Below are 72,089 nucleotides of genomic sequence, written 5' to 3' on the forward strand. Positions count from 1 at the left end.
TTTATCTGCGAACATAGACTGATGCCATTGCAACCGTGCTTTGTTATAAAATAAAACAATGACTGCTAATGCACGCACTAGTCGATATCCATGCAAACAATTTCGAAGAAATGTCCGAAATAAATACCCGCCGCCTGCCTCCTAGGACTTGGAATGTCGCAGCACAAATTCTTGTGTTGTTTCTATCCGTGGTTCAACTGCCAGAAACATCAAATGCATGGTGAGATCACTTTGTTCCCATGCCGTTTCCCAAATGCGGTATGCTACTGAAAAAAAGGTTGTTCCTAAGTTACTAATTTTTCTTTTTTTTTAAGTATCCGGTGTGACGTTCTTTCTTTTTCAACTTATCGCGTTGCAAAACCTGTTTCCGAGGTAGACAAAGTACCACAATCATTTTTGTTATCGTTCTCAGAAGAGAAAATGTATCATTGTCGATTGTTCTCCGTGAAGCAGTACAACAGTTTATGCGGTCAACGTATACCGCGTGTCCTAAGCACAGTGGCATGTGAAGCTGACAACTTTCTTTCTAGAACATGGTTTTATTACTCGAGCTGTAGCATAACTGATCCTACGCAGTCTTGAACTACTTCACTATTAAAATTAGAATAATCACACCAGCACATTTGCTTATTTAGAGAGGGCTAAATTAATGCACAGTCTGTATGGTGCATCGATGTGAAAATGGACCATTAGTGTTTGGAACGCTCTACCGCGACTCAAGATATTAGGTAATAATTAGCGTCTACGCTGACGCAGGGACGTTTATTAAGACTGAGTAGTATCATATAATCTCAAAACTTTTTCATTAACCTGAGCGGGCTTCTGCTTTTGTAGCCCCGACATGGCCGCTTTCAAATGACGCCGTGCGGAAAAAAGTTCCCGACAGACTTTCCGAGAATTGTCTTTAATGAACGCCAATATTCAGGCACGGTAGTCACATAAAAAACTGCCATTGTGACTGGCGGGTGAACAGCACTTAAGCACGAAACGTACCTTTGAGTCCTCGTAGAATTTCGCACGGATAAACGCTGCCACGAATGACAATTAGGCCTAAATTGGAACTTATGCGGGTTCTGTGGAGCGTGTCCGGATAATTGGTCGGGTTCTCGCCATTGTGCTGCCTTTCGATGGTGGTAATGGCATCAAAAGGGGCTTCGCATTCATTTCGAAGGAAATCGTTCACGCAAGTTCAAAGTGCTCTTCAAAAAACAGACAATGTACTTCTTTTTCTTTTTTTAATTCGTCATCTCATTTATTTCTAAGGAAATCGTTTACGCAAGTTTAAAGTGCTCTTTAAAAAACAGACAATGTACGTTTTTTTTTCTTTTTTTACTTCCTCATCTCTTAATTTGTGTCCAAATGTACGACATTCAGAGCGAACTTTCATCAAATCCACAGCCGTAGATTCTAGTTACCTGGGCCTCGTATTAAAAGAAAGCACTCACGCTAGAGTTAGTTCTAAAGGTGAATACCAGTCTGCCATGATGCTTGACGTAATATAAGCGAGGGTGACCGGCCAACGGCAAGGAGCATATGGGAACAAAGGCTTGTAAATGCAGCTCTTGTATAGCGATCTCCCTACTCCGTAGTCTGTCAGTATAGAGCAAATAGATATTGAAGCCATTGTAACACAAAGAAAAACCGACAAAGAACGAGTTCGTTGGAGTGGCTTGTTGGGCAAGTTGGTGCATAGTTCTAGGTAAAGGGGATGCCAGTAGCACCAAATGAAAGCCCCGAAAAACCGAGATAAGAAAACATAGACGGAAACACCAAGGATGCTGGGCTATCAACCGACTTCAATTCGAAGAAAACGCGAACAACCTCCCAATATTAGCATGCGTGGCAACAACAGAAATGGCACTGAAAGGCACGCTATCACTAGATGCCGTCTCTGTTTGCTTGTGTCGGTTTCTTCTGGTTTTATTTTGGTACTGCTCGCAACTCTTTGCCTAAAACGGACAAAGAAGACAGGACAGGACACCACGAGAATTCGTTCAAAACGTTTTACTGAGAAAGAAAAACTCACATGCTACCTTATTAATTGATATAAGAAGACTCGAACGCCAAAGCCATTTTCTTTTTCTTCTTAGTCAATGTATTGATCCAATCTACCCTCACACACACACAAAATATTTCTGCACCTCACCTAGTTTTGAACTGCCTCCCAGATCGGCCCTGCTTTGACCAAGCGCCGATCTGTTGTGGTGACGTCATCATATGAGGGCCGGTATGTGACAGTATAGTGACGACATGATGACGTCAAAATATCGGTGATATATGACGTCAAGATGACGTCTTATGGTGACGTCATCACGTGATGATGATTCTTTTCATCACTCGTGTTAACGGCAACGGTCAATTCTTGCATTTGGTGGTGCATCTAAGGCTTCCGCCTTAAAATGGAATTTACGTCTCGTTTAGTGTCTCGTGACTGTTCACAACGCTGTATTCACGTCATTACTATTAGCTCACATGCAGTACGTTGTAAATGTTTAAATATTCTGATTTGGTTACAGAAGGACATATCTTCGAAGGAGCGTTCGCGAACTAGATTGAACACTGTCAAGAAGTCCTTAACTGCAAGAAAATGAAACGCCACTCCAGAATCAATTCTGAAGAAAAAAATCACATTTCTGATTTCGACTTTTTTTTATTTTTTGATATCGCATAGCTCGAGCATTCACAAAGAAAACTGAACAAAGCAGCAGAGCACGCCAAAAAGCCACCCAGCGTCTAATATGATCGCGTAGGCGGCAGCATCAATGCACGCGAACGCTGTCAAAATAACAGTAAACGCAGTGCCAAACGTATGTCAGAATTCGCAGTACCCAAAACAGACTGCCACCGCACCAACGGCTCAAAGAGCTCCCGCATCACATCACCTCTTCTGCCGCAGTAGCGCGTCAAAGCGCATCAGCAAATCTAATCAACTGATATGGTGTGGAAGAAAACAAAAGGCAATAAGATACGTTCTTACAGGAGTCACTTAGGCGCGAGCCACGCAGCGAGGCATTCCTGAGCAAATTAGACGCACAAACAAAAGGGCAGCGTCGATGACTTCACGAGCAGCAGAGATGGGTGCCCTGTTGGTTGGTGCCTTGCGATGGCGACTCAACCACATTTGCAGGGGAACACTCTTGGCATCTGCACCGACGGATACATTCTCGTGACAAATACGAATGCGCAACTGCCACCAACGCTCACGTAGAGTGGGATAGGTCTCACCCGCCGGAAACGGGTGATTGGTCAGGCGTTGTCGTTCCTGAAGACAGACACAGATGAACAGTATACGAAAAGAACACGTTACCACCGCGGGTGGGGATAAAATGTGGCAGTGCTCGCCAGAATCTCCGGTCATCCCTAATCCTGTCAGAATGGTGGTGAGGGGTGAGCGATAATACAAATAAAAGAAAGGAAATAGCAGCTTCAGATAGAGCGCGACGAAGTGCGAATGTGACATCTCGCGTTCTATTTATTTATTTACAATGCACCAGGGGCCGTACACACGGGCTTGCTTTTGCGGGTGATAGGGCTGGCGCTATTGTTTTGCTTAAAGTATCTCGAAGGGAATGCAAACAGCAGCAGTATAACTGGCTGAGACATATTAGCGCAAAGGATAAAACAAAGAACACCAGAAAGAAGACGAAGACAACCGCTCGTCGGCATCTTCTTTCTGATGTTCGTCGTTTTTTTTCCTTGCGCTGATATGTCTGAGCCGGTTATGCACGACCAACTAGCCCAACAATTAATTCTTTTAGCAGCAGTATAATACGTTGAACTGCAGAGTTTTCTTGGGGATTGTCCCAATGACATGTGTCAACTAGTGCATCGACTTCAAAAATTCTGTTTCGTTTTCGTTACTGGTTGAAAGTACTGTGGACCACCGTACCAACGGCAATCACTGCTTTTGGATATACTATCATCACGTGATGTCCCTCCAGCTGGTGCACCGATAATGATTTAGGCTCTAAATGATCAGACTATGAAGGGCGTGACCAACAAATTTTAATTAAGTTTATACTGGATATACAATATTCGTGAAACGTTTATCCTTTCCAAATATTTAGTTTCGATTGCCTCCTAGTTTGGCCGGCCGTTTGCCAAGGAACACATGCAAAGAGATGAAGAGGAAATTTTATAGTGACCTCTGTAAAAGGTGTTGTAGCGCGAATAAAGATGTCGCTGCGTCTTACCTGCATATTCGGTGTTGTTAAGTTTTATTGTAGTTGCTGCCGTCATCGTTGTTGTTGCGATAAATACTTAGAAGAACGTCGTGCTGGCGCAGCTTCTTCGTAGGGTCAATGAATGAAAGATATCCCTCGTTTGAAAGAGTTGAAGGCCATGTTGAAACAAATTTTCACGCATCTACTTAGATTGTCCTGAGCATTTTAAAATATTTGTGAACATGTTAGGTGCAATAAATTACATTGTTGCTGAGCTTTGTGAATGAGATGCCGAGTCTGCAACAAGAAGAACAGCTCACTGCGAGCAACACTTGAACGTACGAACATTCTTAGTGGAATACTTACTACCTCACCAGTGACCGTATGAGCTCTGTGTGAAACCAGCCTCCGGCATGCCAGATGTTTAATTGAGCTATGCCCACTGTTGCTAGCATTAAAAAGCACCATTCTTACTTTTGGCGTGAGAATGCTGCCGATTCATTGCAATGGAATATGTATTGAAATGAATGCGTATTGTTCTCCATTCTCTTGTTTCGTGCAAGGAGAGAAAAGAGCCAAACGAATCGTAATACAAGAGCATCCCTTTGACCATTAAGCTAGAAGCATCACGCTAACCCTCTCGACTCCACAAAAGGCGAGAATGATCATTAGCGAAGAAACAAGAGCACTGAGACCGACGCCATCTGTAACCGCCAACTCGCCGGAATCCCGCACGCCAACGCTTGTTTCAACAAAGGCGCTACCAAATCGTTATGGAAGGCTCGGTGGATTGGGTGGTTGCGTTTCTGTATTTCTCGGAAATACTAAAGGAAACCTATCCTTCGTTCACAGTGTGTAACATGACGCGCGCTCCCCTGGTCGTCCTAGCGCAACTAAGTCCGCGGTGAGATTAATTAATGGTTGGCACGGCAGACGCATGTGTGTTCTAAAGGCTCATTTTGTATTTCACATTTTCTGTTTGGTTCTTTGAACTTGATGTCGCCATATATCCTTACGGCATGAAGAGCAGGATAAAAAGTTGTGACGTGATTTTTTTACGCGTCTTCAGGGAATGTCGACAGGCGTCTAGAGTAGGGCGTCGGAAAGCGGCGGGCGTCAAGCGGCCAAAATCCGGGCAAGCGCGAGCTGGAGTCCCCTGCTACTATTGACACTGCGGCTTGCTTGCTTGCTTGCTAGCTTGCTCGTGTGCTTCGTCGTCGTCCTCTCTTCACTACATTGGCCCCCCGTCAATAAATCACGCCACAAAGTGTTATTCATGATATGCTAAACCGCTAAAGTACACTGCTTAAAAACCTCAAAGGGTCCCTTACACATTCGCTTAAGACGACTCGAAGACGAAAGCCGCCTTCTTCTTTTTATTCTCAATGTATGTACTGATACCCCCCCCTCCTCCGTCCGAAATCTTTCTGCGCCCTACCTGCTTTTCTACTGCCTCCGTGATCAACCCACCTTTGACCAAGCAACTTTGACCACGCAAGGCGACTTACATCCTGCCCAGGATTATTTTCCTCACACTTTATAAAACTGTTGTTAACTGCCCAATAGTTTGCTAACTGCCACCTGCTGGCTGTAGTGTTATGTAACCGGTACCCTAAATTAGTTCCAATCCTGAGCTATTTATTCCAAAAAAAAGGAAAGAAACGAAAAGCGCATCCGGAACTCCAGTGTAACTTTTAGCACTTCTACAATTGCATACAGACACATTAGATGTACACGAAGTATTAGATTTGTCAAAACTTTTCAGTGTGTGCTCAAGGTTACCTTCGATATCCGCTCTAAGTGGCCATTTATAACCAGAATCTTTTACCGCTGTCATTGTTGGCCAAACAGGGGCCGTGATTTTAGAACTTACAATAATGCGTGAAAAAAAAAAGTACATACTTGGTGGTCAACTGTACCGCATTTTCTCGGCAACACAACTGCCTCAGCGAGTTCGAACTTTCTCCGAACAATAAATTTTCACCTAAAGCCCACTGAGATACCGCCGGACATTTGCCAAAGATACACTGACAGCGCGAGCAGCACTTGCCCCAGCGTTCGCAACGCCGTGGAACGGTACAACCAGCCAACGGTGGACCAAACGCTGACAGCTCGAAAAATGGCCACAATCAGTTTCGGGAGGGGAGACTTCCGTTTCTGTTACTGCATTATTGTCCTACCTCTTTTTTTTTACGTTATTGCTTTATCGGCACCACCGCGCCCGATACGCGTACGGTGCCAGGGTCGGAGTGTTAGGGATCACGAGGTTAATGGCGGCGGGTGCACACACACACGTAGCAGCAACTCCCACCACCCGCCTCCACATATCCTCTTTGCTGCCGGATCCATTCACTACGCCCTGTCATGGTGTCAATGTAGCCTACCTAATGCGTTCGCATTTCCGCGCACTATCCAGCCCAGCGCGCAGCGCCCTAGCTCTCTGCTTGCTTCCCGCGAAAGCTTCCCCTGTTGCAGTGCCATTCGCACTTGCAGTCCCAGCCGCCTCCATAATGTAATTGGATGGGAGTGTTCGGCATGATTTGTTGTGCGGTGATGCGCCCGGACGTTGCGGGATAGCGTGGAACACTCCGTTTGCATTTGTGTATGTGTGTTTTGTATGTGTGTTTTGTTTTTGTGTTTTGTTTGCGTGTGTTTGCGTGTGCCCATCTATAGCTTTGACCTCTATCTTTATGTAGATTACGTATGTTTATTTTCGGGTCCTACTGCTACTATTTATTATATACTGCTACCATTTTTTGCTGAGTTTACGTGGGGTTCAGAATTCGTGAAGCAGTCATGAGAAACTACCTGAATGAGAGCTTAATTAACACCGTGATACCAGCTTCTCTCTGAGTAATTTTTCTGAGTCACAGCATGCACTTATAGCGAGTGTTCTCTGAATATGTGGACTTGCCATCGTACACGCCAAAGCCTGGCCACAACGAGGTGGGCCCGACGCCATGTATTTTGCGCCATGGCAGATGCGCCGCTTGTGAAGTGTGCACCACCTTTAGCACGAAAGCGTTAGGTGAATGCACACATGAAGGCGGTTGAGAGCAATGCAGAGAAACCTTTTTGTCATCGGATAATCGACGATTTGGGCAGTGTGAGAATATGAAAAGGAAGTTAATCGCTCTTTTCCCTATTTGTGCATTAATAAATATCAATACTATTTTAGCTTTCCATGGATAGAGGTTACTTTAAAAGGCAAACAATGAGAGCCGAACGTCTTCTACGTTGTGGAAAATTCCTTGTTCCGGCAAGGGGACAAATTCCGGCACACTGTTTTAAGGCGATAGCGTTAAAGAGCCCGTTTCACAGAAATTCCGGTGTTTGCGTCGGCGGCATTCGTCGTTACCGAAAAATCGGCGTTATCGGTGAGCGAAAACACGCGATAGATGCAAATAAATAATGGATTCCAGCGGATATCAAACCCAGGCTTCCCGCGTGGCAATCATGTATTGTACCACAGAATTCGCGAGTGCTTGAAATTGTTTTGAAAAAAAAAACAAAATAGAGGCGCACAAGGAGTCGCGCTAACGCATGTAAAAGACTACCACTGCTAGGCGTGAATTTTTATTTTATTGTATTCGTTGTTTATGTATTCAGACTTTTGATCTGTGCTTGTATATACGGATATTGTGTCGTGTGTTTTCTTTGCAGCACCGCAGTCTTCAGTGTTTGAAACTTATGTGCTTCCTGTTTTCGTTAGTGTTGTGTATCTTCCCCGCATCTTGTGTTCTGTTGCCGCAACTGCCTCTGCCTCAAGCATATAGGGGGGTGAGAACGTAGATAAGTGGATAGTCACGTTTATTTTGACCCCCTCCATCAACTTTGTATTGGTGGAAATGAAGCCATTATTATTATTATTATTATTATTATTATTATTATTATTATTATTATTATTATTATTATTATTATTATTATTATTATTATTATTATTATTATTATTATTATATCGTGCCACATTATTTGAATTACGCGACGAGTGGATGGTTTAAAGGCCCGCGAATTACAAATAACTCAGGCATAATTAATCATCATCAGCAGCAGCAGCAGTAGCAAATTGTGCCGCTGAATGGTGCGGGAGTTTTCTACGGGCGCACAGTGGGGACTTCGCTAATTCGCACAATCGTGAATTATGGCGTAGTGGGCACTTCGAAACCGTGCTTGCAATATGCACACGTTCCAGGAGAGTTTAAAATGGTCAATTTTACGCGCACCACACTTTCCCTTGCTTGCTGCACGGTTGAGGTGTTCACGCAGAAGCGAAAGCCTGGTTAGCGAATAAAGAAGGCGATGCGAGCGGGACCCGATTAGGCGGTCGCGTTTTATTCTTGAAGGACAAGCTGAAGCGTTTTCCAAGTTTTAACGTCCAAGCTGTTTAAGCCGGCCGTAAAAGCTTCAGTGGGTCCAAAAACTATCATCATCATGAAATGGTATGTCCCACAGAAACTGCGCAAATCCCGCTACTCAACACTCATCCACTAAAAATGAAAATGGCGACAGACGGGCGCCGAACACCAATTAAGATTTCTAGACATACGTAACCAGTAATTCAGAAAAGCTTTAATAAACCATTGGGATTAACCCAGTGATAAACACAATGGCAGCACGTTTCAGGTTCTCTGAAACATATTTACGGAGTGCTTGAGTAGTACGTACAACATGTGAATATACTTGGGAACGGGAAGGGCAACGGCGGCTGCGAGAAGACCTCGAGGCGATGGACGCCCTTCGCGAACGACGACGTGCCCGTAGATCTATGGGAGGTGCCAACGCTCGGTTTCAGCGCAAGTTGCCGGCTCTGGAGTTTGGACATCCGTGTCGTGTCTGTGAATGTCTGTGGTTTAACTCGAACCTCTCTGCGCTAAGAAGCAACCTTGAAACGACCCAGAGTCACCTAGCTAAAGCCTAGCAATAACCTTGAAGCAACCAGATCAGTCCTCATAATCGTCCAGTTTCGCTGTTTCAAGCCTTGCACGAATTAGTGCAAGCTTCACCATTTTTTACTTTGCACTTTGCAACACGCGAGTGCTATTGTCTTTACTATGAGTCACGCGAACGCCGCAAGGACGACGTGAACGCGCAACATGCGCGCCTCCAGGATAAAGGCGTTCGGGTGGTCTTGGAATTTTCGCACGACACGTCGGCTTTTCGCTCAAGGCCGTGTCCGCGTGATAGATGCAAGGCTTTCGCCTTAATGTACTTTCAATGATTTCACAAATTTGCAGTCACAGGATTGAATTAGCTGGTGTAAGACAGGCATAATTAGAAGTAATCGGGATATCACCTGCAAAGATAAGCGTCGAAGAAGAGTTAAACGCAATTAGATCGGAGACCACTCAGAACGCGCAACGAATAATAATTGACCGAAGCAATATAAGATTGCGCCTGTTATTCCAGTATAATTCTTGTGCTACATTATTATTAGGTTGGATCGTCCAGCATGTATTTAAAAAGAACAAAAATAAATTAAATTTCCTCTCGCCTAAATTAAACTTGCTCAGACTTTGTTGATAGCTCATTTTATCATCTGTGTCATATGCACAGGAAATAAGTACCAGAGAAAACAGACTCCAACGAGAGAGACGACACATACGCACAAGCGCTGTGTGTAGTCCTTATTTAAGATGAACTAACTTGTCCAAAATTAAGTATTGATGAAGCATATAGACAGATCGGCACTACGTAATCTTTTATTTATTTATTTATTTTTTGCGAGAGTAGTCGAAACTACGTGCACTCATATCACGGACTGACTTTAAACCATAACGCACGGGTCTCTACTTAAGGTCTTCTGGCGCAAATCCACGATGTTCAACGGCTGCCTGCACGGGGTGGCTTTCACTTTCCCGAGCAAACACTAAGCGCTGCCATCATTCGACAGAATGGGCGTCACCAACTTTTCTGTGCTGAACGCTAACGGAAACACCGAGAACGAATCGTCCGGATTCGTCTGACCGGGCGGAAGCGAAGCGTGCGTACTTGGCGAAGCGCCTTCACGCAGCCACAGGATGTAATACCCGGCGAACAGCGCCATGGCTACAGCGACAACGAAGACGCACATCACGGCGACCCTTTGCATGGCGAGGATCTGTTCCGGTTCCGGAAAGTACAGGTCCTTCTTTAGCACGTTCTCGTCGTATAGTCGGGACAAGTGCTTGAGCTCCGGAAAGGAGGACCGGGGCTGCTGCTTCTTCCTTTTGCAGTCAGGAACAAGCGTCGTCTCGGAACCCAGGCTCGAAAGTCCGATGCCTTCGGCTGGATTGGACGGCTGCCTGAACGGATTGAACTTGGACGCCGCGGACGCCTTCGTAAGGCCTCTCATGTCGGCAAGTATGTCGGCCGTCTTTGGTTGTTCCGGTCGTCGAAGGTCATTGGGCGCTCTCTTTCGTTCCCCCAAGTCGTAGACGACGTAGACCGGACGAGACTTTGCCTCGTTGACGTCCGCGGGCTTTGCCGGTAAGGAGGCTGCTCCGGACCGCAACGCCCTAGAGGTCTTTGCTGGAGACAGCAGTAGCGGGGGCTTCGCGGCGTTACCTCGAACTTCCTTAGGAAGGTTCGGGTCGGTATTTACACCGGCGGCGTTTGAAGCTTCACCGGCCTCGTCTACCGGTGCTAAGATGTCAGCTTTTCTTACCGGAGGTCCTGGTTTTGGCGTTTCTTTCTTGACATTAGACAACCTGGCTGTAAATGCTGCTGGTCGTAATGGAAGAGCCACGGTATTCCTTCTAGGAGCACTCGAAGGTGGTAGGTCAATAACAGGAGCCACTGCTTGCGACCGATGACGGTAATGGTCTGGTGCAATCCCTCTCAGAGCGGACTTGTTATCGGCAGCTGACGGTGCCGCTTCATTCCTTCGTCCTGCGTACTTCAACGACCTTCGAATGGCGGCGCCAGGAATCGATGGATGGCACACCATTCCTTCTTGGCCTTTCAGAGCCACCAATGCCTCGGCGCCACGTGCATCTGGTTTAGGCTGAAGCTGCATACTCTTCGATTCCTTCTCTGGCTGTCCGCTTTGAGATTGCGCAGGTTTTCCGGAAGTACTCACCCTACCAGGATAGCCGGCAGCAATAGCCGGTAGAGGATTTATCGAGTGCTTCCCGCCGTCATTCGAAGGACGCTCGTTCGGCGGCATTGCTGTAGTTTTCCGCCTCGATATTGGTGGATGTCGCAAGGAGATCATCTTGCTTCGTTGGGCGATGGATTTAACGCGTTGCTGAGGCAGTGCCAACTGAACTTGCTGTTCTTGTTGCTGTGGTGGCTGCGCGATTGACCCAGGCTTCCTTTCACCAGCCTTCTTGAGAGGCTGCGACGTATCGCGGCGTACAGGAAGCTTTGCAGCTTGCAAGGTTGGTTTCGCAACTTGCAGGCTCGGTTCCGGTTGATCCATATTTGTTTACGTTGCGAGAACCTTTGCAGAGAATGCGGAAGCTTAGCGCGAGATCTTCATCTTCTTGCTCTTCGTGCCTTGTTCTGACAACCAATCTTCTTCAATAGCAGAAAAACGCTAAATTATTGAAGAGAAAGGCTTAAGTGCCTCATCGGGTGCTCGCCTTGAAAAACGCGGCGTGCGGAACAAGAACCTCCCACTAACACTTAAATAAAAATGAGATAAAAATCAGGGTTTCGAGCCGGAATCGAACCTACGTGTTCTGCGTAGCAGTCATGTACTCTACCAGAAAGGCACGCCATTGCTTGAAACAGCTTTGGGTAAAGGCTCTATACATCCGTGATAAAGGCCTAGCAGTCACGTTAATGGATTTAATATTGAGTGGCAAAACTGTGCAATCGCACCGGGCCTCACACAATGTGGTTGAAAGCTGCCAGCTCATTACAAAAGATTGATGTATAATTCGTCATCATCTCCATTAGAGACAGCATCAACATAGTGTGCTGTGTCTGACGACCCCTTCCCCCCTACCATCCGCCCTTCAACGGCGTTCGCGCATGTGTGTATGGAAGCGGGTATATATATGTACATACAAAACGGGAAAAAAAATCGGGGTGGGTGGGTGTTTGAATGCCCGAACCCCCCTTCTGGCTACGTCAACGCCAAGAATGATATTTCAAAAAGCCGGGTAAACCCGGTGCACAAATGCCTTCTTCTCCACTGATATCGACTATAAAACAACGAGAAGCAGACATTTTTTTTTTTTTTGTCGTCGTGCACGAATATGAGAAAGGAGTGAAATTCACCCTGCTCGAAAAAAAGAAGCCTCGGGTATTGATGCCACTGCGAGTGTGCCATTGTTTCAATATTACCGTGGCACGTCACCTTCCTGCTATAATGTGCGCGGTAAGCGCAAGCGTGTCTAACCGCCGGGCATCTTATTGAATCCCACTCAAATGGAGGAGAGGGGGAAGGGAGGGAAGGGGAGGGGGAGGGGTCCTTTCAGCGCAGCGTGTATTAATGCGAAATGAAGGCAACCCAGATGACTGTTTACAGGAGCGCCTGTTCAGGTAGTCCAGCAGTAGCATGGGGATTCGGGCTGCATATGCTTCATGACTTGCTGATGTAGCAGCGCAAACAATAGGCCACCAGAAGAAGAGACGTGTACAGCAGCGCTGTTCGGAGGACATAAAGGACGACAAAATTCCAGTCTGTTCCACACCGTAAAAAACGCTGGACGACGAATCTGTCGCCTCTTTTCGTCGGGTGTTGATTTCCTGTCTTATTTCGCGAGTATTTCTAATCATCATCTTTATTCGTGTTGTTCCTTCGCTACTCTGTATTAAGCAATATAGTGCGAGCCGACGTTCACGAAAGACGTGGGTTGCCCTGTATTGTCCCCGTGTCATTAGGCTTATATCCTTGCGCTGCTGCGGCCAAATTCCTTAGGCCTACAAACCCTCACCGCACCCTCTCCCCCTCCGAGCGAACGTACAATGACGCTCCTCATCTTTTCCCTTTCAGAGCGAGCCTCTTTATCGCCACTCTCGTCGAGGCTCAGCACTCTCCCCTTCCCACCGAGCTTCACTCTCGCCCTCAGGTCACGTGAACACCTACTCCACCAACGCCGTCGCAGGCTCGACTACTGCTCCGCCGAAAAGCACCCGTAGTAATAAATGTGAGCTGCAGAAGCAAGCGCACTTGGGATTGTTGGGCAACGTTGTTTTATTACATCGGTAGTTTCACTTATGTCACACGAATGACGGGCATGTCACGTCATTCATCACGTCGTTGGGCTATCTGCGATATGCCCATTAAATAAAACGGGAAATGAAAGGGCTACCATATCATCACTATGTTGATAGATAGATAGATAGATAGATAGATAGATAGATAGATAGATAGATAGATAGATAGATAGATAGATAGATAGATAGATAGATAGATAGATAGATAGATAGATAGATAGATAGATAGATAGATAGATAGATAGATAGATAGATAGATAGATAGATAGATAGATAGATATCATTTACTGTAGATATAGCCAGCAAGGCGTGTCGAACCATCGTTAATATGCAAGAAAAATACTAGGTCAATGACGATGAAGAAGAGGCCCCAGATATGCTAAGCGCGCAGTCACGTGTCTCGCGTGACTTCAGAAGAAGAAGAAGCACCGCTCAAGGTAAGCCGCAGTCCCGTGGGCTCCGCAAATTTTCTTCTCAAGCACTGAGTCGATTGACTGTGTTCCCTTGAATTATTGACGTCTGAGCGCTCGAACAGTTTTCTCGCTTTTGTTTGCAGCTTCGGCAACCAGGTCCTGCTAGAAAATCTCGGACCTTTTGCAACACTACGGTTACACCCCGGAGGCGAGGCCTAACTCTCGTTCAGTGCGCACAACGTGAGTTGGTAAGTGCACAAATTAGACGTATGCTTAAAAATTCAGCGGCTAGAAAATTTTAAATCGAAAAAAAAAACCTTACAGGCTCCCTTATGCGTTCGCCTAAGGCGAATGCGTAGTCGAAAGTGATGTTGTTGTTTTTTTCTGTCGTTTTATTGATTGTCTCTCGCCCCCCTCGGAAAGCTTTCTTCACTTAAAGTGGTTTTGCACTGCCTCCAGGATCGGAGGCATTGCAAGCTGTGTGCATTTCACCTGGTTTTGCACTGCCTGTATTCTGTGTCTGCTTTGCGTAGCCTTTTGCTGCGCTGTTTATCTTTAGTGTGAATAAGCAACTAACTCAGTCAGCTACTTTGCACTGCCTGCGTGGTCGGCCCACCTTTCACCAAAGGAGGATGTCATTTCATGGCGCCATCATGTGACGTCATAATGGCTCACAACTTTTGGCGATCACGTAATGTGGCGACGTCATCACGCGATGATTTTTTTTTTCATCACTTATGTTGACGCCACCGACGCCGACAGCCAATTTTCGCGTTTAATGAGGCATCTAAGGCTTTTGCCTAAAAGTGAAGAGGAGACGTACCACCCACGTACAACGAAAATTCCACGTGTACGCCGATATGCGAAGGAGTTCACTACAGCTGTGACGTCACTGAAATCGGAGAACACGACATTTGCATGTAGTTACAGCGGAAGCGAATCCCTTTCAATATCGGTGTCCGCTCTACGTGACGTGTGACGTAACCAATCCCGCCAGGCCCTGCGCTGGCTGTGCCGACAGATAACTGGGGTCAAAATTTTGTAAGTTTGTTCTAAACCTTGGCGCGATATGAAAATAATCTGTTCTACAATCATTTGAGTTTGTTTTCGCGAAATAGGTTCATCCAAAGGAAATAGCCTATCGCAAAATCACGGTCACTTTACTAGAACATGAGATATGTCTACTTACAAAGTAATAAATTCAGTGTGCGGATTGCCGTTCCATATGTTTAGGATATTATGTGAATGAGAGGGAAATGTCCTCGAATTTCTTTTTTGACTTTTGTTGGAACCCCACTGGAACGTTATATAGAGTATAGGCTGTCCCCGGATACACTTACGCCTCTTGTTGAGAAGTTGGTGTATCGACTGCCTTACAAACAAAGTGTTAATCTTCTTGCGCAGCACGAGCCCTTCGGTGCAGTGTCTCGTTGCCACATCAGCGCCAAGGCGTTCCCCTGGCATGACCAAGGCGCATGGATGCCTTCATATGGTGAGGGAAAATATGCCACGATTTTATTTGTATTTTTTTTCCTTCATTATTAGATACCATGGTTGGAAAGTTCAAGGATATATCCCAGCTGTGGCGAACATTGTGCTGGAAGTTGAGCCAGGATGCCGCGTAAAATCGTGTACTTTAGCCTTTGTGCGCAATCGCAGTTACTAAGGCACATGCAGGAAGAATGACCAACCCAGTAGCCTCTGCAACAATCAAACTTCACGTCTAGCGGCACGAATTAGCACGCACAGAAAACAAAACAGTGCATATATGAAGAGGAGACCAGAGGGCGCTTTCTTCTCCGTTTGTTTTCTGCTTCGCCTTAATTCATGCGGCTTTTATGGAACACCAACTCAGTCGAGCAGCAATCCTACTGAGCTCCATGTCTCGGTTTTTCTCCAGTCAACGTTATTCTGCAAACTCGAGTTCCATTTTTACTGCGCTATGACTAGCGGCAACAACCAAAGGCAACAACTACTTCAGACAAGATTCTTCACGCAGCCCTTACCAAGCAATGAAACAACTCATATTTAGCGCAACTATCAAGTTAAAGTGGATGCGTGTTCTGGTGATACGGCAATAATCGCATTTGATTGTGCATTCATCGCAATATTATGGCAACGCCGCTTCTTTAAAGTCACGAGACCTTACCACATGTATGTTTTAAACCATATATGTTTTCGAAGCTCGTAGAGGGTATTAGCGTTCATTTTGACTGATTTCACTAGAATATAGAAACTAATTTCATTGCGATATGCGTAGCCCATAACAGACAAACGGGCTCAATGTCACTTTTTCCGTATACCTTTTGCGAAATACTTGTCAAAGACTTTTCAAAGACCCGTTTACTCGTATTTATAGGTGCACGTTAAAGAACCCCAGGTGGTCGAAATTTGCGGAGCCGTGGTTATGGGGAATCCAAAGTTTGACGGCAACCCCTCTGGCCGGGGAAGTACATAGTGTAAACGCGAAAAGGTACACCGACCAAAAAAAGGAACAAAGTTTACTTGACGTTTCGGCCCCCCATACGGGAGCCTTGTTCACAATCCAAAAAAGGAACAAAGTTTACTTGACGTTTCGGGCCCCCATACAAGGCTCTCGTATGGGGGGCCGAAACGTCAAGTGAACTTTGTTCCTTTTTTGGTCGGTATATCTTTTCGCGTTTACACTGTGGTTATGGGATGTAAAAGCCCCACAATGACATATTTCATTATACTTTTGCAGGAGCCATCGCCCGCCGTCGTCGACGCTTCGTGCGTTCGTGCTCCACAGCTTCGTGGTGCTCGTCGTGACCGTGCTGCTCCTCGCCACCGTGCTCACCATGAACATTGCACGCATCGAGGAAGGTCAGTGTGCACTGCAGGGATTGTCAAAAAATAAAAGCATGCGTGTGTCACTTGCCAGTTGGAACACCTTAGTGGAATACGCAGCGCTGCAAGGTTTATAAGAGGACAAAGACAATTATAGCAGTCTTAGTCTACCCTGTGCCGTCGTCATCGTAGTAGTAGTAGTAGTAGTAGTAGTAGTAGTAGTAGTAGTAGTAGTAGTAGTAGTAGTAGCAGCAGCAGCAGGCGTCACGCAGGTCACTTGACCAGAAAGAAAAGTGAATAAAAAATAAATGATGGTCCTTATTATTATTATTATTATTATTATTATTATTATTATTATTATTATTATTATTATTATTAGGCTAAATGATGATGATGATGCTCGATCACATACACGAGCGCGCTATACGATTCACTTTCCTACAGTTCTCGCGGCGTGGAATTATTTTTACAAGAACTGAGGGTGAATTCATAGTAGTATACAACAACTACTACTACTATTACTACTACTACTATTACTACTACCAATAATAATAATAATAATAATAATAACGATTATACTAATAATAACAACAAATTTAGTGGGTTTATGCGGTTTATGTGCCAAAACCACGATATGATTATGAGGCACGCCTCATAATGGAGGGCTCCCAGAAATTTCCACCGCCTGGGGTTCCTAAAGATTCATAGCGAGTGAATGCCTAATCAGGGTAGAAAGCAAAGGTAAAGCTGACGGTGTTATCCCATTGTTAAAGGAAGGGTGAGGCAGTTTTTTGCCTGTTTCATTCTGCGCATCGATTACGGTAATTCGAAGCCGTATATCGACGTCCTTAGTGCGAGCGACAAGCATTGTGTCGCCATCTATCGCTCTTTTGTAAAAAGCCTACCCGCGTAGTGTGCCTTTCGAGCGATCGATGGCGCCACGGTTCCAATGCAGGCAGCTCAACATATTTCTAAAATTAAGTTGTTTCCTCCTCAACATGGTTGTTACGAAAGGCTAAGAACAAGCACCAAAACCAATGCAAGGCACGCATCTTCCAAAGTCTGTGGTTTTCAATTTGAATGCGAGTATGAATTGACGGCGGTTGATGGTGGTTTAAGATGTTGGCGGGAAAGAAATCACCATAGGCGTGCGCACGGGGGGGGAAGGGGGGGGAGGCATGGGGGCGGCCGCACCCCCTATTCACCTCGGAGGGGGGGGGGCGCAAAGTCAGCCCCACACATTAACATAAGAGGGTGAGGGAGAGCGCTGCGACACGGGGGGGGGGGCGCAATGTCAGCGCCATACATTGACGTAATTGTGCGACGAACCTTCGCCCCCCCCCCCCCCCCCCCCACCCTTCCCTGGAGGGGAACCCTGCGCATGCCTATGGAAATCACGGTAGAGATTTAGAGGAGTCGTAACATGCGTATATAACAATATAACAATGCATTTTAAAAACAACCGAGGCTTGTATGAAAATAACAAGATAGCCAGTATGCTATTCTGTACTACATCGAGTAGCACACAGTTGCAATGAATATTACAGGTGTCTTCTCGATGCTACGGTGTTTGAAAGAGAAAGGTAATAAAGATGATTATGCGAGACAGGTCCGTACGTTCCTGGTCAGTTGCGTTAGTAGACAGGGAGATCGTTTATCTTAATCAATTTTAAAGGTGCACATGCGTCCTGCGCTTTGTAAACGCACGCCAAATTATTTCTTGTTTGTTGTCATCGATAAGTTTTTGCTAGTTCCTTCCTATGTGCGCACATGCCTAAGGTTATATGCTCGAAATTAAAAAAGAAAAGCGCAACGTACAGATGTCTTTTGCCCTTGGCGCTGTTTTTATTTCGAGTACGTCGTACCAAGTCGTACTAAGTCGCCCAAGCACCCGCGTAAGGCTATCTACACGTGATTTTTGCGTCGTCAATAAAGTTCTTATAAGCAGCTATGTGTCTTCGTAGTTTGTCCCAGTTTCTCGGGGTGTTCGTATTTTAAGCTTGGATGTCCGCAGTGAAAACAAATTTTCGGTAGTATTTGTTGCCTAGTGGCCTTGGTGTAAATGTCTACGATAGTTTTGGTAGAATACGCAGACTTTTCGGTCGTAGACACTCAAGATTGCTTAAAAAAACTGCACTTCATCGTTATCGAAGGGCACTTGCTTACGTAATACTTGGCTGAACACAGCTTTTCAGTGAACAACCCTGTTGGCAATAGCCCAAAAGCCTTGCATGGTATGTGTAAACAAAATGGCACGTTGCTGCATTTACAAAAGGAGCGCAAAAACTTTTATTAAAAGTGTACATTTTAGAAAATCGCGGCTTAGTTGTTTAGAATGAAGTTTTCTGCTATTTAGTGGACGCTCCATTCGTTGAATAGGAGGTCTCGCGCACGTGCGATTTCTAATGTTCATCTTTTTTTTTTCTTTTTACCTTCCAGCCATTGGATTTCCAGCCTCAAACAAGACACGTCGAGGATGTGGGTGCCGCACAATATTATACATAAAGAACAGAACTGCCCTCAAGGAATGCGCACGAAACAGAGACACTAAACCCGCACTTATAATAGATACTTTGAAAACTTCACTTTGATTTTTTTCGCGGTAACACAAACCTTCATAAAGGATAAAGACAAATTGTCAGTTTTTGAATTTAGCTACGATGCTTAAAGGCTTCTGCGTCAGTGTAACGTCACTGGTATCAAAGTGTTTTTTTTTTTAATATTTGTCCCGTTGCATCTTAGTGAATGTTGTTCTAGCTGGTTAAATCCTTGATATTACACTATCGTCCATACTTTCCAACTGCAAGATGTCTAAGTTATGTTACAAAGGCAGGTGTCCTTAAAAAGCTCATAGGTGAATACAGGTGATTGTCACAGCGGATGTCTGAAAGAATTGCCTAATTACACGAGGCTGCAGATTGTTCAACTTGTATGATAAAGTTGTGTGTGTAACGCTTTCCGGGTTCTTGGGGACAGAGCTACTGCCTATGAGTAATGCCAGGGGTAACACCTCAGGAAGCAGTTTTCTGACGTCTTGAGTCCTAACAGATGCAATTAACGTGTTCTGGGTAATTTGTATTTTTGACAGCTCACTGCTGTACTTTACTGCTGTATAAGTAGCATCACTCGCTAGGAAAGGAAATGCGCACAAGCTGTAGGTTGTATGACTATGCCTTTCGCCAAAAATAACTTCCATTATATATGTGTGCCTGTGATAGCCTGGATATATATAAAACATGAAAAATATGCGCACTCCAGGAATACGTTTGTTTTTTCTCTCCATCACAGTGCTGAGCCACGCGTCCGAGCGATTGTTGTTCTGCGATGCCAAGCAATGTGAATACGAAGGTGAGAAAAAAAATAAAAAAAACATTCGTTTCTTTTTTACGAGTAGACATTTTGATTTTACTAAATCATCCAGTAAGTCAAGAGGGACAGCGGAGTTAGTCTACTTACTCACAAACACGCGTGAAAATCACTTGATTGGAGCAATACATACTTAGTCTGTTTTTAAGAGGCCTCCGCATGTGGTTAGCTACGATTAGTTTAAAAATAGGCGGCCTACCTCTACTCAAAAAGAACCTACAAAATATGGGCTCACATAGACAACGTTTTGAGCGCTATTTACACTTTTCAAACTGTTTACCCAGAGGAGTTACTATTACGCAACTTCGTTTTATCTGCTCGTGGGTCACAAACGTCGATATGTTTGCTTTTGTAGTCTATCTAACAATAATCGAAAAAGAAGCATCGGACGCATAATTCGAAGGTTGCGGGTTCGTATCCCACCGACGGAAATGGCACTTTTTCGTCCACTTTAACTCAATTATTTTTATGTCATAATCATTACATTAAAGTTAAAAACAACAAATCATGTCCCCATGGCTTTCCTTGCCTAAGGGGGCCCTGCAACACTTTTTCAAATAATGACCAAGTAACGGCTTCACTAAAGGAGCTTATTTTCTGACGAGTCCACTGCCGCAAAAATTTTCAGAATCTGTCAAGTACGAGCGGAGTTAGAGATTTGTTGCACGCTGTAATTGCATTCTCTCTTCTCATGTCCCGACGAACGCACTGGAAGCTAAGCAGACCTTGAGAACTTTTTCTTTTTTTTTCTTTGAACGCGCGGCTAACCTTCAATGAGATCACGAACGCGGGCACGTGTCGGCCTCCCGCGGCGGACGCAGTAATTGTGCAACCAACGGTCAGCCAATGGCCGTAGATTTTGGGCGCGGTCATTTGAGTATATGGCGTCATTTGTAGAGAGAAGAGGGAACGATTTTTAGCTGACTCTGATAGTTAATTGTAAATTCCCGGCCACTTGCTGCGCTATAACGTTTGGCTCACGTTTTCTCAGCAGTCTCGACTACCGATCGACAGCGTTTTTCTGACCATGCTGAAAAAGATTTGAAGGTCTCCTTTAAGTGTCTGTTGGTTTCATTGTTTGTTTGTACCAAAGAAACTATCCCCTCGAAGTATTCCCTTTCTTTCGCTCTTTAGGAATCGAAAAAGGAAGTACATGGCGATTAGCTGACGGTATATGCGTACACTTTAACAATAGCCACCATATCCTTGGCTTGAAAACTTGGCGCACGCCCCTTCGCCACTTTAGTATCAACAGTGCCATGTCAAGCTAACAACGCCCATGCAGTTTGTGACCTGAAAGAGTCTAGCGCGCGGCGTTGAAGCAAGCAAAGGCATGCAAGACGACGATTATTGCTCTGGAACAAAAAGAACAAAAAGCCATGGCGGCGAGTGTGCTGCGATCGGCGCTGACTAACGCTCCTAGGTTTAAATGCGCATATATACCCCATAAAGTGGACGGGAGGATGACCGCCGCCGTAGCTCAGTGGTAGAGCATCGGACGCGTTGTTCTAAGTTCTCAGGTTCGGTCCCTGCCGGCGGCAAGTTATCTTTTCGTCCACTTAACTTTCTTCACATTCATATCCTCAATACTGCAAATAACATCCTCTACACTTTCCTTGGCATTATTGTCTGTTAGTTATCATTATGTAATCTATACTCACACAGCAGTATGTTTCATGCTGTACTTTATTTGTGTAGATTCTTAATGCTGTTGAATAAATATCAGTGTGCAATAGGAGGCAGATGGTGACTGGCAACGTTGTCGAATGAATAAGTCCTGTATACTTTAGTTGCTGAACTTTGATTGCTAAGGCTGTTAAATTACTATTAACCTGCCAACCTACCAACCTGCCCTGCTATATTTGCTGGGCATAATCATCGTTAATCAAGAAGAATCTTTCTGTCCTGTTCTAGGTGTGCCTAATGTCGATAGATATAGGACTTCTCGTCATGTTGTAGCACGAAGACACAAATACAACGACACGGAAACATACAACAGAACCTTTGTATTTGTCTCTTTGCGCTACACTATGGCGATCAGTAAACACTAACAGGCCCAAGAACAAGTTCTTCTGCAGATAGAGGACTGTTAAAGCGAATTACAGTTCCAAAAGTGCGGATAGTTGGCCTTGTCGATTGTACATACTTCAAGGAGCAGCTGAAAAAAAATCACAGCATATCCACAGAGTGAATGATGATGAGTGGGCGAAGCTGCGGAGGTTCATCGGTAAACCGTGAATCTTCCGTGAATTCTGCCCAGTACATCATCACCGACGTGAGATCGGGCGCGTTTATACTAAAGGTTCGATGAGTTATGACGACTTGCAGCGCACTTTAATTTTACATGTACGCTGTGAATTTTCATTGTTTAGAAAACCATTGCTTAGAAAACATCTGGCGTCTTTCGTTAAGCAGCTGGCGTCTTTTCGTTTTGCTTTAGAAACATCTGGCGTTCTTTCGTTTTGCTTTTACAAAACATCTGGCGTCTTTTGTTGGTTTATTTCATCAATCAACGGCGTTTTGAACAAAATTTTTTATTGTTTAACCACGCACAGGAGAAATCTCACCAGGCACTACCTTGGAGGTAAAGAATGGCTGCTAATGGAATGAGAGACAGAAGAAGTCGGCTTTTAGCTACGCTGCGAATTTTTTATTGTTCAACAACGCACAGGAAAAATCTCCCACCGGCTACACCTTGCAGGTCAAAGCGTAAGACTGGTTACATACTACGCTACGAGGGACGAACGGGTGCCGCTATAAGGAGCTTCGCCCCTAAAACAACAGGACAACAGAACAGCGGTCTGCGCGTTTTCTTCAGTCGCCCTGTCGTTTTCTTGCGCTGTTCCTTGAAGCATTACAGTTGCTTGCTTCGATAATTCCTGTAACGTGACTGCCAAAATTTCGGGGTGTCTGACGTTACAGCGCGATTCCTGAACGCGAGCGTGGACTGGTCGCTGAATCCGTGCGACGATTTCTACAAGTACGCTTGCTCCCGCTGGAAAGGACGCCACCACGTGCCAAACTACAGCGACGAGCGCTCCCTGTTCACCGTGCTCAGACGGACGCTCGACATGGACGTGCTGAGTGAGTGAATACGACCGAATATGAATGTCTAGCTTTTCATGAGTCATCCCCATACCTATATTACATAGTGTAATTTTCCCGACATCGTTCTCCAGTCAACCGTTTAAGAGATGGCTAGAATGGCGATGTATGGGCGAAGACGAATTTAATAGATACCGTATTTCCTCGCGTATAACCAGCACAAAACGTTTTTTTATTTGTAGCTAAAGTCAAAACGAAAAGCGCAAATTCCGGTTTGCTAAGGTGGCTTCTTGGCAGTGATGCAGAGTTATGCAAGGAAGATAGCTTCGCGGTAACGCGCGGGGATCATTTGTAGAAAATTTTTTGTGAATCGCTGTTGATCGTGCTGGTTAAACAGGAGAAAATACGGAAACGTTCGCTCGTGCTGAGCAAACTTGTCACCACCTTGACATCATGTTACGATTGGTGAAGTAGTCCACAGAGAGAAGGCAAAGGCAGTGGCTGATTTGAGAGGCTACTTACCTGAAACTACCGTATTCTTATCTAGTCACGACTGCCGTATGCAGCAGCGGCGTAGCCACGGGGGGGGGGGGGGGGGGGTGTCTGCGTGTGTGTATGCGTATATATACACGCAGACACACAAACGCACACACGAACATACATAAAGTATGGTTGAACCCTCCCCCCCCCCCCCCCCCCGAAAAAAATTTCTGGCTACTGCCCTGGTATGCGGCGTTTTCAATTATAAACGAAGCTAACCCCAATTTGTTTCTATGCAATTACGATAATGTCGCCTACTTATTCGACCGAATGGTTGAGCAATTTATAACCCGCTTGACAGAAAATTGATTGCTCAAGTAGTTGATGAAAAATGATGGCAAGGGATGAGCGAAAAGAGGCAACATACTTAAATTATCGTATATAGGCACAAATGCTGTTTTCAGCCTTTAGAACTAAAAATAGAGCTTGACACTTCAAGTACAGTTTAATTAGTTACAATGAGAAAAATGTCGAGCGTATTTCTTCCACCGAAATATTTAGTCTATGCAACCGTCTCATAAGTTTCTTTCCTGCAGGCATACTGAACGCGACTCTGCTCCCAGAAGAGCTACAGACGCCCAACCAGAAGGCTGCGGCTCTGTTGGCAGGCTGCATTGATAGGCGTGAGTGCATTTGCTTACAGATTTAACACTTATAGCAATTTATATATATAGAAGTGAGCTTAGGCTGCAATATATGTTTCGCATACATTACTTGGCGTTATGTAGCAGGGTCACCAGAAGCTTTATGTAACAGTTCCTTGCCCCCCCCCCCCACCTCTGAACCTCCTCTCCCCCCCCCCCCGCTACTGGTCACAATATTTACTGTCTGTAAATGAGCCAAATAGCCCAGCAAACAAGTACTGCTGGATGACGCCGAGTAAAACACCCTAAAAAATTATGGATGTTTGAATCTCACTTGTGTGAATTTCGCTTAGAGATTCTAGCTAATGACGAAAATTTTTGCTGAAGTAAAAAGAAAGGAATATTAACAAAGTATATGCCACATCTTAGTGTGCTTTCTCTCAAGTCTAGGTTCATTATATTTGTGGAAATTAGGGGTGTGGGAATAGTGAAATTTTATTTCTAATCGAATTGGAATCGATAGTGCCGAAATGTGGCCAAAATATCGAATATCGAATCGCATATCGCATACAAAAGATTTTATTGAACATTGAAAGAAAGAACAAAGTAATGAAATCTGCTCATGTCCTCGAGCACATAATGCGGTGAGTGACTGCTACCGAAAGACCACAAATTGTCATGCAGAAACACAAGCTGTCCTACGTGACCTGGCTTCACAGCAATGGGAAGGCACAGCGCAACTGAGACAACGGACAAGAATATGCAACACACATTCTCCATTGTCTCAGTTGCGCTGTGCCTTCCCATTGCTATGAACCAACTCGCCCAGACTAAAGTCTTACTGGCTTCACACTCGCTCGCCGTGATGTTACGGTGATTGCTGCAGTTGAATACAGTAGCAGGACCTGGAAATATCTTATTTACACGAAACGTTAAAGAAAGATAGATGGTGACAGTTTTATTACGCGCTTGTTCGGGAGGTTGTTTTTTTTTTTCAGCCTTTATGGGCGCGCAGGCATGTTGATAGAAGAGCCACTATTCCAGTCAGCAGCGTCACTCCTAACGGCTACCAGAGGGAGGTACGATAGCTAGTTTTTTTCTTTCTTTCTTTATTTTTTTTTCTTTTTTTTGCCCCTGTGGTCGCGCAACACGGCTGATCTGACAACGATAATGCTGTGCTTCATCGTCATGAGTGCTCCGGGCCCAAAAATCTTCGGGCGCCCGTTCGCAGCAGTTTTTTAACTGCGAGCCGGAATAATGGGAGTTTCTGAATGAGTCGTGCGATGTGGCAGTGGCCAATGCGCAGCGTTTCGCGGGCCAAAGTCGGGACGTTTTACGGCGCTTGCGGCATACGCGAGCGAACTGCGCAAGAAGTCCGTGCCTTCGTTTTGGAAGCGAAGTTGTGAAGGGCGCGACAGTTGTCCCATGTGTGTGCGTGTTTTTTTACGTGCGGAAATGGCACAATCTTTTTTAAAATAAAAATGCGCTTGATTTTGATGCAGGATATAGGTGATAGCTAAAGTCAGTTTTACCCACCCCACCCTAACCAAGTTGCACAATTTGCCTTCGTCTCGTTTTAGATATTCGTCCTGTAGATTTATTAGTAGAGCCTTAATTAGCGGGGTCTTAATTAAATGGTATTAATTAGTATGGTCTTAATTAATCTGGTCTTATTTAACGCGGCCTTAATCAGCTCAGAATCCAGAGGTCGACGCGTATTCAAAGTATTATGCATACGAATTTAGGTATAAAGAGTAAGGCCCGTATTTACAAGCCAACCTTATTCCGATATGTTTTCCCTTGAGTGCTTCGCAAGGGCACCCCACGTGTTTCGGAAGGGCACAGAAATGGTAAAAGGTTAAAAGATGACTACAAGACTGTTTTGTGAATACCGGCACGTTTTGTTTAATAAACGCACTAAAGTGACAAAACCGATCAGGAAAACGCGAGGTAAAGGTGGTTTGGGAATACGGGCCTTTAAGACTAGGAAGAATAGAAACGTATGCGTTTGATGATGGGCTCCTTTTGAAACAGGCCGACTGAACCGTCTAGGCGTGGCTCCATTTGCCCGCGTGCTGGATCGGCACGGTCTTTCCGGATGGCCGCACTCGAACCCGAAGCCTCCCGAGCCGGCGCTGCTCGTGGGTGAGCTTACCCGACGACTGCGGCTCCAAACGTTCTTTTCAACCACCGTGTCCGTGCATCCCAAGGACGTCTCGCGCCGTATGATCCACGTAAGCGTAAACATGAATGAATGAATGAATGAATGAATGAATGAATGAATGAATGAATGAATGAATGAATGGGAATGGAGGGAGGGAGGGAGGGAGGGAGGGAGGCGAGGGAGGGAGGGAGGGAGGGGGTAAATAATAACAATCATACCGTTTCACGCCCCAAAAGCACGATATCATTGCTAGAGACGCCGTGGTGGAATGATCCGGAAATTTTTACTACCTGTGGCTCTTTGATGTGCACCTAAGTCTAAGCATACGGGCCTCTATCATTCCGCCTTCATCGAAATACGGCTGCCGCGGCCGCTATTCGATCCCGCGACCTTTGGGTCAACACTCAAGCGCCACAACCACATTACCACCGCGGTGAATAGGAGGGAGGAAATGAAATAATATTTGGATCAACTAAGAATGTTTATTTAAACCCCAAAATAAAATGGCCTAAAACTCAACTGCATCCACATTCCATAGTCCGTGGCTACTTGCGGATCCACAGAAGAAAAACTGATGGTTGATCACACGTTCATTTGTATCGGTCATAACACGAAAGTGAGACTTCTCTTCGTTGAACAAAAATGTTTCAGCGTCATTGGAAATCAGGAAATACAAGAACATATATTTGCACAGTGTGTTATTATGACTCCATTAATTTTTCTTGTTTTTTTATATGCACACACACCACCGAGTCACTAGATCATACCTCACTGCGCTAAATGAAAACGACTAAAATATCTAGCTTGGTTAGCGGAGGTCACTGACGTGAAGAGAAGAGGGAACGATTTCTATCTGACTTTGAGAAATAATTGTAAATTCGAGGCCGCATGCTGTTCTATAACGTTTGGTTCGCGTGTTCTCAAAAGCCTCGACTACCGATCGGCAGCGTTTGAGCATGTAGTAAAAGAGAAATACGATCGAGTTGTCAGTCCTTGTGTACATAGGCAGACGGCAGTGCATCCATCGCAAGTGCAACGTAAATGTAACTGGTAGCGAAGCTTCCAAGAGGCCCGTACGTTCAGAAAATGGCGGCTCATCAGCTGCTCATGGGGCTTAGCGCCATCTGTGTGAGAAGCGAACACCTCCGGCGGAAACAAAAAATAAAGCGGATATTACGCAACATCCGGTATTTAAGGGACGTCATTATGTTAGAACTAGCGCGAAACTTGATCGAAACGTTGTTTTCGTAGGCCCCTGATGGCTGAGGACTCACGCAAAGGCGAGCCGGCGAGTCCATGGCGAGTGCGCTTAAAGCCAACGCCAGCTAAACTAATATCGATTCATGACTAGACAGTGGTGTTTAGATGCGCTGCCGTTCAATTCGCCTTGGTTTTCACCTTGGTGAATTTAAGTATTTTTTTACGTGTTCCGGATTCTTATTTACATCCATCGGGACGTAATATTTTTCACTTACGGACAACGCCCACGACGATGACAACCGTATTTTCTGCGGCACGCGTGCCTGTCACGTTATTACCCACATTCCCCTACACCATACCCCCCCCCCCCCCCCCCGCAGAGTCTTCTTATCCTTAAGCATTCACAAAATAGAGTTTGCCGAATCCTATCAGCCAACGGTAGATCGATTACTGTTATGCATGAGACATTACAGTATCAGATAAAAATCATGCGCGGCGGCCAAAATCCTCCTGAAATGCTTTGATCAAAATCATCTCTTGAAATAATTAGGCACACAATGTTACCGAAATTAAGCATTGTGCCTGCCGCACTTCTGAACGTTGTCTGCAATGACATTTGGAAGCCGCCACGTTTTCTAGCGCCGTTCGATCGTTTTGTTCTGTACTGTTGTATACGTCTAGTGTATCGCGAAAATTATACATTTATTTGTGAATAATTTAATGAAACAAATATCAAAACTTCTACAAATAGCCTCGTTCCCAGGAGCCTTAATTACCCAGAAAAGCGGTACTTCTCAAACTCATACTTCTCTCGTATTTCCATAAGTCAACTTTTCGCGAAAGTTAAGTTCTGTTCTTGAATACGTGACCTTGCTCCCAAATTGTGCCCGCCGAGTTTGAATTTCAACGCGTACATGTATCGACCTGAGATGAATGCAAGACGAACTCGGAAGTTATAAAGGCGAAAGCCTTACATGCCTAATCAAACGCGAAAATTACCGTCAGCAACACGAGTGATGCAAGACACCATCACGTGAAGACGTCACAGATCGCCAAAACATGTGACGTCACGTGATGACGTAATAACATGACATAGTCGCTTGGTCAAAGGTGGGTCGAGCCCGGGGGCAGTGCCAAACCAGGTGAAGTGCAAGAAGCTTACCATGCATATGATTCTGGAGGCAGTGCAAAACCATGTTAGGTGCAGAAATTGGAGAAAGCTTTCGGAAGGAGGCGGGGGAGGACTAATACATCGATTGAGAAGAAAAAGATCGCGAATTTCGCCTTCGAGTCGTCTTAGGCGAATTCACAAGGGACCCTGTGAGTTTTTGAACTATGAAATTCAAAATAAATGCGGACGACAGAAATCGGTAAACCCTCTCGTATTTCACGACCCGCCATGGTGGTCTAGTGGTTACGGTGCTCGACGCGGCGGCGGCATTTTCGCACCGGCGGCGGTGCGAATCCAGGCCGCGGCGGCGGCATTTTCGATGGAGGCGAAAATGCTTGAAGCCCGTGCAATTACATTTAGGAGTACGTTAAAAAAGCCCAGGTGGTCTAAATATACGGAGCCCTCCACTACGGCGTCTCTCATAACCCTTTCGTGATTTTGGGACGTTAAAACCCAACAATTATTATTATTTTGTATTTCACTCCCAGGTACGTGTTATGCTGCTTCTATTCGAAACGCGGCTTACATCGTGCCGTATCGGAACTTTTGTGCACATTGCGAATTCAATGCCACAAGCCGCCGTCGTAGTTTTTGACGGCATCGTTGCCACCACGTATGCCGTTTCGCCGACAGCTGAAAACTGCACCTACTTAAGTAGATAACGCAGTTAGGTCGTACGGTGAAATCTGGAATTTTGCCACAAATAAACGAACGCGTGTTTCGTCAAGTGAAGTTTGTTGCGCCTCAGACATCAGTGGCTGCGTCGTACGAGCAAAATCCGGAGTCTGCTAGCGTACGGAAATGCGGCCCTCGAAAGTGCACCCGTCACGTGCGCACTTGTATGCGCCGTTTTCCAGTGATTGATGCTCTCTCAGTTCTGGGCTTGTCGGCAATCAGTCGTTTCTGATACCGTAATGTGATCTTTTATCGAGGTCAGTTGCTGTCATTTCACGTTGCCACATTTCATTGTTTCCTGGATATGAACAAATGACCGTCGTTATTGCCTGTAGTAACTGGAGTGCTGTGCTGTAAGCGCGTGGATGAAGGTCCAATTCCCGGCATGGAAGAAGGAAACAGGAAGAAACATTGCGCAATGCGCAAGAAAGAAAAAAGAACGAAGGAAAGAGAAAGAAAGGAAAAAAGGAAAGAAAGAAAAGAAAGAAAAGAAAGGAAAGAAAGGAAGGAAGGGAGGAAGGAAGGAAGGAAGGAAGGAAGAAAGAAAGAAAGAAAGAAAGAAAGAAAGAAAGAAAGAAAGAAGGAAAGAAAGAAATTTTCCCGATAGATGAAGGGGGCTCTTCGTTTTTCTATTATCCATCCTGCACTTTACTATTGATGTTGTGTTGGCGCGCAGCCCACGTCCTAGAAGAGTAACTCTACCACGGCAGCATTCGAACGTTTGGCGCGCATCTGCGTGCTAGTCTCTGGGCGGTTGAGGTCTTGTGAAATCGACGTTTCGCTCGAAAGCTCTGCGTCTCAAAGTCTAGCGAGGCATTACGGACGGGTCAGTGAGATACTCTGATGGGGGTGAGATACTCGTCTTCCCATGCAGCCAGAGTGAAATCAGGTTGACACTCACTGTACCCCCTTTGTGATGATATATTTCAGCAAGCCAGTAAAGGGCATCAGCGAAGCAATGTGAAGCCTACTCGCGTGTTGGTTAGGAGCTCCACTCTCCAAAACCGAGAGGGCGGGGTGGCTGGTGGCGCAGTAGTTAGAGACGGAATATTTCGTTGTTCATTAAGCCGAATATTTAGATGACTTCAGTTGTCTATATGTATACATGCAAATTACAGATACCGGTTATGTGTGCATATTCAGACCTATATACTGGTGCAAATATTTCCGAGGTAACACACATCCGTAAGAGCCGACGACGGCAAATGATAATGCCGGGCATATTTTAAGCAGACGTCATTTCCGTGACGGAAATTACTCCGTTCAATTCTTAGTAGAGCCTTGCATAAAACATTTTCGTGGTAAAACGAACTGACCAGTACTATCCACTAATAAACCCACTTTTAAACACATTGACAAATTGCAAAGAGCAGGCATGTGTGATACTTAGTGTTGCGGTAATGTTACTGAATACAGTGTTACGGACAGTATCGCCTGTAAATCTCGTGAAGCAAACACTATTTGTGAATTAGTCCTCTGTATGCATTCTATATCATTTGCCTAATGTTTAACACCGTTTACAAGGCAAGTCGCAAATATTTCTGGGATCATCTAGGATAGTGCTTGCTGGAGCTACGAGACGAAATGGGGCGTCGCACACCTGTATGCTTAGATATTTTCGAGTGTGCCATCCCCCTGAAATATGAAATGTAAGTGGTTTGTATTTTGCGCACATCTTACAGTTGGACGAGCCGCAGACGCTGTTATCAAAGCCGATGCTCCTGGAGATGAACGTGCTGGAGAAATACCGCCTGCTTGTGACCAAGATGATGCATGTGTTCCGGGACAGCGACGAGAACATACCGAACAACGTCCTGCAAATGGAGATACAACTCGTCATGGTTAGTGACTGTCGCTGGTACTTTATCATGTGTTTGAGGAAGGCTAACAAATTTGGAGGCGTGTCTGCTAGTGGCCTTCGTCGGCGTTCGTCGTAGTAGCGTAGTGGCGTTCATCTGTCCTGCTGTATTCCTTCGGTTCACTTCGTGTTTCGCGAGCTGGCGAATCGGATCTCGGAGGCCACGTAGAATAAAATGCGTGGTTGAGACATTCTCTGCCAGGCGCCGCAACGATCCCAGCTGCTCAATCTTTGAATCAGCTTAATTTTAAATAATATTTAAAAGTTAGTTGGCCCTTATCATGAGTAAAGTTGTGCTTCAATGTGATATATATCCAATATAATTGCAAACTTGAACCTGGAGCATCTATTTCTATTTTTAGAATACTTTTTTTCGGAATATTTGAGAAACCGGAAGTCAGTGCTGGACCGGGAGTGCTTCTAGGAGAAACGAGAATGTCGCCGGTATTCGTGCCACTAATAATATATTTTCTTTAGACACCGATTAGGCGTGAGGCCCAGCGCGTTGTTGAGGCTAATTCATGTTTACATAATGACTCGTGAGCCGTATGAATTGATACAACACCCAAGGAAGAGGCTAGATTAGCCGTTAGCGGAATCAAAAAGTTGAAGTTTACATGAGAATTATTATGCCGTATGGGGAGTCAAACTGCAAAACGGCAATAATGGTATTCATTTTATGTTTCGTATATCCAATTGTGCGTTGAGCGCATATGAGTGAAAGCTTATTGCGATTCACGATTAGCGCACGAGCCACTTTTCACGACTACGACAACCTTGGATCCTTTTGGAGACGTTAAATATATCTACAATTTGACGGGCACAAACTCGTACTAGAAAATGGGTCGTTGCAGTTCCACACAGACGTGGCGAATTACCAAATTGATTTACATATTTGCATTTCCTGCGCCTTCTTACTTCCTAAACCATTCTTCCCGTGTGTATAAAACAATCCTATCTGGAGTTCGTATGACCAAGCTTTCAACATAAAACGCGCTGGTTCCAAGACTTGTTGGTGTTTCCCGCTCGAACAACGGGCGCAATTTGTAAATATGAACCGGAGGGTTTCCCGAATTTCCGGATTAGTAAATGGGGTATACCACGACTGCTTTGCCTCGAGTGATGGTTCTTAATCGGCAGTTACTGTACACCAAATTGGTGCAAGGCTGGGAGGCAATGCCACTCGGTCAACGGCGGTTGCTTTTTGTTGCAGGCAACTGATCTCACTTGGAAGCGGAAACGCAAGCACGCCGTCAGAGTCAACCTGGGCAGCTTGCCAAAGTCTCACAAGGTGCTTAGCTGAGTAGTAGACTCATTGTTTTTCATAGTATTTAATTTTAACACTTCTTTCCTAAGCACAGCAGATCAGCTTACAGAAAGGCATTAAATACCTTGTCTTTTAATGCAAGAGCAGGTTCATTGCGTAGGTTTCGCTTTTTGTTTCAACTTGGGGTGCTTTGGAAATAGCTAGCATCATGGTGATGATGATATTATTGATACTTTAAGCTTTCCTTGATCTCTTTGTTTCACGCAACGACTCCTTTACTAATCCGTAATATAACTCTTACTTTATGTAAACCCATATTTAAAATAGTAAATGACATTTCTCGTAATAATTTGGGATCGCTGGTTGGAATGAACAATAACGACTTTACTCTTATCACAGGTTTATTTTTATCTGCCTGGCTACCGAAAAACGTGACGTTATCGGAATGGTCGATCGTTCAATGCCATTAGTATTTCTGAAATCGCTATGAAAAACACAATACGTGGGTGCATCCTCGTCAAACGATGCTATAGCTGTCAGACACCAGCAGACATTGTTCAATTCTCATACGTCAATGTACAATAAACAGTGAACTAATCCTGTGAAGAGACGATACACTTTCGAGTTATTCCGATTCCTATGAAGGAGGGATGAACCATTCTTTTTAAATGCGAAGCATTTCTTAGCGAACCTCCGGCACTTTGGCCGTTTCTATCTACGTATCTATCTATCTATCTATCTATCTATCTATCTATCTATCTATCTATCTATCTAGCCGCCTACGTCTGGGCGCTCTCCAGGTCGTGTCCATAACTTGTAATATACCAAAATTGGCATAGCAGGGGATCAGTGTATGACGAACACGATCCACTGGTCATGACATTAATAACGCAAAATACCTGTCGCGTACGTCATGAAACCCTTTCTCTCACTCACGTGTGGCACATACCCGAATACCAGAGTTCATGTTTTGCGGGTATGCGCCACAGGTGATACAGTCTCGACTAACGCAGTAACCGCGAACACACACACATTCATACGCAAGGAAAGTGATAATAATTGTTGGGTTTTATGTCCCAAAACCACGATATCATTATGAGAGATGTCGTAGCGAAGGGCTCCGGAAATTTTTACCACCTGGTATTCTTTAACGTGTACCGAGATCACACAGTACACGGGCATCTAGCATTTTGCCTCCATCGAAATTCGACCGCCGCGGCCGGGATCGAACCTGAGACCTTCAGGTCACCAGCCGAGCACCGTAACCGCTACACCACCGCGGCGGACGCAAGGAAAGTGAGGAAACTGAAGACAGAACAGCCCTGGAGGACGCTCAACTACCATCCACTCGTCCACGTGACCCGCAACGTGGACCACGTGGATTACGCGAAAACCGGGATCAATGCTTCCTATAATAAATCTGCCGAGAGAACCAGGCCTCTCATCATTGCCGGTGACTTCAACATTGATTTATCAAGACCGAACAACGCCTGGTCCTTATACTGCGTGAAAGACGGCTTGGATATGGACAGGGCATCAAAAGACATCGCTGCCAAGTCCAGGACAGGAGGCATCATAGATCATTTCATCGTAAGAGGCATCCAGGATTTCCACCAGCTGTACTCGCACTTAACTGCACTTAGACCCCTCGCAGCCGCGATCACGAGCGGATCCGAATAACAAGTCCGGCCATCTGCTGGGGCTCACTGATCACGGTGATGACCAGGGGCGTAGCCAGGGGGGGGGGGGTTCAACCCCTCCCCCCCCCCCCGAAAAGTTCAGTTTTGCTTGCGTATATATACACGCGCACATACAAACGCACGCACGAACATACATGAATGGTTGACCCCCTCCCCCCCCCCCCCCCCCCGTAAAATATTTCTGGCTACGCCCCTGGTGATGACGACCTTGTTCAAGAACTCTCAAAAACCCCTTCTACACATGCCCACCGGTTCGTGCGTGCGTGCGTCCTCCGTCATAACGGACAAGTATAAGCATAACAACTCTAACAACTGCAACTGTGACTGTAGGGTACGTGCAGTGCGCCTGCGTGTGCCACTCGGCTGTGTATATATCTAGGGAAACTTTCCTGAATGAAGCTTAGTTGCGAGTAATGCCTGTCCTGCGCATCTGTGTTTGTCTTGTTCGGATTCGCGATAGCGCGAATCCGAACAGAATATAAGCACTACATATCATATATATCGTACAGAAGAACATAAGCACTACATATCAGCTTACCGCGTCTGTTGTTGGTAACACCCATGTTGCTCTTGGCATCGTTACGCAACTGTAAACAACTGGTTATATAATACATATGAAACTCCTCGACCTATGAATGTGCGTATACCACTTCCACATTTCTCTTGCGCCATTCCGTAACGTTTCGCTCAATGTGAAAAATTACGCCACAGTCACCATCCCGCGCAGGCTTCGCATAACATCGATTCCCACGGCACGTGGGATCTGCCGAATTTTTATCATATGTAAAGTACTTATATGTTTATTTTGTCTGTGTGCCTCACGAATGTGTTACTGTGATATCGCCTGCAGTGGAATTGGGCGCTCTTTCTGAAGACCATCGCGGGAGATTTGCTGGACGTGAGCAACGACACGCAGGTGGTCTCGGGAAGTCCAGAGTTTTTCTCACGTCTAGCGAGCATACTGAACAACGCCTCGAGGTATGTGTAAGCTGCGTATGGACAAAGAAGCAAGCAAGCAGTGATCCGATCAATCAGGAATGTTTTAGTCGGGGTAGTGCGGCACAAAACACAGATATGCACTCTCATCTGCAGCATAGCAGGTCGTACTCTAAGTAGATTAACAAAGAAAGGGCCACTAGCACCAATGGCGTAGCCGGGGGGCGGATCTTCCCACCCCCGCGGAAATTGTTTAATTTTGTATGTGTATATATGCACACATACAAACAACTGCTCATACAAGTGTATGGTTCAGCCCCCCCCCCCCTGAAAAACATTTTCCGGCTGCGGCCCTGACTAGGCACAATTAACGTCACGACTACTAATACCCACCGCGGAGGGAGAAGGTTGCACGGCAAGGGTGTTGTACGCGTAGGTTTGTTGTTGATTCTTTTTAGGGAGCGCTTAAAAACTATTTTTCAAGTGATTGCTGGAATTTAATGAAACTTCCCCCGTTAATGTATATGTGTGGGCTTATTTCGAATATGCAATAATTTTCAAGGCACCGGGATATATTATATCACTGGAAGGCCTTCAGGGTCGGCTCTGACGTGTCTGTGCAGATATAAAACTTTGTTGCGAGCAGCTTTTTGCAACCTATATAATACATACAGGGCACCACAGCCCAGAGTTAAAAACTATGCCGACGCACTCTATGACGACTCGACCAAATGCATGTTGCTTACAATTGCCTGGAGTAAGTCACACTATTTCTGGTGTTCTGTTTAGTGGCTTAATTAGGCAAGTTTAATTAGATAACTTTCGAAGCAACTAATCTGAGAAAAAATTCCAACGAGAAAGTTGTAGAGCGGCTTGCGAAACGTCCGAATGAACAGTTTCTAACTTTCTGTCTATTAAGTGTCAGTGTTTTTCTGCTTACTACAGATGCCCGCGTAATACAAAAAGGCACCGCGTAATATGCTCGCTTGCGCGCCTATGCACGCTTTGATTTTATATCTGCCTAACGTTCCAGTGCTATATAACGGTATGGCACCAAATAAATTGTAGTAATTTCGCTACATAATAGTGGTTTGCTGCGGCAGAGTTGACATAATGGATACATGAACCTTGAAAATGCGTGTTTATTACGATAGCAATTATATGGACACTCTCGACGGGTTTTTGCCATCGCCGTCATGTTCCCTATAATGTCCAAATCGATAACATCCCCCAGGCATTGTATATTCTACCCGCGGGTACAGGCGCGCGAGCGGGGGCGACGAACGCGGTTGAAGCAGATATCAAACGAGCCCGCCCATCTTCGTCGCTCGAAGGTCGCATGCAATAATCACCCCGTGTACGATGCCCGCCGTCGAATGCTGCCAAAGCAGAGAAGAAACGCCCCGCCCGTCTTGAAGGAGCATGAAGGGACGCGGTGAGTGGGGGGGGGGGGGGGTGGTGTCGCGATTGCTGGCGCGAGCGCTATCTTGGCAGGACATCAGCGGACGACTCGTATTCCCTTCCATGTGTGGCGCTTTCAACGCAAAGAGACTGCGAAATCCGCTTCTCTCCCTGGAGTGGCCGTATTCCCCTACACCAGCGTTTTGTAGAGTTACGCGCGACTCTGGATCTAAGAGAGTTAGCTGCCAGCCTTACCTGGATAACATTACAATTTGTGGCTATCGCGTTCATTGCTTCGCCATTCTGGTGAAACTGTGATTTTTTTATTTTTTAATTGTTATTGATATAGATGAAACTTGCTGAGCTTATGCATATATGCGTGCAGCTATCAAATATGCAGTTATCGGTCTAGTACACTACGTAGTTTCAAAAATATCAAACATTTCACGTGCTTCTGGAGAGCAAGAGTTACTCTAAAGTAAATCAGCACATCAGAATAATCTGGAATGGAAATATATGCGACAGAACGTGATTGGATGCTCTAAATACATCTGAACTAACGTTATCATGCGTCGTCGAACACCAATAGGAAGGTGATCACGGACTACGTTGCCTGGCGCCTCCTGGTGCACATGGCGCCTTTCCTACCGGACGCCTTCCGACCCTTGGCGGCGTTGTCCAGAAATGCCGACGAAGAGGAACGGAGCACCGCCAGCGCGTTCGCGACGCCCCCCAGGTGGCGCACCTGCTACGACCGCGTGGCTGACCTCATGCAATATGCCGTGGCCGCCGCCTACGCGCAGCGGTTCCTCGTGGGCAAGGCGAGCGCGCTACGCAAAGACGTACGTGCTGACAATGTAGGCAGAACACGAAAGTTATACGGGGGAGCTATCATTGAACTGTCCATTTACTGGACCGCCCATTCCGGCCCTCAATTCTCTGGCCGGAGCTGGGCGAGCAGCGCGCCCCCCGTTTCCGGTTCTTCTTCCGCTACATCATTTTGACGTGACAAAGCTTTCCAGAACTCTGGACGCAGATGAGAGGAACGGAATGCGTTGAAATGCGGCGAATGTAGTCTGCCGCTCTTGGACAAGCGAATCTCGGAGGCCGCGGTGCATTAACTCTGATTCTGTGATCTCGTTAACCCTCGAACTATAGGTTTCACGTGGCACCTGCGCAAGCACCTGCGCGATTACATCATCGCTTGCCGCTCTTTGTAACAACAGAAGGCGCTATGATGACGTAAGGCCGAAGTGGACATGTCCATTAGATTGACAGTTCCAGAATAGCTCCACCGAACCTCTCGTGAGCGTTCTAAGTAAGCGTTCTGAGTATGCGTGTTCTAAGTGTGACCGACCCCTAATCATCTGAAAGGGGCGCCAAGTCTGCTCCATTCCTTTGCTCAGTCGGACCTGTTTTTGATGAAAATGGTGGTCGAGAATCCTTGATGTTGCATTGCAAGAACGGCTTACTTCCCACTTTACACCAGGAAGCCTTTGAGCAAAGGCAGTCGCCTGTGAGGAGCACGTGATCGCTTAATTTTCATTTATGCATTTATCGCGACTCTTGATATCTGTCACCCTAGACCAATCGGGGGAGGGGGTGGGGTGCTGCAGTGAAACTTTGCCCCCTCCCCTAATGGAGAACCCGGGCATAAGGTGGGCTAGTTGATGTTCATTCATCTTCAAGAGTGCGCTTAGTAAAACGCGGACAACGTACAGAACGAAAAAAGTACAGCACATCTTTTGTCCTTTATTTTATTCGTTCTGTACGTTGTCTGCGTTTCACTAAGTGCACTTTTGAAGATGAAGGAGAACCTGGCGCACGCCTATGGCTTTTGCCGTAATGATTAGGTATGTTATGCATGTCGTTTCTAATTCTGTGTAATGGACCGCTCTTGAAGGAATCCTCGAAGCTGTGGCGCCAATAGAAAGAATGAAAGACAGTGAAAATGGCGCCTCACTCAGTACAAGAGTTTCTGTTAACGCCTGTGTCTTTGTGAATTCGCAGGTGAAGAAGAAGTACGCCCTGTTCAGCGAGCGCGTCCTCGACGTGGTACGAAAGTCGCGCTGGATCCACCCCAAGTCGAGCCAAGTCATTCAGCAGAGGGTGAGTAGCCACTTCATGGCGCCATTGCTTCTCACGTGTAGTTGCGCGCAGCGAAAGGCACGAAGCACTAAGGACAAAGGTAACATGACAAGGATAAGTCCTTAGTCCTTCGTGCCTTTGGCTCAGGGCAACTGCACTAGAATGTCATACTAACTAGCCCAAGTTGAACCTTTGCTGGCCGCCATTGTTTGCTCGTCTTCGTCAAGCAGAGCTCAGCGGATGTTCGTTTGTAGCAATCGTCTTTCATTCGTTAACGTATGCTATTGGGGTGTGCGCAGATAGATGAGATAGTTAAATACGATTGCACTTGTAGGAACAATCCAACTGACTAACCGCTATTGCTGTCGGTTCAATTCGCTAAATTTACATGCTTTTTTATTCTAATTTTCTCTGAACACGGATGGTTCGTAACATGTAATTTCTGTTTAAGGCATACTTAACAGTGAAACGCACTGCCAGCTGCAATCAAATTCAAGCGCACTTCCGAAAAACATTCAGCTGTTTCGGTTCCTAAATGTTAAAAGCCTTGCAAGACGAGCAATAAGGAAAATGTGTCACTATTCTGACAGTTCCAATGGTGAGCGCAAAATTAGTTACGATGAAGGACACACACACTAGGACAAGCGTCTGTGTGTGTTCCTCTCTATCTCGTAGCCGATTTGCGCTCTGCTGTTTACCATTAGAAACCAACTAGCCCAGCAACGAATTATCTTATTCTAAAAGCTGTGTTTGCTTCTCTGGTTTTTCAGCTTCTGTCTGTGACGCCCTACTTTCTATACCCCTCATTCGTGGAAAATGACTACGCCATCTCAGCTTTTTATCACGTGGTGAGTCTTACGTGCGCTTCAGTGCTGCCTGTTAACGTTTATCTTCACCACTCGATCGTCTTTCATTCGTTTACCTATATAATAATAGCGAAGCTGTTCTTAGTCGAGGCTTCCCCTCCCGTTGGCGTAGCGCTGGTCACGAGGTCTAGCGGTGTGGCGAGAGTAGGACTCGGTAGGAGAGGAAGGGCTGCGCCGCGCCAAGATGGGCGAGGTTCGGTGGAAAGGGTGAACCAATGATAGGCGCAAAATATGGGTGAGGGTGAGCCGGATTAAGGGAGGCATCAGTTTTGCTGTTTCGACAGTGTTCGCGAAGTGGAGCTGGCCGAACTCTTTTCAAATGTATACAGTTTACAAAAGTATGCGTACATAGTCACAGAATATCTAAGCCGCACAATTCGATCGTGTTACGTTTGTTGAGCTGCGTGGTACACGTATTCGGGCGGCTTCCTGAAATATAAATTGAAGGTTATATATCACCACTCAATTAGATTCTTGAGCCGCGTGTCGCAATTGGTAGTACAGTTCTCAAAATGAATAAATGAATAATTTGCCGCAGAACATGACCGCTCTATATAAGCTCAATAAAGTTTTACAATAGTTGATAACCCTATATGAAGGTCATTTCGTAGTAAAACTACCAGAATTGAAAAGTTGATGCAAAACGACGGCAATTAGATCTGGACCTTTGCTCAGTGTAACAATAAGTTCGTGAAACAATTCGTCGCCGTTGCGAGACCCTCTGAGCGACAGCCCTCATACAAGATTCATTTCATAATGCATGTATGTTTTCTCATTTTTTCTATCTGCCCTTAGGCATCAGTAAACTGAACGTACACTAAAGCAGGTTTCAAAACATTCCACCCGGGTAGGACAGAAGCGACAAGCTCATAGTATGTGTGCTGTCCCTTGTATAGTGCAACGGGCGCGACGGCGTTACGTACAAGAAATGTTTTTTTTTTGTTAGGTTCCTGATGTAAAAATAGGAGCTGTCCTTGAGAGCTACTACAACACCCGAACAGCGCTGAACGACCACTACTGGCAGTGGCTCGTGGAGGACTGGATCGGCCCAGAGTGAGTTCTTTAATTTCCATCGACTCTACGCAGCATCGTCCGTCTTCACGCTTCAGCTTCTCGACGATATGACTTGCATTTTTGGGGCAGACTATCGTAATAATATCCGGGGGTTTACGTGGCAAAACCACGATATGATTACGAGGCACGCCAGTAGTGGAGGGCTCTGGTAATTTCGACCGCCTGGGGCTACTTCAACAAGCACCTAAATCTAAGTAGCGCTGAACGAATCACTACTGGCAGTGGCAGTGGCAGTGGAAGTACACTTGCCTCTAGCGATTCGCCTCAATCGAAATGTGAACGCCGCGGCCGTATAACATAGCCATGTATATGTAGCAAGAGGTTGGGAAGAGGATTGTGAGGGTGACGAGGAGGGGAAGGCAACTAGCTCTACTGCTTCCCCAGCCTTTGCACCACTAGGGACCACTAGGGCGTAGCTGCCCCAGTTTCTTTTTTCTGGCGGCACCATCTGATACTATGTATCATTCTAACCCTCCTTATTCAACGTTAGCAGAGTTTATCCGTGTCCAATCCTCTTTCGTATCATATACTTCTGTCGCGCTAAAATCTTGTCATTCAAAGGTAGCCTCTGACACGTACAAAGTGTTCTTATTAACGAAAGAAATAACTAAAGCAACGTACGCTGATAGGCTCAAGGCAGCTGCATTCGTTAAGTTTATGATATTGTTACCAGTACTTCTAGACGGTTTGATAGTGTACTTTAATGAGAAAACGTGTCCACCGCCCATTCCTATCAGTGTAGCACAGGTGCTTTGAAGCTTTGTGCTTGGGACGATGCGAAAGTTTTTCTATTTCATGACTTTTCTATAACTTTGTGGGATGATGAAGGAATGGTTTGCCATATTCTGCTAAAGCGCTTATGACAGTGAGAGTGAATTTAAATGTTTTTGACACACACTGCACACTGTGCTAAAATTTCGGAAGCGGATGCTGCCACTTGTTGCCCGCTTATGAATGCAGACAATCAAAGAAGGTGCCATTCTACAAATCACTTATCGAGTCGCAGTATTAAAGTGCAATTGCGAATAATTTTAATAACTTCAAGCTCTCAAACTTCCCGATTTAGACACAAGTTCACATATCATTTCTGGTCGTTCATTTCTGGCATGTATGATACACATAGAAAACTGAAGTAAGGAGCGCTTGTGTTCAATCTCTAGCACTGGCACTGTCGATCTTTGAAATCACAAGGTCACCTTTTCAAACTCCTTTTGACATAAACGGGTGGCGGGAGGCACAGTTCACTGGCTTTGCGAGATCACAGTTGCCATTTATTGGTTCCAAGGGCTCAGACGCGCACTTCAAGGGAGCCAATCGGAGCGGTAGATGGCATTTCCATCTGCCGTAATATGGCGTATTTTCGCACTTCGGAAGAAACTGGTACATATTTCCAATTATAAGCGGCTTATCTTTGCGTCCGCGACGAAGTTTCATGGTGATAGCACGAGAGACGTAAATGTCCTGGAATAGAGAATATAATAAATTATCTCGGAAGCCCATATTTTGAATGCCTTCGAATTCTCAATAGTGGCAGCAGTTGTCACGACACCCTTGAGTAGCAATACCGTTTTCGAACTCAGAACTACGTATGTAATAATTACACCTTTTCTTGCGACAGGTGGGAGGCACCGTTCCTGAGACCTCAGGTCTTCTTCAACCAGGAATTCAACACACTAGGTAAATATTCGCGCAATATCAGGAAGTCCAAGGTTAAAATGTTGCAAAATAAAGTGCCTTAAGTCCCAGCCCACTTACATACGGCTTGTTGTTGGTTGTACACGACAGTTCAGCACAGAATTTAAGCGCACTAAAATCAACCGCAAGTGTTATCGTTCACATAATAAGCCCGACTTCTAAAAATTGGCTGTTAGATTACTAATTAAATTACATGAAAGGGTATCTGCATATGATACTTTTCTTTACGAACTTATGGTAAGCAGGGAAGCTTTTGTAGCTTTATGCTACAAAAAGGTGGGTAATTATCTTCTGCTTTCGAAATAAGCATAATTCTCGCTACAAGGCGCCTCAAACACTTGTATATTGCAGATACTTATGTTCCCGAATCTCTATACTTTTTATCGGTATATACAGTGAGGAAAAAAAGAACCATAAAACTATATCCTGTTTTATAGGTTTGAACTGCGTGTTCCGCGTTTGTGTGCTTGCTATAACTATTTCACTTCTCGTGTTTCTTTAAGCCGTCCCGTTTGGAATACTCCAGAGTCCACTGTACTACACCAACATGCTACCGTGAGTATTTTGACGCATTTTATTATTTGTGCACATTTAATGATCGGAAACTTTGAACTAGCGATGCAGAGTATTAACAACATGAGAGATTTCTAATGAAGGCTCCCTTGATGAATCCGGCTTTTTTAGCCAACTGTAATTGATTTTCATTGCCTCGGTAATCTTTCTTTGTGGTTATGTATACTTTAATGTAAACCTGCAGTGTGGTGTGGCATAAATGCGTAATATCGTCTAGTATTCAGTGCTCAGGAGGCAGTATTAATGAGTTCGACTGGAAAGGTTGATGGTGTCAATTGTTCGCTTACTTTCCCTCAGGCCGGTCGACGCTGCACGGTTTGGGTTCCAGCTGGTCAGGGAGCTGACACGAGCTTTCTTTGCCAGTGGTTAGTGCGAATTTAATGTCTGTATTTTTATTAGACATAGCAGGGGGATTTTAGGTGATCGTTTTTTCTTTGTTAGACACAACGTTAATGAGAGCTAACAAAAACATTCAAAACGGGAACGTGCACATTAAACGGGCACGTGCGATAACCGGCACGTGCACTCCCCATTCACAACGTCTGGCCATAAAAAACGTGACCAAGTGACGTCGAAGCGCAGCATAAAAAATGAATATTTCTGACCCAGTGCTCAAGATAACGCTCTATACGTCCAAACGCTTTAAGATGACATGAAAAGATAGTTTTTGTTGGTGAATGTAGGCAGTCCCTGTTTATGATTATTCATCCTTAGTCATTGGACGACTCTTGTGATGGATGAGCATTGTTAAATATGTGACATTACTAAGAATACAACTAAATCTATGTCTTGGGATTTTCTTGTACGTAAAATACTCTAAATTGTACTCGTGGAAAGAGCGAGATTTGTACTCGTGGAAAGAGCACCCACAGATGAGCGCAGGAGATAAAATGGTGTACTGTATGAGTGACGGCTTCTGTGAACTATATCGAAACATCATTGAATGACTTAAGCCATATCATTTCTATGCGAGGACCTAATATAAAGAACAGTACCATGCTTGATTGATCGCTTGTGTCACAATACTGCCTATGCAACATGGTTCGGCTCACGCAGGGCCCTTCTACAAGGAACGCAAGAACGTGAAGAAGCCGTGGGACCGACTGACGCAGGAGGAGTTCAAGAGCCGTTACAACTGCTTCCTCCACCAGTACGGCGAAGTCTACGGCAAACAGGTACACACATTGCCTCTCTAACGCGCCTGCCCAACCTAATATTCCATGAACATGACGCGGGTTGGGTCTTCGTAAAGTCGTCAGTGTGAACTCTGCTTCAAAGAGCTCTGTGGCGAGTCTTTTGGGCCTACAGGAGCGTAGCAGCTTTTTACAACAGCGTCTGCTAAAAGGGGCAAATCTTGGCTTTCCAGGTAACGACTATCCAGTCGCTAGATGCTTTAGACTAGTATCATCCGCATATTAGCACAATTGACGCTCATTGGACACTTGACGGCAGCGATACTAGGTGTCGCAAGATACTCGGTGCCACCTATTCTACAGGTGCAGGTTTTAAAAATAAAGCACCTGAAATATCGGGTGAAGTATCTAAACTAGTTATTCTAAGGCACCGGCTGTACACAACACCAATTTGTTTTACAATAATGAGAGAAATGCGCTTCATCTATATATCGACAGCACTCGGCACACGCGAGCTCGAAGCACCGGCGTGCAAAACAATATGGGGTTTCAGCTTTCGTCACGGCGCAGTAATTGAAATATTTTGCTCGGTACTTACAGCGGTCTAATGACGAAGCTGTTTCCACTGGTCCGACCCGAGTAGAACAACGTCCTTTTCCACAACTTTTGCGTCCCCTCGCATTGCTCTGTTTCTCAGTGTCAAGCTGCAATGCATGATTCTGCATACTACATATTGTTCTAATAAACCAGTTCGACTCGTGTTTTTCTGACTCATTACCTAAACGCTCTTCGTGTTACTGCGCTGGTAAGATAGTTTGTCTGGTGTTACCGTGTTGTAAGGTACACAGGAGGAGATGAATATTTCTTAATAGGGGGTGGAGCTGGAGCCACCCTTTCGTCAAGTGGTCTCGTCTCCTTCAAGACAAGACCACTCGATGAAACGGCTCCAGTAACACGCACCGTTCAAGAATATACATCTCTTCAAGCCTTCACCTTCTCTTCAACTTCTTACCTTTTTGGATCTGTACAGAGAACGAGTTACGGGAAGACACGACACAGAGCGTGAAAACCGCAGAAGGCTCCGAACGGTCATTTATTGCCAAGGATATTCACGCTGTGACACTCTGTCTTGCGCGTTCTCGTAAATCTGTCGCTGTGCTAAAGCGCGATTTAGTAAAAGCATCTGATCCCCGTTTGCAGATTTTTTTTGTAGTAGGAAAGTTCCAAAACTGCTTGCATACTCGGCCTGGTATTTGTGGGGACACGAGATCACCTTACATATGCTCACTAGAGCTCCTTAAGTGTCTCGAATTTTCAAAGAGGTAAAAAATTCTTGAAAAGGGGTGTATGGCTGTATCCAACGTTCTGACAAGTGATCTTCAGAGCAGCAACGAAGACAAGTCCACTTGCGGAAACGTTGGCTTCGGCAACAACCCCTGTTCAATGATTTTACATCTCTTCAAGTTTCTATGTACCCCTGAGCTTCTGCCTTGTTTAGAAATTACGAATATTTTGGACAAAATAATGACCCGGAGAACCAACATGAAATCCAGCACAGTTCAAATCAGTGCTAAATCTTATTTCTGTTGTTGTCACTGTAAATGCACTAAAATTTTTCGCAGATAAATCCTTACGCTTCGATAACCGAAAACATACTGGACAACGCGGCTCTTCCACTCGCTTATCGGGTAAGTCGCGCGATTGCTGGAGCCTCAGGTTGAACACCATGCTTACAGTTTTTCCGCGAATTGAACTGCAGGTGTATCGCAAGCTCGTGCGGAGGAGCCGCAACTTGGGTGCCTCGGACTGGGTACTCAAGCAGCTCCCCGAGGTCTCGTCTGACCGAATATTTTTCTTGGCTTTCGCCACGGTAAGCTTCTTCGACCAGCAAAGATAAAAACTGGGAAGAAGAGAATGTTGGTAGACGTGGCAGTCACTGGCGTAGCCGAGGGGGGGGGGGGGAGGGGGGGGAAGGGGGCGGAGGTTGGGAGGGCGCAACTCTCCCCCTCTTGGCATTACAAATACGACTAACTTTTGGAAAAAGACGGCTAGATGATTGCGAAAGCTGGCACAATGTTATAATAGTAACATTGTCTTTATGAACTCACAATAGAATGGATGTGTTGTGTAATCACGTTCAATGGTTCATCGAAATCGAAAATTTTTAGTTTTGCATGTGTATATATCACGCACACATACAAACACACGTATGAACCTATACAAAAGGTATTGAACGCCCCCCCCCCCCCCTCCCCGGAAAATTTTTTGGATCGCACCTAGTGGAAGTCAACGATTTACTTAATTTATGGCTTTTTTTTGCAACCTTCAATTGCATTACCGGCCTTGGCATCTTTTAGTCCCATTTTGTAATGGGGTACGACTATTTTTACCAATATTATGGGCCAATCGCGAAAGTAGCATAGTCTGTCAGTCTCGTCAAGTCACGGGACTTCCACTACCGTACTTACACGCATATTGTCAGCACTCGCCATCGCTTGGGAATGCTGCCTATGTCAGCTAACAGATAGCTAATGTCGGGTACTGTTTGCGAACTCATCGCTAATATCGGCCAGTGCTGAATTCATGGCGAAAGACGGCTAGATAACTGCGAATGCTGGCCACACAATGTTATAGCAAAAAACATTGCCTTTATGAACTCACAGTCGAATGGATAAGTTGTGTAATCACCTTCCATGGTTCATCGAAATCACTTTACTTGATTTAACTGTGCGCACCAAACTTCCTTTTTCAGATGTTCTGTGATTTGAAGCGGACCAGAGCCCTTAAGATGCAACTGACGCACGGACCATACAGTCCATCCAATTATAGGTGAACGAAGGCTTTCTTTCTTTCTTTGTCGAAAAAGAAAACAAAAAGCTTAGGAAAGAGTCGTATTAACATCTTCAAGTGGAAAATATTTTCTTCATATCTTTATATCACGAACGTATATTTAACACTATTATTTTTGAGCTTAAAGGTTTCATGAACCACCCATTGGGCTTGGGTAAAAAACACATCCTGCGGATAGCAGACACTGCAATGCCCAATCATGCAGTCATGCGCGGCAGAGAGTTTAAAAGTGGAGCTCGAAGGTGCCATTTTTTCATGTGCCATCTTTTCAGAGAAAACCCGTGCTTACTCTCTTCGGAGTTGCCGGTGCCTGCTGTCTGACGTTGAACAGCAGATAGCGTGCTATTGACCAATAGCCGACATAATTGAAGAGCGGCGTTTCAATCAGATGCGTTCTTGCCCCGGGGTGCCGCGCTCCGTAGTCTGCTAACATTACACAGTGATCCGCACTCGCGCGCAGGAATCGCAGGAGAGGGCGATCGCGTTTCATCACACGCCCTCCAAGGTCGTGACGCACGCTGACGGGACTTGTTCCTCCCGTGCTATCCCGCCCTGTGTAGGTTCCGGCGCCCCTGTAATTTCGCTAGTTCTTGACGGATCCGAGAAATTTTAGTGGCAATCGATTCGTGAGCCAATGAACTCCCATATTGAGGACATTCGATGATTAGTTGTAAAAGTGGTTCAGGACGCCTTTAAACGTAAAAAAGTTTTTATTTGTACCTGTTATCGCACCTATAAGTCTATGTACGCCGTGTAGGTTCTTAATTGAGCATTTATTACTGTTATTTTTGCGTTGAAGTTAAATTTTATGACTGACTGTAAGTCCAGGCTTCAGAAACTTTGACGTTTTTGATCTATCTATCTATCTATCTATCTATCTATCTATCTATCTATCTATCTATCTATCTATCTATCTATCTATCTATCTATCTATCTATCTATCTATCTATCTATCTATCTATCTATCTATCTATCTATCTATCTATCTATCTATCTATCTATCTATCTATCTATCTATCTATCTATCTATCTATCTATCTATCTAATCTGATGAACATTCGCCCGTTAGATGTATATTGCCACACTACCGCTGTACGATACGACAGCGGGCCTTGGCTTTATTCATGTCATCTTTACAGCGCTTTATTATTGGAGAACACCTTTATCCTTATTTTTCTTGATATTACCTGCGAGAAATGAGCGGACTTGTGTCGCATTTCAAACTTCAGGGTGAACGTGCCCTTGATCAACTTCCCCAAGTTTGCTCACGCCTTCGGATGCGGCCCCGAGGACGCCATGGTGCGCGAGGAGCAGTGCAACTTGTGGGACTGATAGCGAGCCATCGCTACGACGACATCTTTATCAAGGCGCCAAAGTAAACTATATGGAGTTGCAAAGGCGCCATGACAGTGTCACTAAGAATCTTAAGCCGCTGTCCACATCAAGGATACTGTTCCTTATTGGCTATCCAATCGCAATGCGACTCAGCTGCGCTATTTATCCATAGCACTGGATGTGGCGTGGCTTGCGCGTATTTTGATTGCTGTTGGTTATTTCGGGAAAGCGAGAAGTCTGTCGTGTATGCCGACACCAAGAATGCAAGCTGGATATTCTCTGCGAGCTGCAGTTCGCACGAATTTAGGTGTCTTATAATGTTTTCTTTGCGTAATCAACCTTTATTCCCATCAATCGGTATTTTACAGTGTCTGGATGGCCGACAAACGACAGAAATACGGTCTTGCCGGTTTTTAGCGAGTCACTACTTAGTTCGGCTGTATTTCAGTAGAAGTTGTGCGCAGAGACTGGCGTTGGATAAATAAATGTGCGGTATTTGGAAGCCACCACTCCCAACAATAGCGGGTAGACGTATATGCCTCCGAAGTTTCCATATACTGACGCGATAGCGTTATAGAGCCGGCTTCTCGCAGAAAATGCGGTGTCGTTGTCGTTGTCGGCGGCGTTGTCCGTGGTCTAAACATCGCAATAGATGCGAAAATGAAGAGAGTTTAGGATAACTGCCAAGTGGGCATGTTGGTAAAGGTTTATGATGAAAAAAGCGCAACTTGCACGAATACTCAAAAAGAACACAGGACTGAGCGCTTAATATAAAAGGCACGGTTCGAGCCGGATTAGTACCCTACCTGGGCCACAGATACCACGAGTTGCTTGAGTGATTATTGCTGCCTCCAACCACCTGGTTTTGTACCCTGTGCTCTTAGTCATGGCTCTGAGTATAGCCCGGATGTTCCGGGACATTCTCTACGTTTGTGCATCGTGGAATTGATAACGCTATCGCGTTCCACTCTTAAAGAACAAGCTCAAGCGTCCTCCAAGATTTTGTCATGCTTACTTGACTTGTAGTCTGACTGACATTTGCGTGAAACATGCCAAGACCTATTCAGAAGGCAAAGAACCTAGTTGATTCGAACATGCTTCAAAAAAAAAGAAAGAAGGTAGCTTCCCAGTAGTGGTGGTCTGAAGGAAGTGCGGAGCTGGGTGTCCTTATTTGTTTCTTTTTATTTTGCTCTTTCTTTGTTCTCTTTCTTTCCTTTTCTCTCTTCTCTCTCATTTTTCAATGTCTGTCTATTTCTATTTATTTATCTCTAGATATATTTTGTTCTCTTTCTCGCTCTTCTATCCTTCTTTCTCTTTCTTCGCTTTCTTTCATTCTTTCTTTCTCTCTCTCTCTATTTCTCGCTTCCTCTTTCTCTCTCTTTGATTATCTCTCTCCCTGTTTTTCACTTCCTTTCAACTTCTTTCTATGCTATGTTTTTCACCCTCCTCACCCTCCCGTATTCTCTCCCCCTCACTTCCCTTTCCCATCCCCTTGCTGTACTATACTATACAAGGCTACGTTTAGCTGTGCTAGCCTGCCTCGATAGCCGAGTGGTTACGCGGGTTCGAAACCCACTTCGGCAAGAAAGTTTTCCGCCACAAATTTTTTTCTCTCTCTCAAGCCGGACAAATCGGCGCAGCGGGAGTGTGCTCGCCGGGCTCTCACGTTCAGGGAGCGAAGCGCAAGATGGAGAAGAGGAAGTGAGCGCGCGCCGGCCGAGTTATTGCAGTGCACGCGCTACAAAGGTAGAAGCCATTCATGATGATGATAGTTGGTGCAAACGCGTAACGCCATAACGAAAAGCATAACAGGTCCACTGTAAGAGAATGCAATATGCAGCCAAGGACGGCGGAAGGTTATGATCCGCCCGACTCTTGGCCGATCCCCCGAGTGGGTAGGTGAAAACATCCGAGAACCATCAGCATCATCATCAGATGTGACAGCGGATGCCTGGTTGGGGGGGGGGGGGGGATGGTGTAATGAAATTAATATATTTTCAGTCATGGTAAATTGCGCAGGACAGGGCAAATTTGACCACATTGGGAGCGACCTCGTCCTGCAGTGGACATAATTCAATTATGATGCTGATGATAATGATGATACAAACAACGTCGTGTCCGCGCGCGAGAGAAAAATGTTAAATTTGTAACGTAAATGCACAGCGTTACTTTATCCCAAAGCGAGTGCGCACTTGCCGAATGGCACGTGAGCATGCAGCTATTGGATTAGCCATAGCCAGATGCTGCGTGGTAACTGTCGCTCTCCAACGGACGTGCGGTTCGTGAGGCGCTGGTGCAAATAAAGCCATAAGAGAGCGATTGATTACATGTGTCTGCTTGCCTCGATGTGTCTCCTCGTTTTAAGGCGAAAGCCTCATGTGCCTCGTCGAATGGGAAAGGTGACCGTCGGTGCCGTCGTCATGAACACGAATAGTACCAAAAATCGGAACCGTCATCATGACCATTATCATCATCATCTAAGATGATGAGCACCGCCATCCTAATTGTTTCTCTGATCATCTGATTGCTCGTCTAGGAGGAATCGAAGGCAAAAGCAACCCGATGCGGTCATCATCATCGAAGCTTATGTTGATAACAATAATCGTCGTCTTAATCATCTGGTAGGACTCGAAGGCGAAAGGCATCTGGTGCGGTCATCATAATCATCATCAGCTCCAACAGTTGTTGGGGTTTAACGCTACAAATTCACGTATGACTGAGGGACGCCGTAGTGGAGGGCTCCGGAAATTTCGACCACCTGGAATTCTTGAACGTGCACCTAAACTAAGTACACGGGCTTCAAGCGCTTTCGCCTCCATCGGAAATGCGGCCGCCGCGGCCGGGATTCGATCCCGCGGCCTTCGGGTCAACAGTCGAACACCGTAACCACTGTTTAGACCGCCGTGACGGGTCATCATCAGCGCCGTCGGAGAAGATGATGACCGCACCGGATGGGGCTTTCGCCTTCGAGTCGATATAGTAAATTAATACATTGGTTTGAAGTACCAATTATTGGTCTTAGGCGGATGCATAAAACACCCTGTGAACTTTTCTCTCCCCCCCCCCCCCCCTAAGTTGAAGTGTAGACCGTCGACACCAACGCGAGGCTACAAGAGCTAGACAGAAGCGCAACGAAAGGAGGCATCCATCGGAAGACCAGCGAAAGGCTCCACAAGTGACGCAACACCCTGAAAAAACAGTTGAGGGTTCGTAAACACTGCTCCGGTGGTAGAAGGACTGCTGCCTGCAAGAGGCGATCCCGCTTTCGGTTCAAGTCGAGAGGCAGCAAGAGATAGAGAGAAGTGGTTCTTGAAGGAGAGAAAAAGGACTCAAATTTAAGAAAGCTCAGGTGCCATGCTATACAGTGTCAATTTTTGTCATTGTTCAACTTCGACAGGCCGTGTGCTGCTGCGGATTATAATGCCACCATTACGAAATTTGACAATGTCGTGGAATTCGACAGTGTCCAGATTAGCATCTCTTGTCAACCATGAACGTTTATTAGTGGCACGAGCAAGCAGTCGCACTGTTGTTTCTCTTCATACCACTTCTAGTCGAGCACTTCCAGTTTCCAGAACGTTACGAAAATTTGTTTAGCAAAACGAAACTGGTACGAAATGGTTGGTTCGGGCTCAAGTTAAGAGTTATATTGGATACATATGATATCGGAGCATGACTTTACTTAAGATAAGCGTCATTTAACTGTCACGATAATTAATAAAAATCACACCATCTTCCGCTAAAGGGGACCATGAGGCGATGCGAAGCAGCGTTTGGCATGTCGAGCCCGCATTTCTGAGGGGGAGTGAAGAGGGGAAGTGGAAAGGAGGAAGAGCCAGGAGGGAAGGGGAGCGGAGATGGGAAGTGGAGAGGGCAGAAGGGGAGAGACGAGTGCGGTGGGTGAGGGGAGAGGGGGAGTGGTGAGGGTTTGTGCATGCGCAGTATGGATGGTCACGCCGCACACCACCACCACCACCACCGGTTTGAAGCTCCGCCATAAGATGCTTCGCATCTAAAATTAATTCAATGGGTTCATTGAGAAAGCAGACTGATTTTTTTTTGAGTAGCTGGGATGGTTGTGGCAGCTGGCGGAAAAGATCTCAACCACGCTCTTATTTCTACGTGGCTTCTGAGATCAGCTTCGGCCGCGCGACAGAGCAAAGTTAGCCCAAGGAATACACCAGGCTATGCACAGGGCATAAGAACGTCGACGTGCGAGCGCCACTACCAGACACGTAAGTGAAGGATTATGGTCGCCTCCATTTTTCATCTCACTTAGAGAACAAAATCAAACCTGACATCACGATCGTTATAGGCAGGTAATTGCTCGCTTTGAAAACTGCATATTAAGAGATATGACTGAATGATGAAGCGTAATGCAATTATATTATTGAGATTTCCTTATCCTTGATATCAATGTAGAAATGTCGGAAAACGCCGCCACCGAGCAAGAGCAGGCATGGAGGCTTTTCAGAGTAGGATGCGCTCGCATTGCTGATGATGTGTAACTTCAGAAAATTAGAGATCTCGGATTGTTTGTTAAAGTCAGGAGGTTAGTTTAAGTGAACAGCGCATTGTTCTCGAATAGGAGAGAGCGCACTTTTGTGTGAGTTTGCCTATCATGGCGATGTTAAGTCATTACGTTCCTTGCGGAACACTTTCACGCGTAGCCGATTGGGGTTTTCCATGAATTAAAAAAAACTGAAGCAAGACAGCATGAAAACGGAGGTGTTCAAGGGGTACTGACACAAACTTTCGCGGCCGAGACAGCCTGCAGGATCGATTCCCGTGAACATGCGTATACCATCTGCAAAATATCTACAGCGAATATAGCTTGGAAGGTATTTTGTGTGAATGTTGAAGTTCGCGTGCGCGATCCAGCGCTATACGCCGCACCTCGCGGCATTGAAACTCTCCAAAGTGACCCGAGGTGACCCCTCTACTTCCCCGACGTCACCCAACACCACCTAGATTTAGTTTTGCGTCACCACGCTGCAGCCGGTACAACAAGTTATGATGATGTCATAGTCGCCATTTCTCTGTTGCCTCGCTTGCCGTTGCGCGGACCGCGCGGAAGTGCGTCACAGCTCGGTGTGCTGACGTGGTCGAGCATTGCACACGCTAGGTGGTAATAGTTGCACCCAACGGCTGGTTGAGTTAAATAAACTTTATTTGCCCAACGGTTATTATTGTGCCCGGGGCTAGGCTGCCAGGAATCCACCATGCGAGGAACCTCTTTCGAGGTCCTCGGCGACGGCCGTGGCCCGCTGGACGGCCCACTCCTGGTCTTCGGGGGCCTCGCTGAGAAGGGCGGTTCGCCGTCGCTCAGCAAGGCGCCCCGCTTCAGAGGGTCCTTCAGTTGTCGTCGTCCTTCCTCGTAGTCTATCTCCATTTCTCTCGTATTCCCAAAGTACATGGGCCATATCGGCCCGTCCGTGCTCGCACCACGGGCAGCCAGGTGACGGGTGCAGCGCGGGCCACAGGCGGTGCAGGTGGTAGGGGTTGGTGAAAGTACCCGTCTGCAGCCGCCTCAGGTCCACCGCCTGCGACCTGTCCAGACGCACGTGGGGTTCGGAATATATCTTTCGGTCTTTCCTATAGTGCCCAAGCACCTCGTGGTACGTGGCCTGGAACTCATTCGGTTTTGGAGCTCTCTCAAACCGAAACTGAGACTGTTGGTAATGAGGAGCTTGTAATTAATTATCTGTTGCGCTCTGCAGCAAATGATGTGCCATGTAATGACTAACAGGCCCCCGGCAACACATTTAAACAATAAAACGCAAGGCCAAAATTTTTGTGTCAGTACCTTCTTTAAGTACTGCAATTTTATAGATATCACGTATAGAAAATGGCCAATTATCCGCCCGGATAATAAATGGTGATAGGTGTTGTATACGGAAACTACAGAAACGAACTGATGGGTTCGCCCCAAGTGAACAAAGGAAACGGACATTTAGTTTATGCGTAGCACCTAAGTGTAGGTCTTCGTGAAACACGTTGATTAGTTAATTAAGATAATAAGAGCTTAATTGCACTACAGATCGCGCAGCTATGTTTCGAATAGTGTCAGGAGGCGCGCGTTTGAGGTGTTGGGACATTTCCAACGGTTATAATGGTGAAAATAAAACAAATGTATTTATTTATTTATTTATTTATTTATTTATTTATTTATTTATTTATTTATTTATTTATTTTGTTGAGGTGTTTAGTAGACGGCAGTCGGCGACGATGCTCAATGGCGACAGTCAAGCAAGAACACGAGCTCAGAGCGCGAGCGGGAAGAGCCCAAGAGGACGACCCACTAGAAGGCCATAAAGAGCGCAACCCATTACTCAACTCAAAGGCTTCGCTACAATTACCCCGGGAACGAAAAAGGAGCCGTCCGGCGACCTAACAGTTCGTCACTATGAGTGGGTCATAGTATGCCTTGAGGCGCTCCACGTTGACTATGTCGCGCCCTCGACGGCGCATGTCCGAAGATGGTTCGATGGGTTCGATCACGTAGTTGACCGGGGATGTGCGCTCGACGACCCGATAGGGGCCTTCGTATTTCGGCAGTAGTTTTGAAGAGAGGCCAGTTGCAGTGGTAGGGACCGAGAGCCATACGAGCGCTCCAGGGAGGAACGTGGACTCAGAAGTGGTGGTGCCACCGCGAATGCTCTTCTGCCGCTCTTGTTCCTGCGTTGTAAAAGTCTTGGCAAGCTCGCGACACTCTTCCGCAAGCCTGGCTGTGTCAGAAATCGGCGCACACTCAGTTGCATCCGGCTTGTATGGCAGTATCGTGTCGATGGTGTGCGACGGGTGTCTTCCGTACAATAAGAAGAAGGGTGAAAACCCAGTTGTGCTTTGAGGGGCGGTATTATAGGCGTAGGTGACGAAGGGCAGAATGGCATCCCAATTTGTGTGATCGGCGGCGACGTACATTGAGAGCATGTCGCCGAGCGTGCGGTTAAAGCGTTCGGTTAGGCCATTCGTCTGCGGGTGGTAAGCAGTAGTTTTGCGGTGAACAGCATGGCACTCTTTGAGAATGGCTTCGACGACTTCCGACAAGAAGACACGGCCTCGATCGCTGAGAAGCTCCTGGGGTGGACCGTGACGCAGCATGAATCGGTGTAGCAGGAAGGAGGCAACGTCGCGTGCTGTAGCCGCCGGGAGGGCGGCGGTTTCGGCGTATCGCGTTAGATGGTCAACAGCGACGATTGCCCAGCGGTTACCAGCCGATGTCAGAGGAAGTGGTCCGTACAAGTCGATGCCCACGCGCCCGAACGGACGGTTAGGGCAAGGTAATGGTTGTAGACCAGCGGGTGACACGTGCGTTGAAGGTTTTCGGCGTTGGCAATCGAGGCAGGAGCGAACGAACTTCTGCACGTAGCGGTACATCCCTCGCCAGAAGTATCGTTGTCGAATGCGGTGGTAAGTTTTGGATACCCCAGAGTGCGCGCATTGTGGATCAGAGTGGAAGGACTCGCATATTTCAGAACGCAGACTGCGGGGTATCACAAGTAGCCACTGGCGGCCATCGGCGTTGTAATTGCGTCGGTGCAGTAGGTCGTCACGAATGGCGAAATGGTGGGCTTGACGACGCAACGCGCGAGTGGTTGGTGTTGCCGACGGATCAATGAGCAAGTCTATCAGCGAGGCGATCCATTTATCCTTGCGCTGTTCGGTAGTGATGGTGTGAACGTCGATGGAAGAAACAACAATGTTACGTGACGAGCATGGAGTATTGTCGTCAGGCAAGGGCGAGCGCGAGAGGGCGTCGGCGTCAGCATGCTGGCGTCCGTTGCGGTACAGCACGCGGATATCGTAGTCCTGTAGGCGAAGTGCCCAGCGGGCGAGGCGGCCTGAGGGATCCTTCAATGACGACAACCAGCATAGTGCATGATGGTCGGTGATGACATCAAATGGGCGACCATACAAATAGGGTCGGAACTTCGTGAGGGCCCAGATGATCGCCAGGCATTCCTTTTCGGTGACGGTGTAATTGGTCTCGGCTTTAGTAAGCGTACGACTTGCATATGCCACGACATATTCAGGGAACCCCGGTTTGCGCTGCGCAAGGACAGCGCCAAGGCCAACACCGCTGGCGTCTGTGTGTACCTCTGTAGGGGCCGTAGGGTCGTAGTGGCGTAGTATGGGAGGCGACGTCAACAAACGACGGAGCGTTGCGAAAGCGTCGTCGCACTCTGACGACCACGAATGGAGGGGCCCGTTACTTCCGAGGAGCTTCGTCAGCGGCGATATGATAGTCGCGAAGTTTCGAATGAAGCGCCGAAAGTAGGAACACAGTCCTACGAAACTGCGCAGTTCTTTGACGGACGTAGGTTTCGGGAACTCGGTCACGGCCCGAAGCTTGGCTGGATCGGGGAGAATTCCGTCCTTGGACACGACGTAGCCGAGTATTGTCAGCTGCCGTGCTGCAAATCGGCACTTCTTTAGATTCAGTTGCAGACCAGCGTTGCTCAAACGCGTCAACACATGCCGGAGGCGTTGAAGATGCGTGGAGAAGTCTGGAGCAAACACGACGACGTCGTCGAGGTAGCACAAGCACGTGTGCCATTTCAGGTTGCGCAGAATAGTATCCATCATGCGCTCGAAGGTGGCGGGCGCATTACACAGCCCAAACGGCATGACGTTGAATTCGTACAAGCCGTCGGGCGTGACAAAGGCGGTCTTCGGTCGAGCGTCATCAGCCATAGGTACTTGCCAGTACCCTGAGCGCAAATCGATGGATGAAAAGAATTCTGCTCCTTGTAGGCTGTCAATCGCGTCGTCTATTCGCGGTAGTGGATACACGTCCTTACGAGTGATCTTGTTGAGTCGTCGGTAGTCCACACAGAACCGCACAGAACCGTCCTTCTTCGCAACAAGAACGACAGGAGACGCCCAGGGGCTGTTAGATGGTCGAATAACATTGCGTCGAAGCATGTCGTCGACTTGCTCGTTGATTACGCGGCGTTCTGTGGGAGATACGCGATACGGACGTTGCCGCAGTGGCGGTTGGGCGCCAGTGTCGATGCGATGCGTAACGGTGGACGTGCGGCCGAGAGAAGTTTGAGCGACATCGAAAGAAGCGCGAAATTCTTCCAAGAGACCCAGAAGCTGGGAACGCTGGACCGGCGTAAGGTTGTCAGCAATGGAAGAAGCGAATACGTCATCGGGCGATGAACCAGACGTGGTAACAGCACTGAGCGTACTGGAGTTGGGGCAGTGCGTGTCATCTGGTTCGTCCATAACTTGTGCGTCTTCGAGGGGTTCCACGCTGCCGAGACATTCTCCTCGCACCAACGTAACACTGTACGGAGATGGGTTGATAACAAAAATGGACGCGCTGCCCTGAGTGACTTGCACGGTCGCGAAAGGCACCAGCAAGCCTTTCCTCGTGCAAACACGGTCAGATGGCGAGAGGAGTGCAACGGTGTCGGAGAGACTGGCGCAGTAGACGGACACCGCCGTTGACGAGTTGGCAGGCACTGTGGTGTCGTCTCTGACGAGTACCTTGCTCACAGACGATGGACTGTCAGCCGGCGTCAGATCAGAGAATGGTGAGAGCTCTATTTCGGCTGGTGCGCAATGAATCACGGCGTCGTGGTGGGAGAGAAAATCCCATCCTAGGATGACGTCGTGAGAGCATGCTGGAATGATGATCAATTCGACGGCGTACAGAGCATCGTTAATCATGACGCGGGCTGTGCACACCGCTGTAGGGTGAATACTTTGGGCGCTGGCTGTACGGAGGGAGAGCCCGGGAAGTGGCGTCGTCACTTTTCGCAGTAATCGGCTAAGTTTGGCGTCAATAACGGATACGGCGGCTCCAGTGTCGATAAGGGCAGATGCGCGAACACCGTCCACAAACACGTCTAACACGTTCGATGGGCTTCTCTGAGGGCTTTCGCAGTTCGACAGCGTCGCAGCCCTTGCCTCGTGGACTGCGACGACTAGTTTTCCTGGTCACGTGGGACCGGACGTGGCCGCATCGGCGACAGTGATCGGCGTCGTGGTGACGGCGAACGGCGTGTAGATGGAGCTGGGCGAGGCGACGGTGACATAGGCGGCGGTGAAGCGTAATACGGGCGGCTTGACTGGCTGGTGATGGTTGAGCCGACACGAGGCGGCTGCACGCGATTGCAATAGCGGGCAACATGACCGGCGCAACCGCACGCGAAGCAGATCGGGCGGTTGTCAGAAGTGCGCCATCGATTCGTCGGGGTAGGTCCCATCCATGACGCAGGACGCGGTGGACGAGGCGTCTGCTGATACGACTGCATGATGGGCTGCATCGGTGGCCCAGGTATGACGTCGGCAAACGCAGCCGGCACACTCGCTTCAAAGGCCTGAGGTCTGGCGATGGCTTCGGCGTAAGTAAGTGGGGCAGCCACAGAGATCGCTTGAGGTGACCTGGCTACAACTTGCGCGTAACTGAGCGGTGCAGGCGCCGGAGGGGGCTGATGGTATTCCGGCATGACCTCCGCGATTTCCTGCTGAATAGCGCGGCGTAATGGAGGCAGCAGCGTGGTCGATGGCTGTTCAACATGCTGCTGCTGAGGGAAGGCCAGTAGGGAGAACTGGCGGGCAATTTCCTCGCGCACAAATGACTTGATCTCGGCTAGCAAGGCGGACTGATCAGAAATGGCCGACAAGCCAGCGAGATCGGCGTCGCGTGATGCAGGTCGACGGGTCAGCAACCGCTGCCGGCGCAGCTCCTCGTAGCTTTGGCAGAGCGTGATCACCTCGGCCACAGTACGAGGGTTCTTGGCGAGCAGCATAGTGAAGGCGTCGTCGTCGATGCCTTTCATAACGTTGCGGATCTTGTCATACTCAGGCATAGCTGCGTCGGCTTTCTTGCGTAAGTCCAGGACGTCCTCTATGTAGCTCGTAAAGGACTCACCGGTCTGCTGAGCTCGTTCACGTAAACGTTGTTCGGCTTGCAGTTTACGAAGAGCAGGGCGGCCAAACACGTCGATGATGGCGGTCTTGAAAGCAGACCACGTGGGGAAATCGGTGGCGTGGTTGTTGTACCACAGGCCCGCCACACCCGCGAGGTAGAAAACCAAGTTGCTGAGTTTGCCTGCCTCGTCCCATTTATTGGGTACGCTCACACGCTCGTACATCGCAAGCCAGTCCTCAACGTCGGTCCCATCCGCGCCGGTGAAGATAGGGGGGTCGCGGATGCGGGGGACACCGGGGCAGGAGGTCGTTGTTGGAGGAGGCGTTTGCTGAGCAGCGTCTTGAGGCATGGTAGTTGGTAGGGTACGGGATCGTAGCTCCAGGGGCATCGAATGGGAGCACAGCACCTCCACCAATTTGTTGAGGTGTTTATTAGACGGCAGTCGGCGACGATGCTCAATGGCGACAGTCAAGCAAGAACACGAGCTCAGAGCGCGAGCGGGAAGAGCCCAAGAGGACGACCCACTAGAAGGCCATAAAGAGCGCAACCCATTACTCAACTCAAAGGCTTCGCTACAATTTATTTATTTATTTATTTATTTCACTCATAGTTGACTCATATCCGCCGCGGTGGTTTCGTGGTTATCGTGCTCGAGTGCTGACCCGATAGTCGTTGGATCCGATACCGGCCGCGGCGGCCGCATATCGACGGAGGCGAAATGCTAGAGGCCCGCGTACTTGAGATTTCGACAGACGTTAGGAACCCCAGATGGTCACAATTTCCGAAGCTCTCCCCTACGGCGTTCCTCATGATCATATAGTGGTTTTGGATAGAAAAACCCGAAAAATTTATATTATATTTGACTCCTAGTGAAGGGCGAGCAAGGGCTTACGTCAGTCCCGTAGTGTGCGCCTCGCCTCCCTGTCGCTCCGCGGCGCTCGCGTCGCGCGCTCTCGGTGTTCGCGCTCCGCCGCGCTCCGGCTCCATGGTGACATCAGCACCGGGTGCCGCGTGACGTGCGCTTGGCGGCGTGCCAGTGTTGTCCGCATGGCAGCACTCGTTTCGCGCCCTCCCTGGACTACGCGCACCAGACGCTGCGGGCTGGCGCTATTCAGGACACTTAAGTGAACATAAGAGAGCAAATCGCTGGGCAAGTTGGTTTCTTCCTGGTCTCTTGTCCTTTTTTTGCGCTGTTAGTCACTTAAGTGAACATTAGGGTCTTCTAGATGTTTTTTATGGGCAAAGCCTTAGATCTATATGTTTCAAGATCGTGTTGTGAGGTGCAGAAGATATCAAGTTAGAGCGCGAGCTGCGCCTTCACGCCGCTTTGTGGCATTCGGGTGACAAGAAAAATTTCAAAAGCGACGTTCGCGTAATATTTTGTGCCCCGGATAATAGCGATACCGAAAGGCTTTCACCTTCGAGTCGTATTAGACGAATGCACAAGAAACCCTGCGAGTTAATTTCAGCATTTCTAGGGCGAATAGATTTGAAGAGCGTCCTTCCAAGGCTCCGTCACGTAACAAGATGTCCCCTAAAACGAAGTAAACATTTAAACTTTCTTCGCAGGTGCTGGCTTTCGAAGTAAGACCCCCAAGCTCCATAGCTGGACGTCTTGAGAACAGTGCTACAAACACGTTCTCGCAGAATGTAAATATGTCGGTATTATACGAATGCACTGTACCGGCGATACAAAAAAAAGAAAGGTTAAAGTGCACTTGCTATGAATGCTTTGCTGCGACTTTTCGCGATGTTGTAACAAAGGTCAACAATGATCATTGCGCATAGCCATGAAATTCCAGCTTCGAGAAAATTTAATGCGAAACACACATTTCGATGATCGTTTTTTGGGCCTTGAGTTGAATCCTGCCAGACGCTGAGGAACGCTAGAAAGAAGATGATAGAAGGCATGACGATGCCGCGTTCAGGGAACAATGTTCCAGGGAACGATACACCTATACAGTTTCCTACGGCAACACTTTTGCACTTACGCATATCTTATAGCCAACACCCGAAGATGATTCTGCGTGTATTTCTTTTCTGAACAGTTCATCTGGAAAAACTCACGGGGTCCCTTAGGCATTCGCCTAAGACGACTCGAAGGCGAAAGCCATCTTGTTCTTCTCAGTCAATGTATTGATCGTCCCCCCCCCCCCCAATGATGTCATGCGATGACGTCATCACGTGACGTCCCGTTATGTGCTGTCATCATGTGATGATGATTTTTTTGCATCACTCGTGTTGACGCCGCCGAAGCGGGACGTCGTTGCCGACGGCCAATTTTCGCGTTTGATGAGGCCTCTAAGGCTTTCGCTAATATTTCACAGCGTTATCCATACGAGGAATGTGGGAGACATATTCATGCAGCTCTCCCATAGAAAAGTACATAGCACTCTTAATAGTTCGCCTTTGCTCTAAAATTAATCGATGCGTTCATCCCGAGCTGGTTTTCTTGGCATATTCGTTATAATAGTTTGTGCCAAATTGCCGACTACGACCCAGTCCTGCAATGAAAAGTTCATGTTCGCTCCATGGCTATTTTGTCGCTATCTTCAATTTTACTGCGAAGCTGAGTACCTCTCGTTGATCGGAAAATTTCGTGTGGTAAACACAAGACTCCTATATCGCTTATGTGCCACATAAATTGGGCAAATCCCACTACTCGCCACACTGGTCCACTAAATGTTAACAAGAGAAGAGACTGGCGCCGAACGCCGATTAGGGACCGCAAGTTGCAGCTTAATTCTCTTGTTAGCCATCTGTACCAAGTGCTGAGAAGTCGGGATTGCCCCACTGACATACACCGGGGCCGTACGTTTCGGCTCCGCCGGTTAACCACCTGTACGAAGTGCTTTGTCGGTTATCATTCAAAGACACCACAAGAACAACGTGAATACAATATTCGACGAAAGGAACGAATTCGATTTGCTGAAAATAGTCGCTGAACCAATCGCGGTCTACCACGGCGACCACGAAGCGATTATCATTGCTATTACTCTAAAGTAATGGTAAAACATACCCCCCCCCCCTTCCCACATCAGCATGTGTGGTGTTTCATACAGCTTTGCTCGACATTCACGCTAGCAGGGCGGCGTGGCGGCCAATTCTTATTTTGGCGGATTTGCTAACCATTTTTCTTATTCGGTAGATCACACGCACCGTGGGAATCGATGTAATGCGAAGAAGAAGCGGGGCGCTGCTTTGACCGCACTGTTTGGCTTTAAGACAAGGCATTCACGTAATGGCGTGTCATTCACTATCGTATGTTTGTCATGCATGCATGCATGTGTATTCTGGTGTATACCAAGCTAATGAAACGTACATTCTAGTATACACCATGCACGTCCTTTCATTTATGTCTGTCATATTGATGCCATGGTCGTGTCTGTCAGCGGCCATGAAGCTGTGCACGTACGCGCATTGTTCACAGTACCCATCGAAACACAAGCGTTCCTGTACAGCCCCGCCACCTCTGTGTATAGAGCGCCGAAGCAGCCGGCTTTGCTCTGTGGAGCGGCACCTTGGGGTGTGTGCGGGATCTGACGTAGGGCGCGGCCTAACAGACATGCAGACATGCTTTGCACGAGTCACTCGTCGTTAACGTTGAAGAGTGCCCTTTTTTAACGTGATTTGCATTCGGCCTCAGTGCACTTACGGCATCTCGATGCCAAAGATTGACCCGTTGGGGCTGATAACACGCGCCGAGTCTTCCGTGAACGTACGATGCGTGCTTTCGGAAAATGATAACCTCGTATAATGCGCACATCAAGCAAAGCAAACGCCCCAACCGATCTCATTTCTGGTATAAACCAACGTGCAAAGCAGGTCTCGATGTCTATTCGGCCGCGTATCCTCGTGGGCTCACCACGTCAGACCTCGCAACCACCGCAAGGTGTCGCTACGCAGAGCAATGTCGGTTGCTCTCTACAATGCTCTACACAGAGGTGTACGGGGCTGTACATTCGCCGGCCCTTACATGACACTGCCTTCGACTTCACTATCCGGGGCACACTGCAGCACGAGTCAAGTGCCTTGTGGTTTTACGAGCTCGCATGCCCATTTTCTCGGCGTGTGGCCGGTGCATGGCGCACACGCAGCGAGGTTGTGAATTTATCTACCCGGGAGGTCTTCAAACGGGCGCCGGCGGCGCGTGGCGAACGGATTGATCTTCGGCGAGTGATCCACAGCTTCACGGCGTTTGTTTGCTTGCGCATAGCTTTCTCCTGTGAGAAAGACGTATATTCATTGCGCCGAGCAGACCACGTTCGGCCCCTCCACGCAGGAAGCGGGGAGGTCACCATTGCGAGCAGTGCATCTCCATGCTTAAGTCGTCAGCCGTGAAAAACATACGAAAGAACACAGTTCAGTCAACCGGATTTGTTTACATCCGGGCACTATAGCTATTCCGCAAAGGCATGGTCGTGCACGACGTGCGTACAGCCCGATAAATAGATGACTCGGTGGCGGAAAGCCGTTTGAGAGCGGTGATTGGCTGGGGTGTCGTAAAATATGCTTTGACTCGCGGAATCTCACCTTTAGACCGGTGTACGCACGCCGAAGTCGCCTCTCAGTCCTTGCTTAATCCTAATGCTTTTCTGTCAATCGATATGGTGGCAGGCCGCGTTTGTAAATAAATATTCTACGGGTCATTTGCTTGTGTCTTGTAATCGTCCCCAGGTGTTGGTAAATGTCGTATTGTGGATAGGAGCGTAGCTTGAGTACAGGCGGCACAAGATATGCCCGCATCAAAACGATAATAACTGAAATTATGAATCAAATTGCCCTTCGGCGTTGTTCAAGTCACAGGTTCTATGGCATTTTTCCTGCGCTCTCAACCATCATGACTATTGATGTCCTAAATACAGGTGACTTACCTTAACTTCGCACCTTTTACTTTGTAAATGCCGCCTTGTGTCGCTGCGCACGACGTGTCGTGGCAGTTCGTCGGAGCTAGTGCACCTGCTCGGATTGATGGATGCACAACTCAACAAATCTTTAGGTAATGAATAGAAAGAAATTGCGCGTCATTAGCAAGTCGGGATATCAAAAACAAATAACCACTGGATCACGTGGTCATAGCATTGTGTCTAACGCGATAGTCGTAAGTTTTGTCGACTCGATCACGTGATAGGAAGACTTTGTAGCGTGACAGCTAGATGCTGAAATGCACCCAAGTGTGAAGCTCAGATCAATGCCGAGTACATCTATTTGAAACTCCACAGTATATATCATAGCCGTGAGAAAGGCATTCATAACGAGGTAGTTTCATCGTGATCAACGTCTTCTTCGGTGACTAAAGCAACAGCTGTCCACAAATGTATCAGCGAATGCGTGCACAATAGCACGGCGGGCTTGCTTCCGCGTTCTTGCGCTTGATCGCCAGTCATATGATTATCCAATACTTAACGCCTCTGAGTCTCTGCAATAACGGACTTTCTTATTGATGACAGTAAGCAAGTAAGCAAGTAGCGACAACATGCAGCCATGTCGCCCTTTAAACACACCGTCTCGAAATGCAGACAAGAAATTTTGTGTTCTACGTCATCGTTATCTTCCTGCAGCTACCGACCACGCGTCTCCTTTGACAGTGTCTTCGATCGAGAGTTATATGGATGGCAATCAGGGAAATGGAAGCCTATAGCGCCAGGAGTGAAGGCCGAGAACAGCGTATAAAAGAAAAAAAGGGAGGTGACCTTAATATTGACCCTAATCCTTGACTGTTGTCTAACAGTGGCACTTGTACCTCGGTGTCCCTCTGCAGCCCTAGTGTATTCCTTGGGTTATTGCGTTTCGTCGCACTGCCGAAGCGGATCTCTGAGGCCACGTAGAAGGAAGCGCGTGGTTGAAATCTGCTCCGCCAGGTGGCGTAACAATCCCAGCTGCTCACAAGAAAACGATCTGCACTTTCAATGAACTCATTCAACTTTCATTACTTTGATAGTCGATTGACCCTTATCTTAAAGGACCAGTAAACAGGCTCCGACTTTTTTTTTTTTTTTCACGTCTCCCAAACAAGCTCGCCAATGCGTGCAGACAGCCGTGGCAATCATTTTTTATGAATAGCACAGCGCTGCGCGCCGCACAGACGCCCCATTTCGGAAAACAACTACTGCGCCCCTCCAGCGCCTGTTCAATCCTCCTCGTACGCGAAGTGACGTAATCTTGCCCATAGGCTGCACCGACTTCGTCGATCGGTCCTCTGCACTACGAAACGGCGCCTTGGCCCTGCGGAGATGCGGTTTTGAGCGCGCATTTACCGAGCTTTTCCAACGCGACGCCCTGGTGACCTTGCACCGCTCTGACACGAGCGACACGTGGAGGAAGCCTTGCTCTGTCGTTGGCTGCGTGCCGATGACGTACTCGCTGACGTCGTGTTACGTTGCAGAAGTGAGCTTAGTCACGACAGCGGGCTACGCCTACCCCTCTTGGCTGCTGAGAAAGGTGGCAAGTCCGAGCGAGAAACCGAAAGCAGCCGAAGCGGGTTGCTCTATACCTTGTAACTTCCTTATTACAGCCCTCATTCGCAAAATTCTTGCGGCATGTTCACATCGTACAAGTGCGCCGTTATCGATTCATCACACATGTTGGACAGCGAGTTCGTTTACTGGCCCTTCAACTGAACTGATGCTCCCATACATGTCAATCCAATATAACTCTTAGCTTGATCAAGATCCAACGATTTCGTACCACCTTTATTTTTAAGTGCGAAGGATTTGTTAGCGAACCAAAGGCACATTGCCTGTTTCTATCTATCTATCTATCTATCTATCTATCTATCTATCTATCTATCTATCTATCTATCTATCTATCTATCTATCTATCTATCTATCTATCTATCTATCTATCTATCTATCTATCTATCTATCTATCTATCTATCTATCTATCTATCTATCTATCTATCTATCTATCTATCTATCTATCTATCTATCTATCTATCCGCCTACGTCTCCGCTCTTGTCGCCTCCTTACCCGGGTATGTACCAAAATTCGCAGAGGAGGACACGAGTGTATGAAGAACACGATTGACAGGTCACTACATCACTAACGTGTCTTACCTGCCGTGTACGTCATGAAGCCCTTTCCAGGAGTCACGTGTGGCACATACCCGCATAGCACGGCCCGTGGTATACGGGTGTGAGTCACAGGCGATTCACAGTATATATGAACCGAGGAAAAGCGAGAACTGACTTAGGAAATATTAACGCGAAAGCGTTAAAGAGCTCGTGTCGCCGAAAATCCGGTACCGGCGTTGATGGAGTTCTAGATGGGCGAGAAATCCCGATAGATGGAATAAGAAAAATCACACTTGGAGCCGGGAACGATCCGAGACATTCTGCATGAGAGTGAGTGAGTGAAACAACTTTATTCGGTCCACAATAGACGCGAGTAAACTCAACGTCATGAGAGTCAAATATTTTACCACAGAGCCAAGCCAGTTTTTCAAACTTAGCGAAAAGCATCATATCGGGGCGACGCCAATTGTGGTTGCAGTGTTTGCTATCCGCTTATATAACAATGTAATAAACATTGACTACGCAAGCTCTAGCCAAGCGCTGCTCGAATACGCTGACGAACGCTACTTATCATATGCGCATAATCGGACCGTAGCATGCATTTCGTTGCGATAAAACTTTCACCTGTACTATAACGTTAGTGCCGACGTTACTTTCGACCATACGTAAGCCACCTTCTGCACGCCAGTGTAGTTGACATGCCTTGCAAGCCCGCGATATGCGGACACCTACTAAATTTGCACAAAGGCGTCGATCCAAATCTTAACGCTCGGCACAAAACGGAAAATCTGGCAGAGGCTACCACTCGCTGACTGCTTCGTATGAAGTCGATTGTCGCAATACGTGGGAGCTGCCGGAATTTGTTTACAAGACTTTTTCTGAATATTCGGAAAGCCGGAAGTAAGCGCTCGACCGGAAGTCCTTGGAAGAGAAACAAGAGCGTGACTTGTTGGTCGTGCCACTAAAAATTGTTTAATAATTTAGTCCCACTAATCATTCGCGTGATTGCCGCTGTAGTGTTTTCTTCCGTTGACAAATCCTGTCGGCGTATTGCTTCCGTGACTTCAAAATAATGAAAGTTTCTTTTGCGCAAGCTTTTCAAGCACGAACAAAACTCGACGCACAAATTATAGCGCCCCACTTGGCTTCGACGCTATTCGGCGTGCGTTGTTACGCAGCCCTACGCTTAGTTACTGCATACCCACCAAACATCACCCAGGTCCTAAGTGCACGTAGGGTGTCGCATAGCTAAGCTCGAGGGTGCGGGTTCGAACCCCGGCCACGGCGGCCGCACATCGATGGGGGCGAAATGCAAAGAACAACCGTGTGCTTAGATTTAGGTGCACGCTACCTCCACCTGGAGTTGATGTCCCTAGGCAGTGGCGACATTAGTGGTGAACACCTCAGCGTACTACATATGCTGTCCAATTGGAGAGCAAAATAATGTCCCTGCATCTACCGTCTAACAGCTTCCAAACCACACCTGTAACGTCATATACGGAGCCAAATTGTTCAAGAGATCTGCTAACTTATCCTACTCTGAAAAGCCGCCGTGCTAGCTCTCGTTAAGCCTGAAAAATTTTCGATATATCTAAATAGGTATAATGGATAACTAAATCTCAATAATCTAATTACATAACACTGGAAGGCTTCTTCACGTCTTTTAATATGACATCTTTGAATCAAGCATTTCTGCGCCTAAAAAAATAATAAATAGCGTGGCTTGTACTAAGTCGCGCTAGGCTGGGTAACGCGTCTTGCGGCAAGCGTTACACCCTCGTATCTCGTTAAAGAGATCCTGCAATACTTTTTGAGCATGGTCAGGAAGAGCTGCCGATTGGAAGTCGACGCTCCCGAGAGCACGCGAGCCAAACATTGTAGCGCGGCACGCAACCTAGGACTAAGAATTAATTCGCAAAAGTCGGCTAGAATTCGCTCCCACTTCTATCTACAAATGATGCCATATTATAGCCCACTTCTGCGCCATATACCCGTGTCCAGGGCGGTTGGCTGATTTGAGCATAGTGAGCTGCGTAATTACCGTGGCCGCCGTGGGATGCCGCCACGCGCCCGCGCTCGCAATCACACTGAATGTAAGCCGTGCGTTCGAAGAAATACAAGAAGAGAAAGGTTCTCAAGGTCACGACGCGCGCTGAAGAAAGGACGCCTCTTCTTGCCCCCTTGTCGCCCCCTGCCTGCGTAGCTCTCAGCGCACTCGCTAATATGAAAGGAGAGAGAAAGCGCTTGAAGCGGGCGACAAGTACTTGTAATTCCGCTCGTACTTGGCGGATTCTAAAAATTCGTTCAGCATGTGATTCGCGGTGCGTCACAATAACGAGACTGTTCCATTATAACTGAGAAAAGTCTTGCAGGGCCCCTTTAATAATTAAACAGTTACGCCCGGAGCTATATAATATGCTGCGCAAGGAGACTGCCTGTGTACTCCTTGTAGCTTCGGCAGTGCTGCAAGGTAGTTGTGAGATGGAGTTGTGGATGGAACTGTGTGGTAGTTGTGGATGGCTGGTTCTGGCGTGGCGCCGTATTTCTTCCGTGACTTCAAAAAAACAACAAATATTTTGTTCGCGCAAGCTTTGCGAGCGCGGACACAACTCGATGCGCAAATTATAACGCCGCATTTTACTTCGACGCTATTCGACGTGTGTTAGTACGTATCCCTACGCTTAGGCACTACGTACCCATCAAAGGTCACTCTGCACGTAGGGTGTCGCGTAGCTAAGCTTGATGGCTTGGGTTCGATTTCCTGCCACGCCGGCCGCATTTTGGTGGGGGCGATATGCAAAGAACATCGGTGCACTTAGCTTTAGGTGTACGCTAAACAAACAACCACAGGGGGTCGAAATTTAATTCGTAGTCCCCACTGCGGCGCGTCTCACATTGATATGCTGCTTTTGGCACGTAAAGCCCCATCAATTATTACTGGTTCACTCAGCGCGAACCAACCTGTTCGTTTCGCAGTTTCCATGCGCGCCATCACCATTCAACGAATCTTAATTATCCGGGCAGTTAATTGACCGTTCTTTGTAGGCATCGCGGAGACCTTGCAGCATATCTTCTGCGACTGTCCTCGCTACACTGCGCAGCGAAGATCCCTCTTATTCGCTCTCGCTCGTCTTCACAACAGAACAATGACACTAGAAACAATTCACTAATGTCATCCTGAAAAGTCATCAAGAATTAAAGGAACATTAAAGAGCAAAACGACGTTTCTCGCATTAGTAAAGTAGTCTTCCACGATACCAAAAACACCACGCTTTCTGCGCGAAGACGCTTAATAAGCGAGAAAACGCGCGAAAAGAAAATACAGGTGGCGACACCACCTTGGCATTGCCGCACCATTTGCCGTGACGTCACATATTATTGACGGCGCCTGCTTGGGCCTACGTAGTTCCTAATCGGTTAAATCGAAGTACATTGTCCTCTGAGGGGGCCAGAGACTTGACATAACGAGTTTGTGGAAATTTCGTCGAGCCTGTGGCGCCAAAATACTTTAAATGCTCTTTGAAGTGTTTTACGTCACGAATTACAAAGTTCGGCGCGAAATTTAAAAATGAAACTTTGAACCTGGTTTTCTGCTCTAATAATAAACCTATGGTGGTGAAATAAACTACACAAGAGTTCTCCGAGCACACTTTATCAATCTAAACCAATTCATTGTTTCTCTTTAGTGTCCCTTTAAAGCAACCATGGCATTGCTCAAATTCCTAAGGACAACAGACTTGCACGAGCGGCTGTAGAATCTTAATGATGCCGCATACGGCACAAGACTGCCGCTCTGCGCTGTGAAGTTATGTGTGTGCGTGTGTTCCCCTCTCTTTCTTTACTCTTCCTTCAATCGCCCCCATCCCTTCCCCCTGTGCAGGGTAGCATACCGGTTATGCCAAACTGGTTAACATCCCTGTCTTTCCTCTCTCTCGTTCTCCTCCTCTGTAGGAAGTCTATGCTACTGTATCACATATATCACATACAGTCTTTTACACCTCCTTCTGGAAGTAATGTCGGTAGGTGGTAGCGCCATAATTGGTAAACATTTAAACAGGCCATGTTCTGTCACAAAGGAAAGTTTATTGAACCTGTACACGCAAGCGCATGAGACGTTTATAAACTAAATACTTATAAATTGCGTCAGTGCAACTTACACAAACGCTAGACGCAATCTTATACAGACTGCGGTAATGCACTGTACGCTACCAAAGAACTATACAACAACAAACATATTAACTAAGCAACTTACTTCTCAAGGTGACAGGGTAAAATAAAGCAAACGGCGCGATTAGAGAAAGAAAGGGGGAGGGGGGAAGTGTAGCACGGGGAATCGGACTTGTTCCTTTTTCCGAACTCAGTATGGCGCTGCTGCAAATTAAAGTTTCTCCCCACGTAATGCGAAAACCCGAGTGTGCCAGCGCCTTAACAAGGCATCAACACAAGAGACACTTCGCGAAGACACTGCCGCTGGAGCCAAATGAACCACTGCACTGCTAACCTATGCTACTCTGAAAAACCACCGTGATTGCTCCGTTTGAGCCGCAAAATGTTTCGATATATCTAAATACATATAACATACAACACGATGCCAAGAACTTGATGACATTTCACTTGTAGGCTCCTTCACGTCTTTTAATATGACATTTTTGAAGCAAGCAGTTGTGTGCCTAAAAAACGGTGTGATGTGTAAATAACGGCCACAGATAGATACCAAGCGGTGGTTCGCTCCAGGTTTGATGTTTTTTCTCAGAACGAGAAAAAAATCGAGGCGACCCTTATACTTATACGCCGTTTTATTCATCAAGTGCAACGCTGCGGAGGCTAGCGAGACTTCTCGCATGAGGTGCGTTCGCACCAAGAAATAGTCCGGTGATTTTACCGCCCGTAACATGATTTCGTCTCTAGGCTGAGCAATAGAGAACCCAACCTCAAGTTTACGGCGCGACGGCAGCGCCGTGCTGCAGCTCTGGAGAGAAGCTCTGGAGAAACTGTGTGCAAGCGCAGCCGACTCAGCCTGTTTGTCGGCAGAGGGAACACGCGCGCGCGCGAGTTGCTCAGTCCGTGCGGGGAACTGGGGCGCCGTGCTGACAGCTTGGCACGCTGAACCGAGAGGCTTGCTGTGCGAAGCTGCATTTCCACGTTGGAAGAAGGGACCCCGCGGAAGCTTAAGCGAGGTCCGAAGTATTGCAGTGTCGTCGCCTGCCACAACAGTGCAGACAATTCGCAATGCCCACGAACAATAGGTGGCGCGCCGTGCTTTTCAAGATGGCGCCAGGAGGAGGGTCAACCCGTTTGTTAGCATAGGGACAGATAGGACGTGCGGACGTACGGCCCGTGCTACTTTCACCAGATGAAGTTATGAGCTGTGCTGAAATGGATATGAGACTAAAATACTTTCCCAAACCATGGAAAGTGCTAAGAACTCGCCACCTAATTATATGCTGCCGTGTGAAAGGTTATATTTCAGCTCCGATACCGTGCATAACGATGCTTTGCGAAATTCTGTGCGTGCTACATAAAACTGCATGGACTAGAATTGACGTATGAGCTGAACGGCACTCCGAGGTAGTACGTACCGAGCCTGCCTGACGGATTTGCGACAGTAGTAGGCCGCCAGCGAGTAGCGCCATCGCTGCTGCACGGGACCACACGTTTAACGTGGTGATGGTTTGCAAACATAATACGCCGTCGTCATTACTTGCGCATTCGGGAACGCGGAGTTACGTCTTCAACGGAACACAAGCATTTAACATCCCATTCAGTAGCGCTTGTGTCACAGCCATGCTGAGACTCTAGCCGTGTGCAATTCACGTCACTCGCAAGTTGCAGGTTCGATCAGCACGATCGAAACATGAATATCACAAAGAATGCTCACGTATGCTTTTCGCAACGTCGAAGAAGTTAGTCGAGAGGCGTGGATTGTGGCCGTGACTGCACGTTCCATCGCTCTAACCATTTCGCTTCGCTGGTCGAGCTCGAGCGTGTTGGCGGCATGCGGCGCTCCATAATACCCACAATAAGTGTAATACATGCAATGCACAAGAGGAACATGCTTTTATTTTGATCTCGCTCAAGGATATTATACATTAAATACAATCAAAGTGACTTACGAGCGTGAAAGAACATTAACGC

At 46.9% G+C, this 72,089-nt stretch overlaps 1 protein-coding gene across 1 annotated transcript; it reads left to right on the forward strand.

Moving 5' to 3' along the window:
- Positions 1–15,198: 15,198 nt before the first annotated feature.
- LOC119375594 (neprilysin-1-like) lies at positions 15,199–48,105 on the forward strand. Its single transcript, XM_037645811.2, has 22 exons — positions 15,199–15,215; positions 16,446–16,567; positions 18,971–19,009; positions 19,820–19,879; positions 22,820–22,981; positions 24,019–24,105; positions 26,101–26,300; positions 30,959–31,117; positions 32,348–32,425; positions 34,952–35,079; positions 37,028–37,280; positions 38,449–38,547; positions 39,297–39,374; positions 40,339–40,445; positions 42,085–42,143; positions 42,665–42,716; positions 43,032–43,099; positions 43,791–43,909; positions 45,490–45,555; positions 45,627–45,737; positions 46,620–46,696; positions 47,947–48,105. The coding sequence occupies exons 1-22, from the start codon at positions 15,199–15,201 to the stop codon at positions 48,047–48,049; spliced, it is 2,244 nt and encodes a 747-aa protein (XP_037501739.1). The 3' UTR covers positions 48,050–48,105.
- The last annotated feature ends 23,984 nt before the right edge of the window (positions 48,106–72,089 follow it).

Source organism: Rhipicephalus sanguineus, chromosome 11, assembly GCF_013339695.2.
Source record: "Rhipicephalus sanguineus isolate Rsan-2018 chromosome 11, BIME_Rsan_1.4, whole genome shotgun sequence".
Lineage (NCBI taxonomy): Eukaryota > Metazoa > Arthropoda > Arachnida > Ixodida > Ixodidae > Rhipicephalus > Rhipicephalus sanguineus.

Excerpts from the sequence above, each read along its gene's own strand:
- LOC119375594 (XM_037645811.2), top strand. Across the intron at positions 22,982-24,018 it reads GCTCGACATGGACGTGCTGA|GCATACTGAACGCGACTCTG; the intron begins GTGAGTGAATAC and ends TCTTTCCTGCAG. Across the intron at positions 38,548-39,296 it reads GCCAAGTCATTCAGCAGAGG|CTTCTGTCTGTGACGCCCTA; the intron begins GTGAGTAGCCAC and ends CTGGTTTTTCAG.